Genomic DNA, 72089 nt, shown 5'->3' on the forward strand with positions numbered 1-72089 from the left:
AAGTCAGAAACCTGAATCTAGGTTATAGGCAAGGATAGAAACATTCTCAGCCTACTTAGCCTAGATACTCTTCCACAAGCTTAGTTAGGTCACTTGAAATATGCCCCCTTCCCTAAACCCCACACAGTCACACAGGTCTTCACTGTCTTTGTGATGCCTGCTCCCCAATTCTAATCTTATGGATGAAGGTAATAATAGTTCCTACTTCATCGTAGGAAGAAAAACTAAATAATTCAACTTTAAGGGTTTAAAACAGTTTGGGTGCAAAGCCAGCTCTAAATATTTGTAATTATTATCCCTGAAGACTCTGAAGGGTGTTTCCTAAACACACACAAACAAGTTATCACTTGCCAATGTTATAGAAATGCCATTTTCATTGTACACATCCTGATAATTCTAGAACCTGGGCGTTAATTACGTAGCCTTTGTCAGGGTCTTCTCATAGAGTGCTGAGTCCGCCATCATTTTTCCTGAAGTTCCTTGGACAGGGCAGCCTTTGTGATCACCCACCTCAGAGTTTCCTTATCACACAGTCAATAAGACACTCAGAGGCATCATAACTGAATCTAAGCTTAGCCCCTTTGACCCAGAAGCCATCCCTCCATTCTCGGTCTGAGAAAGTCCTTTCTGCCAACCTACCAGCAACAGGAGAGAATGTTGATTCTGCAGCTGTACAGAGACAGTTCGGGGCTCTTCAACTAGATACATAATCAATGAGGGATGGCTGAAGAGGATTTTTCAGGTGTAACTCTGCTGGAGAAGCTGCACTGGGGAATCTCAGAGCATGGCTAAATCTCAACAACATTGACTAGTGTTCATCTCCTGTCCTCCCACTTTGCCCTCTTCTCAAGCACTAGGACTTGAAGCCAAACAGACTACCAAGGGTCATGACAGCATAACCCTATAGAAAGAAGGCTATAATTCCCAGTCAAAGGTTGTTAGGACAAACAGAAAATTTGTAAAGTTGGGGCAGATATCACAGCTCCAGAGTGACTACAGAATCAAGCTATTACTCAAAACTGGCTGCTAAGACAATGAATGGATATCCCATAGGTTCCCAGTCGAGCTTTGCACAGGCTTCCAAGGGTTCCAACCAACAGGCAGCCCAATCCATTTTTTGACAAATGTTCAACAGTATTCTTTTTGTGTGACCTATCCCTCGGCCTTTCCTGATCTCGAAATCACAGCAGTTCACCTGATAGCTCTGGACTTGGACTAGATACAGTAGTTTAGGGCTGAAAACATTTACTTAATTCTGGCTTCTTATGCAGCCGCAAATTACCGAATGATCTGCGCCTGCTCACTCCCCTCGACAGTCCTCACCCCACCAGCCCCCATCTTAGTTCTTCTCTTTCATCTCACAAAATCTCATGCCTTTGCTGCTTCTCTGTCCTTCCCAGATCTGTCTTAACTTAATGGCTGTGTGGAGGTAAATGATCAGATTTTGTGCAAGCTTCAAGGAGAGATGCTACCAAGAATATGTCTGTGCCATGTATTCTTATTATGCATGATGTGCACTTGCCCTGGTAGCACTGTGCTAGGTACTCCAGGAGATACAGCAGAAATGCAAGGCAGAGGCTTGACCTCAGGAAGCTTATAAATATTAACCTCCTCTAATAAACAGCACCTCCCACTCACTCTACTATGTTCTAAGAAAATGGTTAGTAAATTCCATGTGTGGAAAATGATGTTATGGTGTAATAGGGTGAGAGTAAATGGATGCTAAATAAATTCCCTATATTCCCAACCCCAACCCAGCAAAAGCATTAAGCAACTCCAGTAATAAGTGGGTCTTTGAATGAGAAAAGCCATCAAATCATATGATGGGATCATCGAAGGCATGTGTATACACAAATGAGTCAATGGCTTTTCTCTAAGTCATGAATCTGAAGTCCTTTTGCTAATTCTTGATAAGTTGGCCGAGTTCAGGCTATGCGTCCTTTTAAAAAGCTCACATCTGTTTCTTGTAATTCATTAAGTGGCAAAATGCCACTCTCCTGGTTCTGTGCACCTATTGTTCAACTGAGCTCTGTTTCCAGCAGTCTGAATAGTGTTCTTTCAAATGGACAATGTGTTTATTCAAGCAGCTGTAGCTGTTCTGTTATGAGAAGTGTGTCTTTGAAACAAACTTATAACGTCTGGAAGGAAGAAAAACACCCAGAAGAAAACAATTAAGTGTATATCATTTTTTCTTAATGCTCTTTGCCCCCTACCCAAATATTAAACACATCCTACTCCTCAGAATGTCTTTATGAAAGACGTAGTCACCAAAAGAGTAGTAGACTGTCCTGAGATTGAATCTAAGTGGATTAGCTTCTATTTCTTATTGCTCAAACATCGATAGACCTTCTCAGGATACCTTGGCCCTTATGAAAATGCTTCTGCTCCTCTTATAATGCTAAAAATGGCAAAACAAATCCTCTAGCTCAAAGAAAATGAATATCTTCGTTATCATAACTTGTAGTAAAACAAATCACTCAAGGCACCATTGTGTAGTTCAGGGAGCCTAAGATTTTGAATGGCAGTATGGAAAGAAATCGGAGAGGACTTCCTGATAGAATATGTCAACAGAGATGAAGAGAAGGACAGTGGGGTCCACCTGATAAGGATTCAACATGTGAAAACTTAACGACTGCTCTTGGGAGAAGAGACCTTATGACCTTCTGAGTCCCTCCAAGCTCTAGGGTTGAATGATTCCATAATAATAATGTGACTGCTTTTGAAAAGTATTGCGGTGACCAGATTGGCCAAGGAGATAACATGAAGGAAAATCTGAGTAATGAGTGAAGCTGCCTGTCAATCATAAAGGAATTCGATAGGTGAAACAGAAAGAGGTCTCTTGAGAAATGGTTGGCCACAGGGTGCAACACCTCATCACATTTCTTGCTGGCGAAACGCTCTTGCTTTGCTTAGAAGGGCTCGTTTGCTGAGCTTTCACAGGTGTAGAAATATGGACTCAGCAGATTACAAAACCAATTGGCAGTTTCAATCATGTCACTTACAAGAAGAATTTGATAACCAATTCAGAAATGAATTGTGCTCCTTTCCTCTCTTGATTAGCACACCTCATCAAACCCATTCTGACTGTTCCAAGTGTGCGGTCTCAAGTCTAATTTGTTATGGAGCTTATGTACTGAATTCTTTCCAGAAAGCAAAGCTCTGAGGTCTGGGAGGGAGGGGGGAGGTAGGGAGGGAGGAGAAAAGGGCATCTATTAAAAAATCACATGACTTTCTTTTCATTCAATAATAAAAATTAATGTTCTAGCAAGAAGGAACTAGAACACAGCCCATGTTGTATAAATTTTACCTGCTTATTTTAAAACTTACAGGACAGCAACTATATTAACATTTATGTTCCTTATCAAATATATCACAAAGTCAGTACCACAATAAAATGAAGCTGAAAATGATTGACCAAGTAAACACTTCCTGTAAGAAGGTCTGGGCTAATATGAGCCTTTTTCTTAACTAAGTTAATTGACATCCTTCAACCTTGAACTTCTCGTCTCTAAGCCATGACCAGCTTGGCACTGCCTACTTCTTAGGGTAGTGACGATGATCAAAGGAAATACCATTTTCTTTGACTACTTGCATTTCAGCTACGTACATGAAAATGCTTTTAAAACAGGCATATGTTCCTCAAGTGGAAGGTGTTGAGAAAATTCAAGCCCGGAAAAGTCAAGTGGCTTGTGTAAAACTGGCAGGCTGATTAGTGATGGGTCTGGGACTCAGAGCTAGCAGTCTTTATTTACAATCCAGCAGTATTTTCTCAGGAGATTCTGTCATCTTTCCAATTTCTCTTTGTGAACCAATTGTGAAACCAAGATAGCAATTTGAAAAGACATGCTTTAGAAATAAGCATTACACTCACGTCTTTACCACCCAAAAGGAATGGAAAGAGTTTAACATCACAATGCAGAACAGATCTATTTGAAGAGTCCTCTTCTAACTAAAATGACTGAGTATTCTGCTTTGAAACTAATGTTCGAGAAACATGTAGACACAGTCCTAGGTGGTCCTTCTCTGGGTGACACACTCCTCCCCAAATCATCCACCAAGGAGACATGAATTTCTGCCTGCTCTTCTGCTACCCAAGGCCTCCTCTGGCATTGACCACAACCCAGGTCTTCTTCCAGCCACTGGAGGAACTCTATTAATGTAGTCTTGTGCTTGAGGTTTCTTCTTTAAATGTGCAGAATTCTAGATTACAGCTTATTCTTACATCATTTCCTGGGAAGTAGTTTGCAGGTCTATACCTAGTAAATAAAGGCCCTACAAGCCTTTGAGGTTCCCTCTTATATTGGTCTTAGCTTCATTCAACTCCGTTGAATGATTATAGCCCCATTTTCATATTCAATCAGGCACTCATTCTTCTAGAGATACTTACTGAAAACCTACTCTGTGTCAGTAACTGTTCAGTGTCCAAGCTTTAAAGTGGAAAGAATTGGGCAGAGTGAAAATAATACATTCTCAAGACCCTGACACCACCAATGACAACACACCAATCCCTGTACATTGTAATTTACGTCCCGGATTACACTCATAATTGGCCAAGATACAACTTGTTCTACATAGTTCACTTCCCGGACACAGGGACTTGAGATGTCCCTTCATATGAATGATGACTGCTCCTTGATCTACCTTCAGGCTCTAACAAAGGGAGGAAGGACAGAAGAAATTGATCTTTGTAGAAGTCGGTTACGATTTTCAATCTAACTCTGGGTTTCTTTTCTCTTAAGTTCAGCTCTTCTAAATTACTGAGCCGAATCAGATCACCACACCCTAGCCTAGTGTGTGCAGTGACAAGCAACTCCAGGGGACCGCCTTGTACTTCCTACAGATCACACGCTGTGTCTATCCCCCAGATTTACTCAATGTGAACAGCATCAGCACAGCTTACTCATCCTGGAGTTTTTTGTTTCTTTCTTTCTTTTTGCTGATGTACTTGCACACAGTCAGCCGCTTACCACCTGACATTTCTATAATTTTGTTTTTCCTCCCCAAGCACACCCCTCTACACTTGCTCTTCATTGAAATTCACCTTGTTTATATCTGAAAATCTCTGCAGCTTCTCAAGGTTGCTCTGAATTCTAATGCTAGCTCCATAGGCTTTCAGGCCTAGAAGGGACCTTGGAGGTAGCGAGTCTGACCAGCCCCCTTCCACTATAGAGAAGGAAATGGGGATCCAGAGGCACAGAGGACATTTCCAAGGATCTGTGATTTATCAGTTAGGATCTCAGCACAAAGCAGAGTTCATCTCAGATGGTTCAACTGAAGAAACTTGAATAAAGGGACTTCTTACAGAGGTGTGGACAGCGTTAAGGGCAAACAGTGGACGTTGAGATTCCTCAGCAACCAACAACCACAGAAATACTTTATTATAATAATAAAGTAATAAATAAATAATATAATAAATACTTTATTTTCCCTAGATCTTAAGGAGAAGGGGCAAAAGTAGTGACCAGAGCTCAGTGAGGGCAGGAAATGAGGAAATGAGGAGAAGCAGCCACCCAACCAGAGTTGAAGTCAGGGAAGGACGCAACTACTGCCCTGGATGCTGGGATGACTGGAAGAAATACCCCAATCACTGTCTCTCCACGCCCATCTCCTGCTGGTGCCTTCCATCCATCGTGATTTCCAGAGGGCAAGGAAGGCAGGTGTTGTGGTCCATTCAAGTCAGCTTTCCCCACACAGAGCAGAGTAGGAGAGCATGCAGAGTAGATTTGGAGGAGAATAACTAGGGGATACAGTGAATTCAGTCACCCAAACTAATGCACATGTCCATTTTAACCAGTATCAGTCTTATTTAAAAGGCTCTATCTGCCTAGCAAATATTTGCTGAAGGGGAAATGAAGGAAAGGTGCAAGAAAGGAAGGCAAACAGGAAAAATGTAAACCTGACCTGTGCCAGGCACCGTGCCAAGTACTATAAGGGGTCATGAAGAAATAATACAAGTATTCTGTAGTCATACAGTTACTATGTATATTGCTACACAACACAGTGTTCATCCCATGCCAGGCCCATGCTAAGCACTTTATAAACACCAACTCATCCAATCTGCAACCTCGTCCTACAGAAGAGGAAACAGAGGCATAAAGTATGGGGCAGGATTAGCCCCAGGCCCCTTGCAGCAGAGGCCATGCTGAACTATTACCCCACACTGCCTCCAGGAAGTAGAAGTCCCTTGGGGAATTCATTTTGTATTTGGGGACACGGTAATATTAATGCATGGGTACTTAATTATGAGCATTAAACAATAACAAATTACATAAGTACAAGACGGTGTAAGAATAAGTCTGGGGATGGGAGTTTACCTGGGGCTAGAGCCATCAACAAAGAGACCAGGATGGCTCTTAAAGGGTGCTTAACCCAGAAATGGCTTCAGGCAACTGCAAACCCACTGGGGCAGAGCCAAGAGCAGAAAGAGATCTCCTAGCTCCAAACAAGGGCTACTAGTCCGTTTACCCTTGACAATTCACTTTTCAGGGCTCCACAGACGTTTCCTTGGAGACAGGCCTCCAAAGGACAGATCTAGTACCTCACTCCGCAGGACAGGACCTTAGGGGGTCACCTTGGCCAGCCTCCTGCCCTCAGGCCAGGACATATTGATATGCTCTCTTGTCAAATGGATCAATTTTTTGCACTCATTTTCTTGATTCTGTGGAAAAGACAGTGACTTTTTTTTTTAAGGAACTGAACATAGACTTATAAATATATGCACAGGAAAACATTCCAACAATGGAGTACAAGCAAAGTAAGACCAACCTTGTATATTACACATTTGTCTCTATTATCATCACTTTTGAATATAATTTAGACTCCGGGTAGATGGTACATTTGCTTTCTTAATCGTCTCTTAGAAACATGAAGTATTTAATAAGAATATTAACAGAGGTCCTTTTGTTCAAGGGCAAAGCATGTAATTTTCTTCTCATTTGCACATGAATTTTGACCTTGAAGAGACTAGACATCACATTTGGTTTTATGTTATTGCTGTGGGTTTTCCAGTTAGGTTTCTGTTATGTTCTGCAAAGAGAAAAACCAGCCCGTATCTAATTTAATACCTCTATATTTCCACAGATGTTCACAGAATATTGTAGAGCCTAGTGGATAAAGATTTTGCTGCATGTTTTCAATTCATGACTTAAATTTGTGTTTCTACCACATTCTTTTTGTATTAAAAATTTCCATTGACTATTTTGTTTCCAGAGAGTGAGATTATAAAATAATTCTCTCAGTTTCACTAGGCATAGTGATGTCTGATTTGAAAAAATTTATAGGTTAGGCAGCCAAGTTAGACAGCATTAGTACAGCTGTGACTGATGAAGCCAAAAGTGTTAAGAGAGTTGGAAAAAGCCAGATTCATCCAGACTAGTTTGATCCCAGTGTATATAAAGCACAACACAAGAGGAAAGTTTCTGAGGGTGGAGTCCAGGATTCCACTTCCCCTGATTCTTTTCCTTCCGCACCAGTGATGTTGATGAGGCTCCAGCAGGCCTGCCCCAAGCCAATCTGCAATATGACCCATCAGAATGCACTCTCCCTGGCTCTGAATCCAAGTGTACACATTAGAAGGAAAATCGTGCTAAACCTCCTTTCTATCACGTGCTCCTTGGAACACCAGGGCTGAGTGCTCCAGGAAGCCCACAAAGCAAATCTAGTTCCTCTTTCACATGACAGCCCTTCATGTCTTGAACACAGCTCTCATGCCCTTCCTAAATCATCTCCTCAAGCTCAAATTACAAACACCATGAACACTCAAATCGGCACAAGCCCAGTCCAGGATGCTCAGCTGCGCACAGGCTTAAGGCTCTCCATTCAGCAGTTCTTTTGTGATGCTCCCCCATAATCAGCTTTCACCCCTGCACAGTGCCCAGCCTGTCCCACACACATACTTGCCTCCAGCACCACCCATCCCGAGCAGAACCATTGCCTTTCATATTCATTCCTGGCAGGGAAGGGTTTTTTTCCGGTGGTTCCCACACTTTGACTTCTGGTAGGAATTACGTCTACATGGCTCCCTCAGTCACAGCCTCAGCTGGATGGTCCCCTGCTTCTGACCTGGGCTTCTCTCAGTCTTCTATGTGACCTGTGGCATTGGGTCTTGCTTGATAATTTTGTTCACAGAATATTGGTCTACTTCATTTGCCATTTGGGGGGAACTCCAGGCTTCTGTCTTTTGTTTTCTTTCTTTTGTTCTCCTCAAAGGGACTCATTGATATTTTCCAGCACCCCTCAGCCCCAACTCAGAGACTCTCCCTTCTCTTTACCCCCATCCCCCAAACTCACCTTCTATTCCAAGCTGATTATTATCCTTTTAGAAACTAGCCCCATTCCAGGGGTCACAGGTATACATGCAAGGTCACTCCCACTGACTTCCACTGGTCATTACTTTCTTTTACCTCCAGCCTGTTTTGAATGGGAATGACCCCAATTTACAAGGAGCATGCTATGGTTTTGCAAGAATCGAATCTTCCCATTGGCTGTATTACTGGTTTCATTTTCCCCATTTTTGAGTGAGAAGTTCTAATACCCAAGGCCAGCCAGCAACATTGCTGCATGGACTTCAGCGCCAGTGACTGGGAAAGCAGCTACTATGTAAACTGTGGACTGCCACCCATGGTCCACTTTTACATGTCTTCGATTTCCTGTTTTCCTCATTCTCTGGTGACAATTCTCAGCTGCTGGAGCTAATCTCAAACAAGTGTTTTAAAACCCTTTTAAAACACTTGTTTTGAAATAGTTATTCAAAATAAGAATATTTGCTTAACCCCCATGTGTAACCCCCATGTGTAACCCCCAAGAATATTTGCTTAACCCCCCATGTGTAACCCCTCATGTGTAACCCCCATGAAACACGCTTTGCTTCTCTAGCACTTTGGTCCCCATTCACTTTCCATTTTACCCTTTTCCTTTTGCAGATAGACCCCCAGAATTCAGACGTGGTCATCTGAAAAGAGCCTGAGCCTTGGAATTCAACATCAGTTCTAATCCTGACTCTGCCACTTACTAGCTGTGTGAGATTGGGCAAGTAATAAAACCCCCTAAAACCTCAGCTTCCTCAACTGTAAAATGCGGGTGTTGTCAGTATCCCTTCTCCAGGGATCTTGTGAGGATTACTTTAGCTAATTTACACCCATGCAGTGTTGAAGCCTTCATGAGTTGGTTTCCTTTCCCTCTTCAATCCAAATAAGGAGCTCATGAACTGTATCCAGCATGGCGGCTTCCTCAATAGGAAAGCAACACTAGAGAATGTTAGTCTTCATTCACAAATCCAAGCTTCCTGTCCTTATAGTCATGGTTAAGGATAACTTTGATGTGCCAGGGGCAAACAGATGCTCACGGGAGACTACAGACTATGTCTGACTTGCAGTTAACTGCAAGGAAGGAAAGCAAGGCTCGTGTTCAATGCATTAAAGAAAATAACAATGTGAGGACTACAGAACAAACTAAAATGTTGTCAAGATGAAGCAAGAAGAAAAAGGCAATGTCCTCAGAAAAGTGTAATTCGTGAGACATCACTTTCGTTGCATTCTAAAATTTGAAGTCACCTCCTGAAATATATTTCCTACAGTTTCTCCCAGAGAGAGCCTCCTCTTTTTGTTCAAATAGATAATATCACTTTGGGTGACTAATATCATGTTTTTAAAGCAAGGTTGGTTGCTATGGTAACCTGATGGCATGTGATATAAAAAAAAGAACATGTATCGTTTCACTGGGTTGTTCCATGACTTCCAGCAGAATTGAGAAGCTTTCTCAGGGCACCTTAGGCTTTGCTGACAGAAGGTTGGCAGCAGTGTTTTGTCTTCTCTTCTGCTGCATCCTTCTGCCGGATTGCTGAGGATCACCCGAGACCCTCTTGCTAGGGCCCCGGAAGGTTAAGGCAGAGATAGAAAAGATGGAGCCAACATCAGGCAGGAAAGAGTAGTAATGGTAACACTGAGACTTAACAGAGCAGCTGGCGTGGAGGTGAGAGGAAAAACAGGTTTTCTAGAGGTAGCCTGGGGTGATGGCAGTGATGTTCCAGAAGCAGCCTAAAAAGGACAGTCCCTGAGCAGAAAGGCTCAAAGTGTCACCCACAGCACAGCCCTGACGTGAAAATCTACAGACCTGTCTTCTCAGACTTTGTTACCTTGGACAAGTTTCCTAATGTCTCTGAGGCTCGTTTTCTTCTAAAATGTGAAAACAATTTCCAAGGTCCTTTCTCCAGTCCTAGTCATCTGTGATGGTAGGATCCTGAGTTAGACCAGGGCATCTGAGAGTAAGATCTCAGAGACTCACTGAAGAATTAAAATCCCTCAGGCCCTACCTCAGATCTTATAAACGAGAAGCTCTGGATCTGAGGCACCTCAATCCACATTTTTTCCAAATGTTCCAGATAATTATGGTGCACAATCGGTGTAAGAACAGCTGTAATAGAGTGCACCCACGAAAGCAAAGATTTCCAAGAAGGGTCTGAATGTCAGACTCCTCACCGTATAGAACAAAGTGAGTTGACTTCTAAGAAAAAAATTTAATAGGTAAGTAACTGCCAACTTTGTAGGACCCATTAGCCCCCAGCGATACTGAGCATCCATCCAACATGTGCCCTGGAGTGAGAACAGGAGATTGTGTTAGTCCTGAAGCAGCAGCCCCGGTCTCAGGCTGTTCCTGCCCAGAAACTCCTGGGGAGGGGTCTCCAGAACACTTTTTATTCACACCATATTAAGGTACAAAGTTTCCTGCTGATAAGGTTGTCAGATCAAACACAGGGCATCCTGTTTTTGGCTTTTGGGGTTTTTTGTTTTTTTTTTCTTTTGGCTGAATCTGGCAAACCTACCTATTAACTCCTATCCCAGCCTGTAGACAAGGACACATAAAAGAGGAAGTAAAGAACCTTTCCTCCATCTCCACCAATAGGATGTGTTATCTTTCTGGTCTGAACAAAGAAAATTGACCTGAGCTGAGAAAAACAAATTTATAAAATAAAACAAGGTCTCTAAGCCGCCTAAATCATCGCTCTAACCAGGTGCAAAAGAGAAGTAAAACAATAGAAATAGCTTTCCAGAGAAAGCCAGCTTCTCCTTCACTTTGAGAACTCCAAAAACAATAACTTAAGTGTCTAACTTCTTAACCTTCCCAACTGGCTTTGCTCCAATTAACAGCACAGTGACATCAACAGTTTGCAAGTTTTGGTCCCAAGTAAAGTAAGTGTGTATCAACTGTGGAGACAAAAGAAGGTACAGACTCAGTATAAAAATATAGTCAGCTTTAGCGGCAACCCACAGTTCAAAATACAGAGAATAAAAATGAGAATTCATCTCCCTCCCCCCCACAAAAATATTGGAAGATTAGATTGAGATAAAAGTAGAATGCGTGGGGCAAGGGAGCCAGAGGGAGCTCACATTCCAGTCTTAAAGGTTTAAGCTGAGAAACAGATTGACCTACACATAATTCTCTTGGTCAAAGAGGAAGGAGATTAGGCTTGAAGCATTAGAACTTCTCACTCAAAAATGGGGAAAATGGAAACCAGTAATACAGCCAATGGGAAGATACAACCATAGCATGCTCCTTGTAAATTGGGGTCATTGCCCGTTCAAAACAGCCATGTTCTGCATAGAAGACATGTCCCTCTCATTGTCCCAGATGTCCTAGCTCCCCAACTCTCCAGTACACTTGTTTGAGCATCTATTGTGTGCCTAAAGTTGTGGTGATGCCTATTTTGGAGAAGTTTCCATCCAAGCTAGGGAGAAAAGACATAGGCATCTGAAATTATTAGAGACGAAACTGAATATAGCTGCAAAACAGAAGAGAAAAATCCATGTAGGCTTGAAGTGTCAGCACATCCGATGGACGAGGCAGAATTTGAAATGAGTGTTTATGGATGCAAAAATAAGGGATAAAGATATTTGGGGGTGATGAATAGGGAAACAGGAAGTGGCAGAAATGAGAGTACCATATTGGAATAAGGGAGATGAGAAGAGGTATGTGCTGGGAACTGGTAAGAGTTGGGGTTGACCCAGGCAACCCCTGGTAGCTCTCTCTTGCTCCTCTTGTCTCCACATTCCTACCTGAGACTAGTGGTTCCGGGAGGAGGGGCACAGTGGACCCCTCCTCTCTCAGCCACGGTGGACCAAGCCTCATTTGATGATGACTGGAGTCTTGGGGCTTCCCCAAGGTCTTGATCCCAGAGATGGTGATGGTGATGAAGGCTGGAAGGCCATAAAGCCATTGGTCCCCTGATTTGAGGGCTATGCATCTCTCTGAGTATTGCAGATAATGGATCTACCCTCATAAGCAAGTTAGGGATTAGAAAAGGCTTTCCTTTGGTCCCCAGACAACCCTACCCCATATTTGCTTTCCACCCTTTCAGGTCACAGTCTTTCTTGCCTATTTCTTCATAGGAGAAATATCATAGGAGAAATTCTTTGGAGCCAAAGAGTATTTTATTAATATGTCTTCAAAATTGAGGCTGAGTGAAGTAGGCAATGCTTAACTCAATGAATAGCTAGTGGCAGAATTTCAGATAACAGTAGAGGAGATATTAAGCTTATGTAAAGTAGTCCATTGTCTAATGGTGTCTGAAAGATGCCCGAGAGATCCCTTGCCTAAGGCCCTCTGTCATTTAGATCTTCCATCAACTATGGAGAAGAATGATCTCTCTAAAGACATTTGGAGGAGAAGAAATGGTATCAGACTATCCGTTGGGCCTCATAAACTGTGTGTTTCTTCATGGCTTCCAACCAAAGACCAAGAAATCAAGAGAAACAGTCTTCTGCATAGTAGGAATTTATTCTAGGTAAGTGCCATTACCATATTTGGAAGACCTATTCCTTTTTATTTAACACATCTTTCTGGAATGCTCACTATGTGCTCTCTCATTTGTTTGTTAGCACTTGCTTGCAAAAAAAGAGAGAGTTTTAGTGAGCAAGAGAGAGAGCTGCCTAAACAGCGATCCTCAAAACCTGAGGGGTCTGAGAAGCACTGAGGAGGCTGTTGGGAGAGCAAACTCCTGGCCCCATCGCCCAAAGGTTCTGATTCAGTGCATCTGAGGTTAAGCGCTTGAATCAGCATTTTTAGGAAGTGACCCAGTTGATTCAATTATAGGTGATCCCTGGCCACCCTGAGAATCGTTGCACAGAACAACAACAGGATATGGAGGTCAAGAATGAGAAACCTTAAATGGAAACCAAGCAGGCTGAGGCTACATACTGGTTAACCAAGAATCACAGAGGGGATGTGTTCCTCACATTTGTGAAAGAGTCCCTCTGGAAGCTGCAAGGGAAAGCTCCGTTTACCACAGAAGCAGAGCAAAATGGCTGCAGGGACCAAGGTTGACAACGCTGGAGTTGCCATGGCAACTGTAATCAGTGCTCGAGTAGAGCTGGGAAAGGTCTGGGTGAGAAAGAGGGGGTAAAGAACCTGTGCTGAAGAGAGCGCTGTGTGATTTATCAAGGGCTGCTGTAGCCGTGGTAGATCGCTTCGTATCCCAAACACTGGGGAAGCAATCAAAAGGACAGAGGATGAATTCCTTCCAAGAATGGCTTGCAGGTAAAGGGCTGATTCATGAAGCATTATTTGCCCTTTTGGGTTTTCTCCGGACGCGCAGGCTCAGCGGCCATGGCTCACGGGCCCAGCCGCTCCGCGGCATGTGGGATCTTCCCGGACCGGGGCACGAACCCGTGTCCTCTGCATCGGCGGGCGGACTCTCAACCACTGCGCCACCAGGGAAGCCCTCCTTTTGGGTTTTTTCGATTTGTTCTCAGTATTCCTAATATTGGAGACTCAACCAACTGCTAAATGAATCAACCAAAAATAAACTCAAACACAATACTCACTTATAAGGAATGTCAAAAACAACTCTGGAAAACGACCACCACAGATTTTTATTTAATTAAAAATATTATACATGTTGTTGCATTTTCACGGAAAATATCAAGTTAAAAAACACCAACAGTGTTAGTTTTCAGAGACCCTCGCATTCTGTTCTGCCATCTGCTGCTTTTTTCTGTCGGTGGCATTAACCATGTGTAAGGAACTGGGGCCCCCATGGAACTGGAGCTTCCTTGAGGTTCATACCCGCAAGACTCCTGAAATGAGCCATTTTCTCGACGATGATGGTGCTCTATCAAGTTAACTCAGATACCACCAGCTTTGGCTTCCTTGCAAACCAGTGGAAGGAGTTGGCATAAAAGCCCAAACCCCATGTCAACACCAACTCAGCCCAACATGTCTGCAAGAATGAGCTATGACCTTATCCAGTTTCCAAGCCAGTTGGCAAGTGACCTTGTACTCTACCTGGTGTATTAGTGTCCTGAGTCTCTCCACAAAACTTCCCCTGAACCCATGGTGGGAAGACACTGCCATATAGTGTTTATACTCAAACTACCAGCAAATACACAAAAGCACATGTGGCCCCCATGCACAATACTATCAAATAAAAAATACATATTGTTACAATACAACCTTTGGAATCACTGGCTAAAATATAGCCATGTGAGTATTTTTTAAGTCTTTATGTAATTATATATTTGTTAAGAAAAATAACACAGCATAAAAATTTTACATGAAAACATCATTTCAGCTATAAACATCTCACAGGTAAATACAAGATGTATATAATACCATCCTCGCTCTTAATTCTTCCTTTGCTTTCTTGGGACTGTACCATTCCCTAACTTATGTCTTGACTCCACATTGTAATGCTGCATCCCAATATTGCTCCCAAGTGAGGCTTTTACTAAAATTGGATCAGATGTGACAGAACCAGCCCGGCTCTGTTTTTCTGCTCCTTTGTTTTAAATTGTAGTACGCTTAATTTGGGTTCTGCATCCTGCTTTATATTAAAGAGAGATGAATCCCCCAAAATACACAAACAGACAAAAATAGCTGGATAGCAAAAAGTTAGAATTGCCTCAGCTCTTACAAATTGGAAAATAGTCTTTTTTCTTCATAATGGTCTCTCAATTGATGGGAATGAAATAAGGCTGAAATTGCTTTTCACATTCTGGCTCTGTTGGGGGCATTTTCACATAGACCCCTGTAGTAAGAGGGCTTCTTTTCTTTAGCTGCCAAACATTAAAAGAAACAGTAATTAGTATTGAGGAATACAGAAGCCACTTCTAACTATAATAGGATTCAACAAATATTGGGTCCCTACCCCACTGAAAAATAGATGTTCACAACATACAGAATTATAAGCCCCAGGAGATTTTCTTGATTCAGCTATTAAAATTCATTTCGGGTAAATAACTCTGTGCTATTGACTTAAGATAGAAATCATTTTCCCTGACTGGGAGATAGCAGAAAGAAACTTCAAGAAAGCTTTAGAAAGAACACCCAAAATGCCTATGATAATTGACTGGGTCTTGTTTGTGAGGGGATGAGCTTGATAAGATAATAAACTTCAATTATTCTCTTTGTGAGCAGTATGTCTCATCTCTACTCCTCACATACTCTTTATTACTTTTTTTCTCGGTCCACATTAGTTCCCAGTTTTTATCACCTCAGTAAATTGAGGTCTAGTCTACTGGTTAGTGTGGCACTTTTTAGCAAATGAGGTAGAAAGAAGCTACAGCAACAGAACAGACTGAGTAGAGGTTCTTGGAATACAGTGTAGGGGTGCGGGAGGGAGAGAGGGAGGGAGTAAGGGAGTGGAAGAGAAGGGGAGGGAGAGAGGAAGGTGAGGGAGAGGTTTGTGAATGGCAAAGCCAGCCTCAGGCAAAGGAGGTTGCAAGCGACTGTCAGAAATCTTGACAGAAGTCCGGATTCCATACCTCTGCTTCTTCTACAACAACTGTAGTAAATGAAAACTGGGTTCTCATTTACTGGGCTGGAGAAGAGCATGAGGCTTGCCAGTCAAGCAGACTGGGTAACAGGGCACCCTGGGCATGTGTTACGTGGACGCCTACAGCTTGGTCAAGGATGGCTCAAGTAGAGTCGCACAGAGTGATGCCTTCCAGGTAAAGTAGAGGGACATTAACCACCCCTGCGGTCTTCTCCAGCATCATTTTGCCCAACCTAATGTTTCAGGGTTATTAACTTAAGTACAATTGTCATGAAGATAAAGAGCAAAACAGCTGCCCCGTGTTGTTCAGCTACTCAAAATGAAACCCTATGCAAAAGCACACAAACATTCAATGTCAAACACACTCATATAAAATATTAGTCATCCTGAAACCTCAAAGGCCAATGCCAAGGGTTCTAGTGTGTTCTTTACCACCGTCCTTCCTCTTCTTCATTTACCGCTTCATCTCAAGAAAACTCGACTCAACAGCATCATTTGGCCAGTTGTTATCACTAAAGGTATTCTGACCAAGGATGGTGCGTTATCGGCACGGCACTCACCATTTTGCTCAAAGAAACAGCTGTGATGAGGAAGCTGTAGAAAAACAACCCTGAACTAACTGCTACCAGGATCCAGAGGAGGAAATCAGAATCCGGGCATGGTTCTGGATCTGCAACAGAGAACAAAGCAGAATTTCCCTGAGATGCTTTCTAAATTCTAGGGCAGTACTCCCCCCCACCGGTGAGAGAAGGAAAAAGTTCAAGCTTCCAGACCTTGATGTCCACCCCTAATTGGAATCGCTGGACCCCAGGTAAGTCTGACTGTTGGGGCTACTTTGCCAGGAGTTTCAGATCAAAGGCCAAGGCCAAATTTCATGCTGGGTATCACTCCAGTGTGAGTGCCCCAACCTGCCGGGAGGAAACACACCTTCTCCAGCTCATTTTATTTTATAAACAGAATGTCGTTTGCCTCGCCACCCATACTGAGTAGGACTCATGCAGTAGGCCAGAGAACTCTTAAAGAGAATTCCCACAATCCTAAACATGAACGACCTGAAATCAAGGAGCAAAACTGTTTGCACACAGAGAAGAGACAGCAATGCAAAAGGCGTCGTCAGTGATGCTCACCAATGACGTAAATTTGGGTTCCATTGCCCATGCCCACATAGTAGGGCGGCGGGTACATGAGCTCCACCTTGCAGATGTAGAGCCCGGAGTCCGTGGCCCTCAGCCCTTGGATGGTGAGGTTCACTCTGTTCCCACTGGAGGTGCCAGTGCAAGTGGAATCCTCCAGGAAGGTCAGCTCATCTTCCACCATGTAGGTCGCGGCGCAGACTTCGTTCAGCTGGCCGCCTGCCTTCCGCAACACCGTCACCCGGACCTCGGCGGCTTTGCCTGACGACCCATATTCACAGACGAAGCTGGCAACACCCCGACTGCTGGCCAGCACCACTGCGGGCTGGGCCACGTGCACCCCTAAAGCAAGAAAACCAAAGGGAACTCAATGAACTCATGCTAGCGCATGACAAGGTCCAGGCAAAACCCTCAGGCCAGGCAAAGTTGATCTTTGATGGCCCCCTCCAGTTTCACCTGTCAGCCTTTCTCTCCCCCCATCAACAAACCCATCACCCTCCCCTACCCCTTTCCTTCTCCACCCACCCCAGCACCCCCTCCATCTCGCCACTGTCTTCCGGTTACGCTCCATGAAGGTGCTTCCTTATTGGAAAACAGTGCCTTGAAGGCAGTTGGTTGTGGCATGAAGAACACTGATGTGACAAAGAGAAGGGCTGGCTCTACTGTGAAATAGGTGATTTGGGGAAAGCCATGCCTCCCCCGTGGACTTCATTTTTCCCTCACATGCAAAAGAGGGGATTAGATCAGATGACATCAGAGTGCCTTCCCACTCTGGTATTCTAAGGTTATGATAGAGCTGTAGGACCCATAAGAGTAGTAGGGGAAAGTTTGGAGGCTGAGGTATAGAGTCTTGCTTTATCCCTCAAAGTATACCTTAATAACCTCTACCCGCATTGATCTGGCCCTGGACCTCAATCGCCCATGAGGAGCTGAGCCTTGGCCCATGGTGCCGGCCACCCCCTTCCCTGCATTATCGCCAGAGAATGAGGGATGCTGCTTGATGAAGGAAGCCACCGAGCCGAGGGCACCGGGTCATTTCCTCTGTAGGCTGAGGCAACCCTGCTGTTCACTTCTATGGGCTTCCCCTGCCACTGTCATCACCTCTTCCACCACCCTCTCTCCTTCACTCGAACAACTTGTGTTCCTTTGTTCTTTTCCCTCTGGCTTCTACAGGAGAAGGGAGGCCAGCTCTCCATACAAAAGGGCTCACATCATCTAAAAAATAGTGGCTTCATGACAAATTACTTTCCTGTAACTAACTGGGCCCCTCTCTAGTCAATCAATCACACAAGTGACACTCAAAACTTGGATTGAACCATGACACTCATTCTGTTCAAACCCTTTCATGCCTTATATACCACTGATTACAAAAACAAATAACTTTCACTGTCTCCATTATCTGATCCCAGCTTACCACTCCAATCTGAGCTTCCAGGACACCTCTTCCTGTGTATAAATCACTTTATTCTGAGAACATTAGTCCTTTCCCCCAAGCACCTGTAGTAGGCAACCTGTGTCCTCAGAAGAGAACAATATGGCAGCAGCCATTAACCATTGCCATGGTTAATCCAGCAGCCCTGGTTGGCTAGACAGTAGTTTTCTTTCCCAACCCTCATTTCTGTCTATCAGAGATGCCCTCTGAGCATCCTTTGTACTATTATAACTCCACCGTAGTACTTAATCAAATTCAGCCCTGTATTAAAGGTTTTTTGTGCATTAATCATTATATCCTGCCCATTTGTTGTGTTGACTCTAAGCTTAAAGAAGACCAAGTTTCCTGCCCTCCCCCGAGGCAAGCTCCCAATTATCACCACTAAATCTGGTTACACAATTTTCCAATATCCACCATGGGAGGATCCCAGTTACAGGTTGAGATAAATTTTCTTAAAAGTAAATTTGATTATTTCTCTGATATTTAACTTTACATGTTCAAAACATGTAAAATAAGAGAATGTGTATGAATATTTCTTATACAGTAAAAATTAATAATCAAATATCTTTTGAGCACCTACTTTGTATAAACCACTTGGTTTTTCAACCGAGAAGCTCTAGAGGGAGAGAAGGTTGAAATTCACCTTCTGGTAAAACGGTCACCATTTCACACCATTGTAACAGACCAGGTATCAACCTCTAAAGAGCTTTATTTCATCTGAAAACTGGGGAATCTGCACCTAAGGTCCAGAGATAAGTCAGGCGGCAATTAAGTATCTTATGCCAAACAGACCTATGGCTCTTTCTTTCTTTCATTCTTTTGTTCTTTCTTTCTTCCTTTCTTTTTTTCATTTTGTTTGTTTGTTTGTTTTACTACGTCAAATTGCTTTCATTTTTTAAAATAATTAGCTAACCATAGAGTTGATTAAGAGGACCTTAAAACCCTGCATTGAGTAAAGGATGCTGAAAGTTTAAGCAAGCAGGCTAATCCGTTTATAAAAGTGAATCAGAGGACCTTAAAACCTTGAATTGGGTAGGAAAGAAACTTCCCATAATTTGCCTAAATCAGTGTTCTTCAAAAAGGGAATTTTTTTTTTTTACATCTTTATTGGAGTATAATTGCTTTACAATGGTGTGCTAGCTTCTGCTTTATAACCAAGTGAATCAGTTATACATATACATATGTTCCCATATCTCTTCCCTCTTGCATCTCCCTCCCTGCCACCCTCCCTATCCCACCCCTCTAGGTGGTCACAAAGCACCGAGCTGATCTCCCTGTGCTATGCGGCTGCTTCCCACTAGCTATCTATTTTACGTTTGGTAGTGTATATATGTCCATGCCACTCTCTCACTTTGTCCCAGCTTACCCTTCCCCCTCCCCATATCCTCAAGTCCGTTCTCTAGTAGGTCTGTGTCTTTATTCCCATCTTACCCCTAGGTTCTTCATGACATATTTTTTTTCTTAAATTCCATATATATGTGTTAGCATACGGTATTTGTCTTTCTCTTTCTGACTTAAGATGTGGCACACATATACAATGGAATATTACTCAGCCATAAAAAGAAACGAAATTGAGCTATTTGTAATGAGGTGGATGGACCTAGAGTCTGTCATCCAGAGTGAAGTAAGTCAGAAAAAGGGAAATCTTGAGCTAACCCTGATTCCAAGCCCAAATGGATTTAGGATGGTGGGTATCTTTGCTCTCTTAAATCACTTAACTTTGCAGTATTTTCTTCTCATCTTATAGAAGTGTCTGAAATTGCTCATGTCTCCCAGACCAACTCACACGTATTCATTAAGCTCCCACTCCATGCCCAGCAAACTGCTAAGAGCTGTGTCTCTGCTGATTTGCTGCTGTCAGCTGTCCCCTGCCTGCCTTGGAATACAGAGCTGCCCACGCCAGGAGATTGGAGTCTCACCTTTAGCTTCTGGATTTGCTATAAATCACTGCCCTTGACTGCTAAAAGGAATGAAACCCAGGTGGGAGAAACACCTCCTCCACTCCCATGCTCCAATAGCCTCACTCACCTTTAGAGAAAACGGGGATGAAGAGAAGAGAAAACAGGGCAGTACAGGGCCAGGTCCTAGAAGCCAGGTCCAGCCGAGCCCCATGACTCTGGAAGCCAAAGCAAGCCATGGCTTTATGGGAGCAGTGTTCAGGTCTTCAGGAAGCAGAGCGAAAACTTTCAGGATCCTGAAGCTTTGAAATGTGTTTGAACCCACACAGAATCAAGGACTTTATATAGCAGGCTTTGATCCCAGGTATGTACTACACATGTGCACACACAGAAGGCACCTGAATTTCTAGCCTTTTTGTTTTGGTTTTACGAGAAAGGAAGCCGTGGGTTTAGCTGTTACGTCGAAAAGATAACCTCAAATACTCAAAGTAAAACTGAACAAAACAAGCCAATCCATGGATGGAAAATGCACTCAATTTGAAACTGAAGCTTCTTGTTCATTTTGAGGATAAGTGGAGACTTGGAGAATTTCCTGGAGTGCAGGAGTCCCCATAAGTCCCAGTTTTATCCAATTGTCTAGGCATATTTTACGACCCAATTTATTTCATTGATACGCCCCCCTGCCTACCCCACAAAACTGCTAAGTTGCTGGCTCTCTGAGCCCTTGTGCTAAAGACAGAATTAGTCTGGGCATCATTAATAAAGGCTTTGCATTCCACCTGTGAGGCGCCATCTTTGGCATGCTTTGCAAATCAGAGTTTATTTCTCCTAGCTCCATTTAAGATTTTTGTTAGGAGAAAATATCAAAATCACAAGAACTAAATTGATCTGCCTCTGGTTTTGCAGATGAGGAAAGAATTCTGGTGCTCTTGAAAGCCTTAACTCAACAAAGACAAAACAGAATTGAAGAAGAAAAAGTCAATGAAAAAGACCCAAGAAATTCAAACCTTCCATCAGAGAATAGACTCTTTTTTCCTAATGGGAAGTTTTCAAGCAGAAAATCCAAGGACTGAGGTGAAATATGACTGAAGTTCTTAAATTTATGAAAGTCGCAGACAGAGCAAATGTTCATCCTCTAAGAAAATACTAAGCACCAGAGACTACCCCACTCTTAAAACTGAGGACTTTTCTTATATTTCAATGATGAAAGACACATTTATTGAGAGCCTATGATATGCCAGAAATTGTGTGCGTGTAGGACTGAATGACGACAAAACAAAAATGTAGTCAATGCCTCAAAGGACTTCCAGAAGACCTACACACGAGCAGACAGTATGGTGTTTGCTTCCTGCAGCCCTTCATGGTTTCCCTTGCCCAGACTCCTCAGCACAGCAAAGGAGGCTGTGTAGAGTATGGGCCTGATGCCTCTCAGACTATCTTCCAGCATCCCCTCACATGCCCCCTTCCTCTGCTCGTCATCTCTCCAACACACCTCTTTCAGGTTTCATCAGCTTAACCAACACTGTTCCTACTGCCTTCTCCCTCCCATTATCTTGTTTTATCCTCCAGCTGTTAGCTAAGGTGCCACCTCTCTCCTGACCTGCCTCTTTCCCATACTCCTCAAACTCCTTATGTAAGCCTTCAAACCCCACCTGAAATGCCAGCAGGCAGTAACAACTTAAAGGACGCTTACTAAGGGCCACATCCAGATACAAAAGTGAAAAATGTATGTTCCTAATCTTGAGAGGAAGTCACAGCAGCCACAAGGCAGACATTTAAACCCACGATCATGAAATTGTGGATAAATGCTGAAGGTGAAGTATTGCTGAAGCCATTGGTTCAGCCTGTGGAAGTCAGAAAGCGCTTCTCAGAGAAGTAAATGCTGAACTTGTTGTTAAGGACAAGGGGCAAGAGGCGGGTATTCAGACCAGAAAAACAGTGTGTGCCAGGCTAGAAAGGGCGTAAAGCATTCATTACAGCCAGAGAACAAGCCTGGTATGGGGCTCACCAGTACGTGGAAGACTAGGTTCTTAGTCTTCAATGCACCATGAGGAGCAAATAGGCATGATTAAGGGCACATTTTAGGGAGATTCCCCCGGCACAGGAGAAGGGGTGGTGAGGATGAGTTCAAGGAGGAAGAAGATATAAAACCAGGAAAACCAGGGAGGAGACTATTGCAATACCACGGGCAACCAGGAATTGGCTAACTGTTTTCTGTAAAGGGTTAGACCGTAAATATATTGGGCTTTGCAGGCCAGACAGAGTGGTCCCTGTTGCCACTACTCAACACTGCTGTGGTAAGGTGAAAGCAATCACAAAAAATATGTAAGTGAATGGGCATGAGGGTGTTCCAATAACACCTTATTTTTAATGTCAATCATACCTCAATTAAAAAAAAATTATTTACAAAAACAGGTGGAGGCTGGATTTGGCCTCCCGGCCATAGTTTGCCAACTCCAGGTCTAAACTAAGGCAATGACAGCAGTGGTGACAAGGTCCCTAAGGGGGCTAATCCTCAAGCAGTGAGTGGATGGAGGAGTTTAGGGTGACACCAGATTTATGGCTTGGTGCTGCCAGGAATTGTTCAAATGTTTGTCAAGTTTTATCTGATTCAAGTCTCCAAACCATCCTACAAGGCAGGGATTATTGGCTTTCCCAATTTATAGAGGAGAAAACCAAAGCCCTGAGAGTTAAGGAGGCTGATCCAACCCCCCATCGTTGGTAGGAGAACCAGGATTTGAAGCCAATGATGCTGTTAATCACTATACTAAAGCAAAGGCTTTGAAGCCAAAGAGAACTGGATTTGAATCCTAGCATGAAGACTTGCTAGCTGTTTATCTGGGGCTAAGGGCCCAATGGCCTTCAGAAAATAGCTGCAATTCTATTGCAAGGATTTCATGAGATAATGCATGTAACGTATATAAAAGACCTATTACAGAGGCTGGCTACTCAGTAACTAGGAGTCCTTTTTATTACAGAGTCACTGAGAAAACAGAAGTGTAATTTACTGGAATAGAAAATAGAAGAAGAGCAGATCAGGAAGTGAAGATGATGGGCTCCATTCGAGCACGTTGACTTTAAGGTATCCACAGATGGTAACGTGGAGACCCTCAAAGCAGTTGCTAGTGTGGATCTGGAGCACGGGAGATAGAGGCAAGCTAAAGATATTAGCTTAGGCAACCATGAAGCCACAGGTAAAAATCTCACAGTGCCAAGGTACATGATGAACACACTATAAACATTTTAATAGATAAATGAATGAAAACAGTTTAACATAAAAAGAGATGAGGGTCGTAGTAGAAACTTTTAAAGAGCTCTTCCCAGCTCCCCTAATTATACTTTTATGAAACTATTTCTGCCAAACAGTTGTAAAAACCACTGGGTGAAAGAATGTTGGTGAAAAAGATATATTCACATATATCCTCCCATAGATGACTTGATAATTACAAAGGGGAGAAAATAATGGATAAATCTAGCATATACTGCCATAACCAAGTGATCAAACTGAAGATCACCTATGATGGGCATTCTGACATCAAGTCCAGATGCAATACACTGAGAAGAACACACCTCTGTAGTATTATTGCCAAAATTGCTTAAACTGAATCTAATTATGAAAAAAAAACAACTAGAAAAATCCATAGTGGGAACATTCTGCAAAACAACTGGCCTTCAAAACTGGCCTTAATATCATGAAAGATTAAAAAATAAAAAAAACTGTTGTAGATTAAAGGCGATTAAGGAGGCATGACAACAAAATCCAATGTGTAATCCTTGATTGAAAAAAATCAACTATAAAGTGTATTGTTGAGATACTTGGGTAAATTTGAATACAGACTCTATTTGATAATAGCATTGCATTAATTTTAAATTTGCTGAGTGTTATCTTATTGGGGTTATGTAGGGAAATGTCTTTGTTTGGGGGTGATATTTGCATAAATATTTAGGGATAAAGTCTCAGGATGTTGGCAAATAACTCTCAAAAGGTTCAGCAAAAATATGTGTATATGTTTGTGCCAGCAGAGAGAAAGAATAATAATAAGAGAACAACAGTGACAAAATGTTAACAACTGGAGAATCTAAGTGAAGGTTATATCACTGTGTGCATAATACTTTTCTTATAAATTCTTTGTGAGACTGAAAATGTTCAAAATCAAAAGTTTAAAGTAGAAATTATAAGGCCGCTATTAATATGGTAGGCACTATAGCACAGATAAGCAAACTGAAATTTAGAGAGAGGAGGTGACTTGTTCAAGGTTATTCTCCAACCCCTTCCCTCACAGCCGTTCTCCACGTGGGAGACAGACCCCCACAGAGGATTGGGTTCTCAGGCAGGTTAGCTTCCTGGAGGGATGAGCTGATTTGAGGCACCAGCAGAAAATCAGAGAGCATGAGGATGGAGGTTGGGGTATTTCTTCCCGGCTCTTTCCCAGATTCAGACCCTGTCTCTGGTAGTGACAGTAGCTCCGTACAACTGTGGTTCCTGTCGGGTACCCCCACTTCTATGATGCCAATTCTCACTATTTCTTCCCCTGTTTTTTTCAGTCCTGTAAGTGGTATCAGCTTCCACTGTTTCTAGAGTCTGAGTGCAATAATATCGTCTGCCCCTGCCCTCCTTAAGACCTCTAAAATACAGTTGACCCCTGAACGATAGGGGTTTGAACTGAATGGTCCATTTATATGCAGATTTTTTCAATCATAAACACTACAGTACCACACCATGCTCAGTTGGTTGAATCCACAGAAGCCAAACCACAGATATGGAGGAACCATGGATACCAAATGTTGACTCTAAATTATTTGTAGATTTTCCCAAACTCCTGCATTGTTTAAGGGTCAACTGTAGTCCTTTCGCTGAGTCTCTTATTTGAACCACCTGTTTCCTGTAGAGTCTCTGATTGACCCAGTCCCTCAGCTAGTATGTGGTGAAAACTGGATTTAAATCCTGATCTCATCCCGCCCAGTACTTCTTTTCCCCTATTATGTGATGTACAGTAATAATATGTCTTGTCATACCGGTTTGTAGTTATTACAGTTGTGGGCAATTCTGTCTCCCTTATTTCAAATTCTATTGATAATTCCATCTTGCACCCTCGCGCCACACCTAGCAACTAACTAGGACCTCCTTTGTACATAACAAATGGTGGAGGATTTCTGCATTTCAATTTTGTTCTCAACACTTTTTCTGTCTCTTGCATCTCATTTCCAGCTCTGGGAGAAGTACGAATAAGTAAGGATTCCATCAGAGGACTGACAGACACCAAGGAGCCCAGCACAGTGCTTAAGAGCATGGCTGGAGTCAGACAGACTTGAGTGCAAATCCTGACTCCGCTGCTTACTAGATGTATCCTGGGTGAGGTTTTCGAACTTCTCTGATCCCCAGCTATCTCATCTATAAAATATGGCTAGTTATATAACCATCTTATAGGGTTATTGTAATGATGGTTATTGGCATTCAACTATGCCAATAAATTGTTGAAAACTGGACCTAGAATACAGTACGTGCCCGGTAAACGTTAACTCATCTATTAAATACAGAGAAAACTATGGATTTCAAAATTTAGCTGTTATATAAAGCCTTCTTTCATTATCAGCGCTAGTGAATGGATGGTATATTAGACTAACTTTCTTTTCTAAAACTCACACATTTATTGAATTTCTGCTGCTGTCATTGTCTCTATCAGTATCTGGAACCAAATAGCTTTTTATTTGCTACCTGATTGAGTCTGAAAACTCACAACGCTAGACATAATCTAAGATTTCTCCATTGTGAGATCTCAATTATTCAGTGGTTGAATATTTAAATGTCTAAGCGTACCGCATCCTTGGATGTTTTCATTTCAGGGTAGGAAGGGGAAAATCAATTTTGTTATTTACTTTTACCACTCCAATTAGAAAAGAAAGGTTGGTGGTAAAGGAAATGAAAATAATTGGCTAAAATTAGGGTTCGGGGATTCACTGTGATTTCATTTCCTCACCATCTTCCTATATCCTACTAGTTTGACTAAACCCCAGACTGGTTTTGTAGTACTCTTAGTGGTTACTGGATTTGAAAGATCTCTCAAGATTTACATAATTCACAATGATGCCTAGAGTGAAGTGCCTTCAGAATTCCAGAGGAGATATGGGTTGGGTAGGGTAACTGTGTTGTTTTACTTAATTGTAAAACTCCTCTGAATTTGTAAAGCTCATCTTGAGCTTAATTGAACTTTTAAAGGTTTTTATTTTTTCTGAACCTTCTCCTATTATCCTTTCCCCAACTGGTACACCACCAACCACCCCCCAACCAAAAAAAAAAGAAAAACACCTTTTGTTGAAAGATTTGCACCTGGCATTGACTGTGGTACATACTGCAAAACATCCTTTGCTTGATGGTTTCAGACGTAACGGGTAGAATGAAAAGTCTATATTTGCATAGCGTGCAGTTTCAGGACATCCCGTTACGTTGAGCCTATAATCATGCCTAATTAAGGTTATATACTGTGTGTTTTTATGGTAATTAGCTCATCACAGTACATCTCCTTTCAAAATCGACTTCAAAGGAAAAAGAAAATCATCTACCAAAGTGATTGCTAAAGAAGGATCTAACAATCATCTCACTGCGAAAGAGAGTTAAAGAGAAAGGAAATGATATGCAAAGTGACTGGAAAGAAATTTTAGCTTCATTACCATTAAAGGGTGAAAATATGGGCTGGGCAAGAACTTACTTAAATAAATGTGGTAGGTGAATTTTCAGTCCCTAGGAAACTGTAATCTACATCATAAAGTCAGGTAAAAATGGACGGTTCTGAGCTGTGGACTTTCTGCCAGTCCCTTAGCGGGGAAATAGAGTAGATTCCTGCTGGCTTTTTAGTCTACATTGTCCCCTCGCTGGGGGGAAAGTGGAAACTGTTGTCAGGGAAGCAAAGCTTTATTTGGTGGTCTGGATGACAAAATGAAATGCAGGGGCTGCTTCAGCTGAAGGTTAATCCTCACCTATCAGAGCTTTACTTACGCAGAGATGAAGACAAATATTTTTGAATGAATAAATGACAAAGTCAACTGTGATTACAGCCATCACAAAGTAATGTGAAGGGGGAATCTATGTTCTAATTACCCAAGCTCCCTACTTTGTATGATTGAGTGCTTTTGAATATCTTACCTCCATTTATGGGTAATGATCTCATATTTCTGGTTTCAGCCATTATCATCACTGATTATCTCTCAATCTTCTTAGCTTCTCACACCTAAAAAGTACAATTAAAGTTAACTGTGTTTTATCCTTAATCCTTCACCCCTGTTGCAACACAGCCAGCCATGAATATTTTAGGTAAGTGACTTTATCAAAAACCAAGAATAGAAGTTTTCAAAATATCTATAGATGATACTTTTATAGATTGGATAACCGATGCTGAGAAGTAAATTGGCTTGCCCAGGATCACACATCTAAGCCTCACCCCTTCATCATCAAGGACAAATAGGTAGAAAGGGACGGATAAATAGTCCAATATTTAACCTGTGATGCTGCACCCCAGCTCTCTTCACCTGAATGGTACTCAAGAGCCTGCCTGATTCCCATTTAGGACAAGTTGAGATAACCCAGTATCATTTCCATTTTGCAAAAGAAGAAACTGCACAAGTCACTGTTTACTTGTCTCAGTGAAAGAGGAAGAAACCTTGGAGCATGACTCAAAATTGTCTTTAATGCTGAATAACGCACCCAACACCCAAATAGTTGCTAGCTATAAGTAGTGGACATTGGAACTGTCAAATATTTAATGGAACCCATTTCTCCCATGATATTTGTGGCTGGGTAATCTCAGCCTGAAGCACTTATTTCAGATCCTTGGTGACAGAGACAACCACTGTTTTCATATTTTGAGCTGTGTTATTTCAAGCCCTGCTGCTACCGCAGCATTTATGATTTCAGGCCATGACCTCCTCCACACATCCAGTTCAAAGGAAACTGTTATATTCACACCCTGAATACAGAAAAGGAGCATCTTTAGTCCTTTGCAGTGTGAGTGATAGCAACTATGATGGTGGAGAAAGGTGTGTTAGATGATAAGGAACACCATGGGTTTGCACAGCATGTTGCAGGCACTGAATCCTAGAGGAAATGTGAGTTCTGCTCTCCCATTTTATAGATGGTAAACAAAGGCCCAGGGAGGCAGGCTGATCTACCCAAAATTACATGCACATCCTGTTAGTGGCAGAACCAAGATGAGAGCCCAAAAGTCCTTAACTCTAGTTTAATTCTCTTCTCATGCCCTCACCATCATTCCCCATCTTCCCAAGCCCTACTAAATTAACAGGGCTTCTGACTCTAATTTCCTGCTAGTTTGCAACTTGAAACCCAGCCCCACCAGACTTCCTGGTGGGGGGGCTTGAGTACCCAAAAGCACAAATCAGCAAATCAGATTTTATTTAAATAAAAAAAAAATCATTGGTCTTATAGCAACACCAATCACCATAGCCAAAAGATGGAAACAACCCAAGTGTTCATCAACTGGTGAATGGATAAACAAAATGAGTTATATCCATACAATTGAATATTATTCAGCCATAAAAAGGAATGAAGTACTGATGCATGCTACAACATGGATGAACCTTGAAAACATTATGCTGAGTAAAAGAAATCATACACAAAAGGCCATACGTTATATAATTCTATTTGTATGAAATATCCAAAATAGGCAAGTCCATAGAGACAGAAAGCAGTCTATGGATGGCCAGGGACAGGGGGAGAATCAGGAAATGAAGAATGACTGCTTGACGGGTATAGGATTTCTTTTGGGGGTGATGAAAACTTTCTTGAACTAGACAAGAGTGATAGTTGCGCAACATAGTGAATGTATAAATACCTGAATCGTACACTTTAAAATGGTTAAAATGGTAAATTTTATGTTATATTTACCATACACACACACAAACATATGGCCATGCCAATGGATTCAGGTGGCATTCACCATCTTAAAAAGTGTATCATTGATATGGCCATACTTTTTTGTTCTTCTCTGAGTGTAATCTGGACACAACACATAGCCAATTTTGCTTCTTTCCGAGAGCAAAAGGGATGAACTGGTAAACGTGTCATTATCTGGCTGAGGCAAGGGAGAAAAGATTCTGGTTACTCCTCACCACCTCCAATTCTGACCACACGTCACACTGAACCATTTACCAACCAGAATCTAAAATATGCATCATTTGGCTCTACCTTCTCCTGGGCACAATTTTCTAATAGGTTACTTGGCTGTAGAAAAACTAAATGAGATAGAGGGAGGCCATGGCAGGAAACTTTGGCTCAGTGAACTGTATTATTCAAGCATGCTTTAGGAGAAAATCATTTAGAAGCAGTTGGTTACATTTAGCAGCTTTTGTTAGCAGGCTCTATTTCATGGATTCTGCTCCAAGAGGAAACTCTCTGGCCCAGAGCTTCATCCATGAGTAGGAAGCTAAATAATGGCACCTACTTGGTCACATCAGGACCTGTAGAAGGCAGCAAGGGTGATACACCATGACTAAAACCCAGGGTCTTTAGGTTTTGTCTGGCACATGTGTAGAGCCCAGTTTCTGTACTCATCTAAGAGAATCATGTTACAGCAACGAAGTTGCCTTTAAAACCCTGAGGAATCCATTTCTTGTGTTTTTGTTATTTCTCAACATTATTTAAATTCAGTCTGATCACATAAAGTTCTTGCCATTTTTTTACATTGGTTGAGAAATGCTGACAAGTAGAAAATACCAGAAACATTTTTTTCCTGTCCTCCCCAAATATAAGAAGGTCAAGAAGCTTTGGTCAACTATCTCCCCTGCATTTCACCCTCTGGATAAGAGAGACAGACGTGTGCTTAAAACCAAATGAATTTGTTAGGAATTTTTGATTCACAATATAAAAAAGAGCTAAAGGAAGTTATGACTTATAAATATCAAGTCTTTGCTACTGGAGTTTATTATCTTGATTTACAGGTTAAATTCAGTAACCAAGTTTATGGTGATAAATATTGTTGAGTAAATACATTTTTTTTCTCATCATTTGGAACCACTCTTTTCATTTGAGAAAATAAATCACTTCTCAGTTCTCTGGCTTGCTCTCTAGATATCCAGGCCTTCTTTTAACTAGCGTCATAAAATGTCTATGTTAAGTGAATGCCATTTGTATAATCTGAACATATTGATTAACTTCAAAATCTCTTATAGCAAAGAAAAACTTGGGGAAACAGCCTCAGGATTTTTAAGAGAATGGGAGTAAAGAGGAAGATGAAAAGAAAGAAGAAGAGAAATGAGAGACAAATGGATGGAGCAGAGGAAGGCAAAACAGAAACTTTTTTTAATATATCTTTATTGGAGTATAACTGCTTCACAACGTTGTGTTAGTTTCTGCCATACAACAAAGTGAATCAGCCATATGTACACACATATCCCCATATCCCTTCTCCCTTGTGCCTCCCTCCCACCCTCCCTATCCCACCCCTCTAGGTGGTCACAAAGCATGGAGCTGATCTCCCCATGCTGTGCGGCAGCTTCCCACCAGCCATCTGTTTTACATTTGGTAGTATATGTATGTCACTGCTACTCTCTCACTATGTCCCAGCCTCCCCTTCCCCGCTGTGTCCTCAAGTCCGTTCTCAACATCTGCGTCTTTATTCCTGCCCTGCCACCCGTTCATCTGTACCATTTTTCTAGATTCCATATATGTGCATTAGCATACGGTATTTGCTTTTCTCTTTCTGACTTACTTCACTCTGTATGACAGACTCTAGGTCCACCCACCTCACTACAAATAACTCAGTTTCGTTCCTTTTTATGGTTGAGTAATACTCCATTGTATATATGTGCCACATCTTCTTAATCCATTTGTCTGTCGGACATTTAGGTTGTAACCATGTCCTATTGTAAATAGTGCTGCAATGAACATTGTGGTACATGTGTCTTTTTGAATTATGATTTTCTTAGGGTATACGCCCAGTAGTGGGATTGCTGGGTCATATGGTAGTTCTATTTTTAGTTTTTTAAGGAATCTCCATACTGTTCTCCATAGTGGCTGTATCAAATTACATTCCCACCAACAGTGCAGGAGGGTTCCCTTTCTCCACACCCTTTCCAGCATTTATTAAAACAGAAACTTTAAATGAAAGATAGTTTGTATATATTCAAAAAAGTATCAATTCTGACCTACCTGACAGAATTAATCAACAATCAGAGATCACTGGTTTTGATTGTGGGTGGAACTTTCATAAAATTCCACAAAGCTCTCAATATCACAAAACCCTAAAAAAGATGCTCTGCTAGATGTTTATATACAAAGAATGTACAGATAATGTCACTCTAGTACTAAATTTAGCAAATAAAATTGATAGTAATTGATAAGACTGATTCATAGAAACATTTTTTTAAGACTTTAACTCAAATTACCACAGTATAAATGTTTTTTTTAACTCACTAGCTTAAAAGTCAGGAAACTCTTACTTAGATTTAACCACATTTCTATTGACACTGGCTTAGATAATAAAGTTTTAAGATTTATAGCAGTTTGGGATGTACCAAGATTTAATGCCACAAAACTGGTTGTTCTGGCAGAGAGGCCTCAATTTGAAGCCTTAAAGATTGAAAACCAATCAACAAAATTCACAAATTATTTTCTATAAAATATTTTTAATAAATTCTGAGTTAGTTAATCTTTCCCACTGTGTTTCCCAGCAAACATTCAGCCAAGATAAAACACATTAGGGGAAGATAAAGACTTTCTCATGCTCCCTAATTCCAACTTATTGAGTCAGACTTTAGTTATAGTACATAAGAGATAAAATGCATAAAATGGGGCTTCCCTGGTGGCGCAGTGGTTGAGAGTCCGCCTGCCGATGCAGGCGACACGGGTTCATGCCCCGGTCCGGGAGGATCCCACGTGCCGCGGAGCGGCTGGGCCCGTGAGCCATGGCCGCTGAGCCTGCGTGTCCGGAGCCTGTGCTCCACAATGGGAGAGGCCACAACAGTGAGAGGCCCGCGTACCGCACAAAAAAAAAAAAAAAATGCATAAAATGGTGGCATGGGATTTAAGAGTTTGGAGTTATAGATGTGGCTTTGATGCTACCTAAGTGGAAACCAATTTAGTCATATAATTTCACTAGAGTTTAATTTTCTCATCAATGAAAATGAGGAGGCCCAATTAGGAAGAATCTCTAATTTTCATGATATGTAAGTGGAAAAAACAGGTTAGAAAATTGTATTTAGAATATGATCCATTTTGTAAAAATAAAGTGAAAATACATGCAGAATTTTATACAGCAACATGTTAATGGTGATTACATAGAATTTTAATTTTCTTATTTCATCTACCTCTATTTTCCATTTTTATGAATGTACATGTACTATTTGTGGTCAGAAAAACAGATAAGATATTGCAAACAATAAAACTTAAAAGTCTTGTTAATGTTTATAGAGCACTAAGTGTATGCCAAGTTATCAGAACTTTAGCATTCCTATTTTTGTAAAAAGTTTAAAGGAGATAAGATATGGATATAGCTTCCTTTTCATGCAGGGATTTGAAATTCAAGATAAGTCTATATAAGAACTCCAGTTTCTAAAATATCTACCAAAGAAGAATTTCTCCAGTGCAACATATTGTGCCATCAGCTACCCATCACCATAATCTAAAAGCATTTCTTGTGTTAATTTTCCTAGAATACTATGAAAAATACTGTACACATTAAGAAACACATTCCTTACATACATAATGTAACATACAGATACATAATGTTTATGGACATGGTTAATTAGACATGCAAATAAATGGATTATGTGACCAACATAGGAGAGAGACATTAGTGGGCTAAATTTTAAAAGAGGAAGTTTATTAAATGTAGTCTGAACTCTTCAGGTCTTAATTCATTGAGACATTGAATGTGGGAATCTTAAGTTTAAAGTCCATCTCTTACTGGCTGTGACAAGGAGAAACCGATCCTTACAGGCAGATAGATAAGCCTGGCTTCACATCCCACTGAAAACTTTCCATTCTCTGAATGCACGTCCTTGGTTTCTAACTTTATAGAAACTACACAAGATATACCAAGCAGGTCATTCAAACAGATGACCTGCCGTTTAAGGTGGACTTCAGGTGTCAAGGGGTAAAAATGTCAGAATCAGGTATCAGCGAATTCCTAGAAATTCCCATATTCAGTAACATAAATTAGACATGACCTTGAGCATAACAAGGGCAGAAGATTAAAGGACCAATCCTAGGCAATTTTATAAATTCTCTGGCCAATTTCTCTATGTCAAAATTGTATTCCTACTTGATGCTTTTCCCTTTATGCTACAGGAGTGTAGTCTAAGGCCCTCAACCATGCCAGTCTCTTTGGCAGAAAGAGGCAAGGGGAAAAGAAGAGACTCAGCTTTCTTTAGCACAGGGAGTTCTTTTAGTTCTCCACACTTAGGTTACACAGTAACATTAGAGGAGACATCGTCACTGTGTCACAAGGAGAATCCCAAGGAAATGTGAGGATGACTAGCTCCCCACAGCTCATTATAGCTGGGAAAACAAAACAAAACAAACAAAAAGAAGCTCTGAGTGAGGAAAGATTCAATTGTTTCATCTTCAGCTGGATATGAGCTTAAAACTGCGAATCCAAATGGTGGCAGTTCATCAAATAGGCCATCTTGGAAGACTGTATTTTTCCAGTGACACTGTCATTGTTCAAGGCATCCCTGGGATGCCTCTTCTGAAATTCTTCTCACTTTTGTGGTGGAGAAAATAAATTCCGTGTCTTGTTACTTTACAATTATATTTTGGTTTTGATACAAAATTGGAAACACCTGGTTTGGTCACCAAGGTCCTCAGTTAAGGAAGAAATTGTTGAGGGAAAAATACCATATTCATATTCAGACAACAAATAACTACTGCCTTTGAAAATGTTGGAAGGCTTGTGCTACAGGCCTTTCAATACCAAGAACATTTTCAGTAATGGTGGCATCATAGAACAAAGGATGAGCTATCACATCTTGGATTTGAGCAGGAGATACAATCCTGCCACACAAGTCATGTGGAGATGGAGAGGAAGGCTGATTCTCTCATTACCCATCACTAGTGATGGACTGCAGATAAGCTTCAGGCCCCTGGGGGATCAGAGGAGGGGTAATTCCAAACCTTCACAAGGCACAAGTAGCAGTACTGAAGCCCAAGGAAAAGATTGTATATGGTGAGTAGGACACAAAAAGTAGGAATCCAGGTAGACAGTAACTGGATTCTTCTTCATTCAGAAGGTTTCCCCCAGACTAATGAGTCCCAGGTCCCAAGATAGAAAGTTTCTGGCCTCAGGGAAAGGGCAAGACAGAGCAAGACAGTCAGAAGTCTCAAAGCAGAAACTCAGTCCTGAGATCCAGACAAAGGGACTTGGAAGAAAGCTGGGCCTTGCCTGAGTATGGAGAGAGCCTAGTGACTATTTCCCAAGGTGTAAGCCCAATAGTCAAAACTTCTTTGGATCCAAGTCTTGGATAGTTACTAATGCTAAGCCTCATTCAGTGAAAGACTGAGAATTTTAGGAGGGAGGTAAAGCAGAGTCTGAAGGTGAGGTGAGACACTTGGGAACACAGATGAAATAAACTGATCGAGACAGTTTCTTGATTATTCATATTAAATAATGACTGATTGGATGTCCAAGGTCACTTTCTAAAGCGATCAGCACTCATAAATTCTGATACACTTATTTTAGAATATCTATCACTTTACTGACAAACCTAACAAGAAAAATAACATTTCCCTCTGGGTTATTGTCCTTAGAAGGGTGCTATTATATTCCATTGGTTGGTGGGATTTTCCAGTCACTATTTTTTTTCATTTAAACTATCCAAGTTTAGATGGGTTGAAACCACACTGTGGTTTTCAAAGAGCAGGCAAATTGAGACCAGACTATATTCTAAACTCCCCCATGTTCTGGTTTCATTACGTTCTTGAAACCCAGGTCAATTTTATGAAAAAGTTGATAAAACTGGGCTTGATTATTAACAAACCTGACCCAGTTAGAACTTGAGGTTGGAGTGAATTCAGCTGTAATTTGGGGGTGCAGTGTTCACAGTAGAAGTGAAACTAAATATATGCAAGTGTGTAAGAACTGAAGAGGAGGAAAAAATTATTAAGTGATAAAATTATTAACCCAAATCTCGGAGCAATGAGTGGACAATACCTGGTAAGAAAATATTTCCAAATCTAAAAGCCCAGCAAGTACTCTAAGACCATAATTCGAAAATAACTTTTCTGATTAAGTGCAAACTTTCCAAGAACATTCACCCTTTATCCGAAACTGAACCATGAGAAATTTCAAACTATAAGTCATTGTTAACTGTTTGCATGAGAGTTGCGTTCTCAGGATGGAACTATCAAGTAATCATTGTTATTTTCTTACTACTATGTTGAGGTAGGAGACAAGAAGTCACTGGGGCCAGAAAAGAGAGAGTGGGAGGGTATAGAGGGAGAGGGAGAGAGAGGAAGAATGAAGGCTTGAAGGAAGGAAGGAAGGGGAGAGGGAGGGAGGGAGGGAGGGAGGGGAGAGGGAGGGAGGAAGAGAGGAAGGAAGGAAGGAAGGAAGGAAGAAAGGAAGGAGGGAGGGAGGAAGGAATGAAGGGAGGAAGGAAGGAGGGAGGGAGGGAGGGAAAAAGGGAGGAAGGAAGGGAGGAGGGAGGGAGGGAGGGAAGTCAAACAAGCAGACAAGGATTATTAAGTCCATGCATTCTCAGAGCAAGCCAGTTCTGACCAAACCCCTCAGGAACAGGATACTCTTAGTCAAACTGCTTCTCAGAAACATCATTTTCCTTGGTGCAGCATCTGCTATCTGGACCAAACCCCGAGAGCTCTATCTCCAGGGAATCACAAAATAATTAAGCCAATATTGATGCCCAACTCCCCTTGTTATTATCTCTCTAAGCCAGGGTTTCTCAACCTCAGGACTATTGACATTTGGGGCCAAAATGTGATTAAACATATAAGGGTTTTGTTCAGGGAATTATCTGTGACTGAAAATAGGGAAGGAGATAGGGATTTCTGGGATAAACATCAGATCAGGATGCAAATCTTACTCCCAAGGAAAGGAAGGAGGGAAGGAAGGTTGAGTGGAAGCACTCTAGACCCCCGTGAAGTCTAAAAAAGCTTTGGCCAGACTGTCAAGGTCCTTGAGCCGAGGTGGACCGAGGTGGATTGGCTTGATGTCCTGTGGGATGTTCAGGCAGTCCAGGTCTCTTCAGACTATTCTACAACAGAGGATGGGAGAGAGATAGACCTGAGACAAAATTGTAAATGAATATTGTTGCCCATGCCATGTGAATGTTGTTTCTGATCCTCTTTCCTAATTGGAATAAGAAAATTCATTTGCCAAGACAATAGCTACATACCACAAGCCTGAGTCCTTACTTGGTACAGCAGCTGCACTTGGAGCTGCTACTACTATTGTAATCTACAGAACTATTGGGATCCATCCATTTTCTAGAAGGGACTATTCTGGTAAATTAAATGGAGATATGGTAGCAACTACCACCCCTGCGTCCTTTAGGTCTTTAATGATGACACTAATCTCCACCATCCCCTTTCCCCAAGATATGATATTGGGGGGGGGGGTCTATTATCTTGGATAGGACAGAAAGGGGGTTGGGAAATTTCAAAGGTTTACACTTGGCCTTCCCTGCTATGATAACTCTTATTCCACAGACCAGGAAACCTGTGTGAACTTACTCCATTTCCAAATATATCAACTCCAATTGTGCAGTCCTCCAGGATTCCATTTATTACTTGGCCTCCATAGGCTCTAATTCTAACAAAGGGTACCATGGTGACACTTAGGGGTTCTAAGAATTGATTGTTATATCAGACCCTATGTCCATTAACCCTCAGTATATCTGGTTATTCCCCTTTCCCCCATCTGAGTAAGTTGTCATAAGTCCCTTGGGAGAAAGACAGAGGTAATTGTCACAGTATATTCTTGCCACAGTGCTGAAGGGTCCTTCCTCCTAGGTACCTGGTCACCTCTTCAGTTAATGGATTCCAGATCTGAAAACTGGCTCAGGTCAAGGAATTGAGAAAGGGATTTTGACTTTTTATTGGAGCAACAGTCCTCAGCCTCCTGATCCTCTGCTCTTGCCTCATTTTTCTTTCAGTCTCATGGCTTCCCAGAGCTCCATCATCCCCATGGATGTTAATAAGCCCAGATCTGTGACTGCCTGTCCTACCATAATCTCTGGCATCCAGAGGAGGCAACCACTGAGCTGCTGATGCCCCTCTCCTCAGCACATTCCCTATGGCCTTGGTGAATGATTTGCCCATGCCCACTTCTTCAGGGTCTTTATTCCTTCTTTTACCATCTGCCGGGCACCTCAGGCATTTCCACTTCGTGAGTGGTGACCATTGCTTTATCCAGACTTCTAAGAGTTTGTGAGTTTGACCCATCCCCTACCAACTTCACTAGGTTGCTAAATCCCATGTCTCAAGAAAGCGCTCTTAAGTCAACTAATTCTTTCTTATCCAGTCTTACATTCCAGCCCCCTTGATCAAACACCCTCAGAATTCAATCCCATGAGTATTCCCCTGGCTCCTGCCAAAACATGCTAGATAATTATTACAATTCTTTGGATGTCAAGTCTCTTTCATGCTGGGTTGAGGCCCAGCATGACCTCAACCATGGTATACTGGGGTTTAGCCTTAGTTAATGGCTTGGCAGGCAGGAGAGGAGGTGGGGTCAGGTCCTGGAGGTGGCCTCTGTTATGGAGGTGAGATTTCTGCAGCATCCTTCAGCACCATAGAACTGCTAGCTCTTAATACAGAAGGTGGGCCACCTCTGCAAGCCAAGAGAGTTTGTGAAGGTTGCAGAGTCAACATCCGCAGGGCACTATCTAGATATCTTTAGCCCATGTTTCAGTATTCTAAATTTTCCCACCAGATCCCTGACCTTTGCATAATAGACCTGCCTTGGCTGAACATTCAAATGTCTTTGGAGTCCTGTGACTCTAACAATTAGGTCCTCAATCTGCCTTTAATTACATATGTCCTTTTACTGCAGGGGATACAGGGCTCTTTGAGAGCTACCACAGAAGTTCTCTGACTTTCACACTTAGCAATGCTTCCTAACATCCCCAGCCTGCCAGTATCCTTCTGCGGGACATTAATACAACATAGTAGTAGCCAGCCAACCCCACTATCTTCGTTTGCATTATTCCTTCCATATTTTTTAATAGCCTGGATCATCGCACCTTACTCAGTACTCCCCTCCACCTGGACATTTTCTTAGGTCACGATTGGTGAAATCTTTAGCCATTGACCTTGTGTCAGGGAGTATCTGCATCTACTAGTGAGGACTGTGTCCTTTCACCTGCTGGTTAATGGGAAAAACTAGCCCCAAATTCCAAGATCAAGGCATTTGTCTTCTCAGAAGAAACAAATGCCAAAATGAAATAAAGATTTTATTCAAACAGATGCATGGGATACAATGAGGAAGGAACTGGAGAAGGCTGGGAGAGTCATCAGATTATCATGCAACTCTAATCCTGAGTGAAGGTGGAAGGGAAGGAAGGTTGGTTAGAAGCTCCATAGTCTAAGAAAGGTTGAGCAAACCTCTGGGGAATCCTCATGCTAAACACAGCTATAAACAGTGTCATGTGTCTCCCATACCTAGGGATGCCTGCCTAGGTAACCCTGCCACATTCAGGCATTAGCTGGGAGCAGCCTGTGGGAAGACTGGCTTCAGTAAAAACACAGTGAGGGGCTTTAGAGTGCAGCATCTGGAGGCCTTGGTCAATTATGCTCCTTGTAGATGAAGATCTGGAAGCCTGGAAGTTTGTAATGTATTTATTTATTTTTTTTATTGTGAGCTCATCTTCACTGAAGTTGTTTACCATTGGCATCCCAGGGTGTTCAGGTTTGGAGATGTCCCGACCGAGCAGTTTCTAATATGCTTCTGCTGGAACCCTAAGTGTTTTACCAGATAAAGACTAGTTTTAATGTTATTTCCATTTGGATTACCTACTTCATGCAGGTAGTTCTAATTCAAACTCCATGCACTCACATGTAGGCTTACTTAAAGCTTTCTCAAATAACAAGCCATAATTTTCCCAATCTCCTCCTCATTGGTGGTGTGACAGTCATTCATGTTCCTAAAGTCACACACAAAAAAACTAAGTCCCATATTTTATCTTAAAATCAAGGATTAATTTTATTCTAAAAGGTTAATTTCCAGCAGTGGGACCATGAGTCAAAGAATTGTATGGCTTTTAACATACATATATAAAGTTCTGGGCAAGTCTATTCATTTACGTCCCCATCAGAAGTATATAGATTTTGCAGCTTTTCTGATATTCCTATCTTTTTTTAATATCCACTAATTTCATAAATGTGAAAGTTTTCTCATTATTTTAGTCTGTTTTTATTAATTAGTTTTTGCTCATAAAACTGAACATTAACTGTCTAAAGAGAAACATCAATCTGAGGTGCTGCTGCCTGGGGAATGTTTAATAATATTCCACAGAATGGTCAGGAGGATGAAGATCCAACTTCTCTGGAGGTTACTGCCTAGCTCCTGAATCTTCCACATTTCTGTGCCCTGCTCTTTGGTAAGACCAATCCACTTAACCTACCAGGCTCTTTGAAACTTATTTTGCTCATGTAACTCCTTCTGCCTGGGCTGCCTTACCTTTTCATTAGCCTGGCAAATGCCTACTTTTCCATGAATTCTTTTCTTCTTTCCCCCTCCCTCATCTCCACCTCAATAGATTTACCACTTTTTCTTCTGCCAGGATGTACCTAATCAGAAACTTTTGTTAATTCACAGGTCTTCTCCCCATATTCTATTCCTTGAAGGCAGGGACCATATTATTTTTATCTTCATGTCATCAGCATTTTGAATAGTGAGTGTGCACATAGTAAATAAATAAAATGCTTCAGGATTATCTCCCAGAGGAGGTGGGAACGTGTAGCATAGCTTTACATTTATGTTTATTTTTTTTTCCTTATCTGCCCTCTTCGCATTTCTTTTCTTTGGTCAATCAGCACGCTCATTTATCCATTCTATCAGACTGCCTTCCATTATGGTGGCTTCTCAAAGGCAATAACAAAACCTTTCCAAAAGTACAAACAATCTGTGTTCACATGTTTGGAGGTTCCAGGCAGGTATCAAAAATCACAATGAATATTCCAACAGTCAGGCACCGAGACTTTTTTAAAATCTAGATGTGGAATGTTAAATTGAAAAACATATGGACACCAAATCAGAACTTTCCATTTTAACCTGGACACAGCCCTACTTTTACTAGGAAGCTGGAAGGAATGCTGGTAAGAATCACAGCTGCTCTTATGAATTTGCAACTTCCCAACTGCATTAGAGTTGATAGCACTTGTTTAGTCTCCAATGTGCACAAGGAGGAGGTCCTAAATGGTTTCCAGATGTCTATGGAAAGAGATTTCTAATGGTTTTGGGCTGAGAAGAGAATAATAAAATGCTGTTCTTAAGATCCCTGCATCACAGCCTCTTTACACGTTGCTTTAAAGCAACGTTGAAGTGAAGGTATAACTGTCAGGATCACACACACACACACACACACAACCCTGGTCCCACACAGCAAATATCTCAGCAATGTTCTCTCTATCATTCCCAGGATAGTAATAGCTTAACAGTGGGCTTAGAGTGTGGGAGAAACCCCTCACTCCTCTTCCCATCTACATTCTCCCGCAGTTCTAAGCCTAAGCCTCACTCACATTGGTCCAGAAGAAACATAAGGCTTATAATATGCTTGACTGTGGGCCATGACTTAACATTAGAAATGCATGAGGAACAGGGTCTGCTGGAAGGAAATCAAGCCAAGGCATCTGTGAGCTGAAAATATGTTGAAAACATATTACAACATGATAACCTAGAGTTTTGGTGACTTTGCTAAGCCAGAAAGAAGGAAAAAAGGAAAGAAAACATCTTTCTCATTTCTAGATTTGCATCATCTGGGGTAACTGAATACTTGTGCAATAGACTTCCTCAGGTCTCAGGCTCCGATAAAGTTGAATTTAAAAGATGTCGCACCTGCTCGGTCTTCCTATAGCCTATAAAATTCAGGATTATTGAAACTATGTCTATAAAACAAAAGAGAGTCTTTAAACCAAGTCTGGTCAGGAGGGAAGGGAAGGCAGAAAGGCTGCCTGACACAATTCCTACTTCTCTCCTTTCACTGTACAGCTCCTCCTTCAGCCAATACAGCTGAGTTCAAGGTGCTTCCCTGTTAAAGTCACTTGACTACGTTTAGTTCATGTCCAGTCTTGCTTGGTTCTGGAAGAGGGACCAGTTAGAACTGGACATAAAATCTCAGGGAGTACTCCCATACTACGGACCGATCTGAAATACACTGAGACGTACTGCCACTGACTCCTGGCTTCCTTACCAGGAATTATTACTCATTTGTGTATCATGTAGTCTGAACCAGAAAAAAGCACCAGAGTGGAGAGAAAACAACAGGAAAGATGTCATGAACAATACTTATGCAGCCAGATATTGATATACCCATACATGCTATATGCATAATAAATGAACTTGATTTTTCTCCACACAAAATTGGTGGAATATTACTGATGACTTGGATATAGAAAGGAAAAGATAGACCGTGATGAAAAAAAAAACCAGTGCAAAAGAAGAAGAGGGCAGAAAAGAACATGATTCATAATACGTAAGGCATATACTGTATTAGGAGAGCATTTATGTTCATTTTTTATTATGAAAACAATGTGGTAGCTATGTATAAGTTGGAAAATTCATAAAGGCAATAGAAATTTCTATATCCATAAATAGTGTGCTAACACAGTGCTGAATGTATACTTACTAGACTGTGAACAAAGTACTCTACCAGTCTTGTTCACCACTGTTAACTCAATGAATAGCCTTAGGCTGCATGAATTGAGAGATTTTTCTATGCATATATACATATAAAATGGAATTATCTCATCACACTATTTTGCATTTGGCAGTAAATCATCGATATATTTTCATATCAATATATATTCATCTACAGCATTTGCTTGCTATATTTTATGATGGTTGTTTGTACCATAACTTACATAAGGGATTCTTTTTCTATCTGAGACCACTGGTAGGAGGCCTTTCCTCCCTTCTTATTCTCCTTCATCAGAGCTATTCCTCATTCCTTTTTCTTCTTTTTCCTTATGTTTTATAGCAGTATTCTCATAATTTTATGAGCATTATGGCTTCCTGAAGAGCTGGTTAAAAATTCAGACACGGGGGCTTCCCTGGTGGCGCAGTGGTTGAGAGTCCGCCTGCCGATGCAGGGGACACGGGTTCATGCCCCGGTCCGGGAAGATCCCACATGCCGCGGAGCAACTGGGCCCGTGAGCCATGGCTGCTGAGACTGCGCGTCTGGAGCCTGTGCTCCGCAACGGGAGAGGCCACAACAGTGAGAGGCCCGCGTACCGCAAAAACACAAAAAACAAACAAACAAAAAATTCAGACACGGGATCCCTGCCCCTAGAAATATGAATTCATTTGACTGAAGCCAGTCATAAGAACATGTACATTTAAAAAAGATCCTTAATGCCATTTGCAGCAACATGGATGGACCTAGAGATTTTCATACTGAGTGAAGTAAGTCAGACAGAGAAAGACAAATATCTTATGATATCACTTATATGTGGAATCTAAAAAAAAGGGTACAAATGAACTTATCTACAAAACAGAAATAGAGTTACAGATGTAGAAAACAAACTTATGGTTACCAGGGGGTAAGGGGGGAGGGGGAGGGATAACTTGGAAGATTGGGATTGACATATATACACTACTATATTTAAAATAGGTAACTAATAAGGACCTACTGTTTGCACAGGGAACTCTACTCAATACTCTGTAACGGCCTATATAGGGAAAAAAAGCTAAAAAAGAGTGGATATATGTATAACTGATTCACTTTGCTGTACACCTGAAACTAACACAACATTGTAAATCAACTATATTCCAATAAAAATTTTTTTAAAACCAAATAAATAAAGAATCTAATGCACGTAAACACAATCAGATAAATGAAAAAATGATCAAATAAACACTGTAAGGTTGGGAAAAAATAAATTAATTAAAAATGGTCCCAGGTGATTCATCTGCAGGGGCGATGGGGAGACATTCTGTGAGAATCACCATTTTGCCAAACTACAGAATACTGCAAGCATGTTTCCACTCTTTCTCAATACTTTCAATCTTCCACCCTCTGGAAGCCCTGGCCTTGTTTTGAGAGGAATATAAAAGGTCTGCTTCTAGATCCCAGAAATCCAAAGTAAAGGACTTGGTGCTTACAGGTCTCAGCCATAGGAGGGGCCAAAACATATAGTCAGTCAGAGACACCCAGGCCTCATTACTTCTGCTGGCTCTGAAAACGGCAAAGATCTGAGACAAAACAGTGACAGAAGTACCCCCTCCTAAGGTCCTCTGATAAAATTGTAACCTAACCCCAATTTTACAGTTGCTTTTGAATGTGTGTGTGTGTGTGTGTTTGTGTGTGTGTTCAGTTATACCGTACCTCCGATTAGCCTACAAAAAGTCCCAAAATGCTAGAAGACATACTGGGAAGCTCCTTTGTTGTTTGTCCTTGCCTGCCCCAAGGGTGAAAGATAGGGTGGCAGAGTTCAACTTAGAAAGCCACTCTTTGTATTAATGACCAGAGCTATCCAGCAATGAAACAAGTTGACTCAAAAAGCAGACAGTCACTGGGCGTGTTCAAGCAAAGGCAGGATGATCACTCATCAGGACACAAAACAATTAGAATTAGAGGGAGGTTGGTGTAGATTATTAGGTGACCCTAAGGCTGGTACCAACCCAGACTCTATGGTTCTAGGGTAGGCTGGGAAGTCAGTGAATGTACAGCTTTGCTGAAGGCTTAATAAACATGTGAATTTGTTCTTATGGGCTGTACAAATCTAACAGAGGATTAGTGGGGAGGGGGGTTATCTAGCAGAACATACAGCCCCATAGCCAATTTTACTTATCTTATTTTCTAAAACCCAAGTGTATTATGTAGTAGCTGCCTTATACAATATTCCAAGGTTAAGCTCAGAACTGTATTATCTTTTTCTCAAACTATACTTAAAGTTGAACTGATGGAGTAGAGTCGTAGAGCAAATGGCTGCTCCAACTGAACTTAAGCAGAAATCATGAATGGATATAACAGAAAATGCATTAGTCCCAGCACAGGGAAAAGACAAAATGGGACAGAGTGTGTAGGAGGTAAGTCACTCTTCTATGCCATCATCTCTGGGCTGGGTTCTCCTTCCCAGGCCCCTCACCCGCTACACACCAGCCACGCTTAGCCAAATTCACTTCCACGTGAGGGCTTTAGCACAATTTCCCCTTCTACCTGAAATGCTCTTCCCACATGTCTTGATAATCGGTGCCTTCTTGTCACTCAGATTTCTACTTAAAGCTCATCTCATCAATGACATCAGCGACCACCCATGCCAGTGCAGGTCCACAAGTCCCTCCCTATACTCATTTTGGTGCTGATCATAGCCTGATACTATCTTATTTATTTATGATCTGTTTCTCCCTATCAACTCAATAGTTCCAGTGCCTAGAGCAATGCTTCACACATAGTAAACACTCAGTAAATGTGGGTTGAATGAGTGGATGACTAAATGAATAAACACGCTTGTAAAAAACTTTCTTCTTGCAGAGCCTGCTGGGGGGCTGTGTTACTCACGGTACTTTAAACCTAAGCCCTGACCGTAACTTAGCCTTCACATCTTTGCGGCTTTGATGGGAAGGGTGAAAACTGGAACCACCGCTTCAAGGCTGTAAACACTTTTCTGTCTCGCAAGGTGGAGACTCAAAAGAATGTTTGGTAGAGACCAATCTGTGGTTCTGGGAAAATTATTGGAGTAAGCCTTCAGTTTATAGAACAAAGACCCTAATAATAAATACAGGTGTCTGAGACGTGTCGCACCAGGAAAACGAACTGCTCTTCTGAGAATGTAAAAGGTTGTCTGTAGGGTGGGGAGAACATGCTTTCTTTGAAGAAATGTTTCTTTTCTAAGAATGAACTTGGATGGTGCTGGGCCTACATGTCTGCGCTGGTTCCCATGGAACAGGATTTTGCATGGAGAGAGGCATGCAGAAAATCTGTTGCTAGGACCTTGAAAATGCAGGATGTACAGACTATTTCACTTCACGGAAAAGTCATCTGGCCTGGGCTTGGTGGCACCCAGTCAGAACTCTGTCATTACAACACAACTTGTGGTGCTGTGGAAACCCATGTGACCCCAGCTCTGAGAAAGGTTTAAGTCAATCCATCAGTCAGACAATCAATAAGCAAGCTGCCCTTTACTTTTGGAATTCAGAAAGGGAAAATATAAACACACTTATCCACACACATATACCTCTGTATGTGTATTGTCTGTAAAAATACTGGCCTGTTACATTCTGTTGTGATGGTGTATACTCTGTGAACAGGATTGACCTCCTTTAGAAATAAATTAATCTAGGAAATAAAAAGCACTGGGAAACCGGACCTTGGAATGAGTTAATAAGGAAAAGCCTCCCACTGTTTGGGACTCACTGTTCTGAACCTGGACCCTGAAAAATTAACATGTTTTCAGAGTGCTCCTTATCAACTGTTTTTCTTTATAGTGAAATGACAGTATTTGTGACAATCGCTTCCTAAATTATTATAATAAACCATTCACCCTCACAAAATAATTTGTTTCAGTCATTTGGTCATGTGATAAGTGTTCGTTGAGCACCTACTATGTGCCAGACACCTTGTAGACACTGAAAAACAGTGGGGAGCAAACCAGACATTATCCCTACCCTTGAGTTGCTCACTGTATAGTGGGGAAAGACACGTTAGTCAAATACAACAACCCAATTTCAAATCATGAAGAGAGCAAGGAAGCCATGGAAATGTTTAACAGAGAGGCCTCTAGTCTAGGGAGCAGAAGAGGCTCTCCTAAAGAAGTAACCATTCTTGAGCCGAGATCTCAACATTGAATAGGACTACACTAGACAAAGGGGAGGTGGGAAGAATATTCCAAGCACAGGGAGTAGTGTGTACAAAAGCCCTGAAGGAGAAGAGAACATGGCACATTCAAGGACTGGCAGGCAGGCAAACAGGCTCCAGATACATCGAGGTCCAGGATGGGGATGGAAACACAACGGGCAGGAGTCAAATCATGCAGGTTTGTGGGTCACCGTAGGGACCTTTGCCTTTATTCTGAGATCATGAGAAGATTTGCAGGGCTTTGGAAAGGTCATTCTGGTACAGGGCAGGGGTTCCACTGGAGAAGGCAACATGTGACCCAGGAGAGGCATTTAGATGGACCAGTCATTAAGTGATGGTCTCTCAGTTCAAATCAATTCTTCTACACTCTGCATTGTGATGCTGAGGCTAGGAGGCTGAAAACTACGTTTCTACTTTTGACAACTGGATCCATTTAGACTTTTGCCAATAGAGGCACTAGAAGGAGACTGCAAGGCTGAAGCAGGAAGAAGGGACTTGCTCTCCTCCATCTGCCCCATGTTTGTGTGAACATCACCCCAGGGCACCGAGGCAGCAGCAGTGCCTTCCATTAGCGTCAGCTGAATCCACATTGCAATTTTTCCTAAGATGTGCAGAGCTAGTTTCATTACCCCTACCCACACTCCCCAGAGATGCCAGCCCTGACTGGAGACCCCTCCTCAGAGGTCTGGGTCCCAGGCATACAAGGCTCCTCCTGTTAGTTTCTAAGTTTTAGTCATTTTAACCCCTTCTTCTTGTTCCTCCTGCCCCGGGGGTGGTCGTTGCTGTTGCTGCCTCCATGATACATTAGAGTTCTCTTTTTGCTTCCCAATTACCTATTTCACATCATTATGCCTGGTTAACAATTCTTTATGTTAAATTCTCTGTCCAAATAGTGTGGTTTCTGTCCCCCTACTGGACCCTGACAGATACAGGGAGCTACCGTAGCAGACAGTGAGGGGTTTAGAGAGCAAGGAAAATGGGAAAACATAGCTTTTTACTTGAAGTTTCTATTCCTACTTGACTGCTCCATAATTGATTTGGTCTTTAAGATTATGAGGAGAGGGTCTGTCTTCTTGTGAGTAATTGGTAGAAACTAGGTTCACAAAGGGTACCTAATAAATATTTATTGAATTCATCTAAATGGGCTTTATAAGAGTTTAAAAGTTCTCAAGGAGCATCGTTATAATTTCTAATTTATTCCGCCATCTTTCTAAACATATATGTTTAGAAATAGGTATGTCTAGAAATCAAAGTCTGGAAAGATAGAATTGCCCAGTTGACTGTACTAAAATAAATGGGAATATTGTCTAATAATTTTAACGCCGGATTTTGTAAAACACCCTTGAATCCTACTCTCTGATATGAGGTACAAGTTATTTTGCCCAGCTTGATAACAGATTCCCTTTCAAAGACCATTTCCTCAGCAGAAATGAAACACACGGACGTTGTTTGATTTAAGGTACATATTTAAATGCCTTGGGAGAATAAAAGCCACGAGCTTTCATTTAACCGGGTTATGAAAAAGCAGCCTTACATCCCCAATGCTATTAATAAAATATTTAAACTGTGCAATACCTCTATGAAAATGTTAATTATTCTTCAAAGAATATAACTTTTATTAAATTTTTATTTCAATTTAATTTAAAATTGCAATGATTTCCTTTAATGTTTGTGTCACTGTACTTGTCAAAGCTATCAATTCACAGAATCTATGTCAAGTTAGCCAATATTTTTTCCTTGAAATATCTAAATTTTCTATTAGAAAGTTAGTCTGTTAGATTCTAGCTCATCTTTCCATATTATAGTATTTCAAGCCACATCATTTTCTCTTATCAGTTGTGAAGTCCTATCGATTTTACCTTCTCAGTTCTTTCACATCCATACCCTTCTATCAGTTTCTTCTTGCACTGCCCTGGTTGGCCTTTGTTACCTCTTACTTGTACTATTGCTGCAGCCCCCTAATAGGACTGCCAGATTTAGCAAATAAAAATACAGGTAACTCAACTAAATGTGAATTTCAGATAAACTACAAATACTTATTTTGGTACAAGCATGTCCCAAATATTGCATGGGACATTCTTAAACTTAAAAAAAATATTTTTTGCTTATCTGAAATTTAAATTTAACTGGACACCTTGTATTTATCTGGCAATCCTACTCTTATTTTCTTTGGCTGCACCACGCAGCATATGGGATCTTAGTTCCCCGAACCAGGGATCGAACCCGTGGCCCCTGCATTGGAAGGGTGGAGTCTTAACCACTGGACCACCAGGGAAGTCCCCCTGGCAATCCTACTCTTAACTTATGTTTTTATCCTCTCCGTATCCCAATTCACCTTTTACATATTTCTACATATATCTAAAAAAGTACTTCTGATAATATCATACCATCACTACTACCCTTTCCCTGTTTTTAATTTTTCAGGCAAAAGGAAGTCATTGATGATTTTAAAATACAGGCACCTTACCCTAGCATTCAAGCCTATCACAGTATCCACTCAAAATGACATTTTGGCATTTTAACTTCATTGTTCTCAATTGAATTTCTGCTAGTCACTGACCCCATAACTCTATGTTTTCCTGTTTCCATGTCTTGTCAACATGGGCCAACTTTTAGAATATCTTTTTATCATTAAAAATTCATTTCAGAAACAAAGAGTAATACTACCTATACAGAAAGCACTCAATAAATATTTATGTTTTAATTGTAATTGTAAAATTATAATGATCAGCATTGTCTTGAGATTCCAAGCAAAGAAAGGAAAATGGATGAGATTTTTTTTAATTGAAGTGAAATAATAATCCAATTCTTATTGCACATTTACTATATGGAACCCCAAGCTCCAACCCAGAAACGGATGTAATACTCTATAATAAATGTAAACACTATTGTGGAAACTAACTCACAATGTTAAATCCTTGACACATGAGAAATCAATTACAGTTATCTAAAATGGAAAAACATGGCATCTATATGTTAATGAAAACACCCCACCCATACCAAAAATGCTGCTCCAAAAATAAGCTGCAGTTGTTTTCTACTTTCTACTATCCTTGAGTCACAATTTGTTCTTTCTATTTATATTGAAGAACGCATTTGAATTTCTGAAGGTTTGTCCTTTATTCTAAAATTTGGGTATTTAGCTTGAACTCATATGAAATACATATTTTAATTTTGCAAGTGTGGTTTAAAAAAAGAATAAATAAAATAATCTCAAACATCCCAAATAGATTTTATTATAAGTTTATACACACACACACACACACACACACACTCACTCACACAAGCCATCAGGATCCCAGCTTTTACATTAATTTCCAGCTGGGTGTATTAAGAAGGGTAGATATTAACTTTATTTTTAATGGCCCTTTTCAATTTTTTTTCCTTCAGAAAGAAAAGCATTTTTATTTATGTTTTTTTTCCTTTTTTTGGCCACACCACACGTGGCATGTGGGATCTTAGTTCCCCAACCAGGGATGGAACCCACACCCCCTCCATTGGAAGCATGGAGTCTTAACCACTGGACCACCAGGGAAGCCCCTGTATTTTTTTCATTGAAGTATAGTTGACCTACAATATTGTGTTACTGGCCCTTTTTAAACACCAGTAATAACAGTGCTTGCATTATGCTTTCCTTCCCCCATAATACCCACTTACATGGAAACTTAAGGTGAGAAAAGAGATTGGCTTCTGAGAAATGATATAAAACGACTTACAGTACCTGAGTTCAATGACTCAAGATGGTGAGGTAGAGACAACCTACGTCTCCTTGACCTCTAGTTTTACCAGTTTACACATTTCCAAGTACTCTACATAGATGCTTAACAACCTGCTTCCTTCGCCAATCTTCGAAAAATCTCTCTCCCACTTTGAGAACAGTTAAATTGCTTCTGTATTAAGAACACCAGATGATAGTCGTAATGGAATCCCTGGCATCCTCGAAGTGCTTGGGAGAATGAAGCATGGGCGAGGTTAAGGGTGAGACCTCAGACAACTGGGAAATGACTCTGGTTCTTCCCAGGGTCATTCAGTCCCCACGGTAATGAATGGATGAGCCAGCACCTTCCCCTACTGGAGCTGCTGAGTTGGCCTCCAGGAAATGAAATGTCTCCACCAACACCAAACCCCAAACTAATGAGAGGAGCAGTGCTTCTGGCTTTAATCATACCCGCACTCAGCTCTATGGAAACAAGACTGCTGGCTTTGCAAAGAAGCCAGAAATAACACTTCCTCTACTGGTTCAGGCAAGAGCTGACAGACATGTTGAGAGGTCACCGGGTTCCTGCTTCTCTACCTAGAGCTATGTCTTATTTACAAAGCATTTTGGAGACTTGTACGTTTGGTTGGAGAAGGGAAAAAGAGCTCCAAGAAGAGAACTGTAAAATCATATGCATCACTGTGCCTGGCACAAATTAAGAGCTCACCTAGTGGGTGCTGGAGCTGGCCACCCCCGGCCCACAGAGCCAGTGTTTAGCCTCGCTTCTCAACTCCCAATTCAGTGACACCGTGTGGTTAGTTTGAAATTAGCTGCGGTGGGAGTATGTACACCCTGGCCAGCTGCAATGCTCCGAGCCCTCCTCTCCTTCCCCAGAGAGCCGGTTGTTAACCATTCACCAGCTCAGTTAATGCTTATTGTTGAAATGTATGGATTGCTTATTGCATTCCAGAGATTTTTACATATGCCATCTCACTTGATCATCACAACATTAAAAGCTGAATATAATGGGCAGATATTAGTGTAAAGTAGCTGTGATATCTGTCATCCATCAGAGAGCCAGTGTTCACTATCATTGCCTTCATTTCACTACACAGATGAAGAGACAGTGGCTCACGTGATGAAGTAATCGGTCCAAGGTCATCCAGCCAATATAGGCTATTGAACCAATACTGGGGACTTGAACCAAGGCTGGCTGAAATGAAAGTCTCTGCAGGCTCTGTCACACACACCACTGCCTGACCAGGGCAAACCCAGCAGGGCACTGAGCTGCACTCTGTAGCGATATTACACAAAGAATAAGAAAGTTGAGTTCTTAGTTCTCAGTTTATTTGCTAGAAGCAGCACTGCCTTGCCCTTGGAACCAGGCAAGCAGCGTCCCTACCCTGGCCCATTTCGGGAGCACCTGTGATTTGGAATGCCTTCCCTGAGCTCCTCTCCAGTGCCTGGGAATATCTAGAATCAGCAGTACCATCCAGGCAGGAGCACAAACAGGGACCTGTGTTGGCCCATCCCTGCTTCTCTCTTCGGGGATGCTCTTCCACATTCCAGCCCTCTACCCCAGCCGCTGTACCCACTTGGGGAGGTGTCCACCTGGCCCAAGGAGCTCTGGGATCATGCTCATGTGTAGTGCCAGGCCCCATGGCCAAGGTTCATTCCAAGAAGGTGGACAGCTAAGCGGATTGTTCCTGCTGGCCAGTGGGGTATTTCTTGCCTGGGTCCTTACAGTTATTGAAGTGCCAGAATGGTGCTGACATCCTAATTTGGGATGAAGCTTATTCATATCAGACACACCATGAATTCAGCGTTTAGGACAACCAGCAATCCTTGTGGTAGGCAGAATGATGGCCTCCAAAGATGTACATAATCCAACCTGGAACCTCTAAATCTCTTATGTTATATGGCAGAAGGGACTGTGCAGATATAATTAAGGTACAGACCTTAATTAGGGAGAGTAGTCTAGATTATCCAGGTGGGCCCAATCTAATCACATGAGCCCTTAAGAGCAGAGAACTTTCCCTAGCTGGAAGCAGAAATGAGGCAGAAGGGAAAAATCAGAGAGATTCAAAGCATGAGAAAGACTCAGCCTGCTGCTGCTGGCATTGATAATGGATTAAAAGGGGGCCACAAGCCAAGGAATGCAGGTGGCCTCTAGGAGCTGAGAATGACACCTGGTTGACAGCCAGCAAGGAAATGGGAACCTCATTCCTGTAACCACATGGAACTGAATTCTGCCAACAATCTGAATGAGCTTGTAAGCAGACGCATCCCTAGAGCCTCCAGAAAGAATCACAGCCCTGTCCACACCTTGACTTTGGCCTTGTGAAATCTGGAACAGAGAGCCAGCTGAGCCATGTGTACCCAGACTTCTGACCCATATGACTGTGAGATAATAGATGAGTTACTTTAAGCCGCGAATAGGTAGTAAGTTGTTACGGCAGCAATAGAAAGCAAACACAGGCCACTGGTTTGAGCCACGCGTGTACAGGCCGGTACATGGGCTCTAATCTGTCCACGTCCTGACCAAAGTGCTTCCTCTGGCTACAGCACTGAGGGAAGCAGGATGGGGGCAGGTGTGCTTTATGCTGTGCACTCCTCCCCCCCAGTCCCCCCTCTCACCACAGGCTCTTCCAAGTGATGTGCCCCCTGCCTACAATTGGTTGGTGACCTCATGCTCTCCTGGGTCAGTGTTAAGCTGTGCCTGGCATGGGACACCCATTCCTTATATGAATAAGCCCACACTCTTCTCCACCTGCCCACGACCACTTCACCTCTCCTCCCAGCTTGGGTGGTATATGAAAGAGGGAGGTGCAGCCATCATGGAAGAAGATCACGTTGTAGGAATGCAACGATAATGATCTAAAAATTTCAAAAGAATATGTGATTGGAAGATATGCTGTTCCACCTTATGCTACAGAATTCTGAACATGGCCAAAGACCAAATGATCGTTCACGTTTTCCTGTGCACTCTGAATATGACTTACATCTGTGATCATCCTCAGAGAGGTCCAATAACGATCTCAGAGACAGGCACTGGAAGCCAGTATTCACAGGCAGCCTGATGGCCGATGCAGTGTCATGACTGATGCTGTAATCATCATTAAGTAAATGAACTGAAGGGATGGCAGAGGCTGGAAGATCCAGACTGTTTCAGTACAAACAGGTTCTGAAGAACCATGGCATTGTGAGAACAGCGTTGTACCTTTTCCTCGTGGAAGATGTGAAATTATCCAGGAACAGTGCATTTGACGACAAAGAGGTGGTTGCCAGACCTAACCAAGGATCTTCTTGTGCACTAACTGGACAATAAGTAAATCCATAAGTACCTCTTCTCTACCCACTGTTCTATATCTTCCTTGACAAATCATATGGGCCTCACATGGATCCATATATTTTTGTGATATGTTTTTAATTAAGTCATTTATACAGACAGGGACCCTGGAAGAAAAATTTGCCCAGACCCCTGCATACCCCAAGGCAAACTTGGCATTGTTAAACCCTTCAGCAATGTGGTGGTGATGGGCTGATTGTTCCCTTCCATGAAATACTTGATCACTAACCCTCAGCCAGAACTCCCCTCACGTCCTAGACAATGAGTGGAAGCAGCAACATGGAGCAGAGGCAGGGGCTTCTCCCAAGCCCACCGCCACCCTGCCTGGAATGGAACCCACATCACGCCTCTCGGTCATCCCGTGTACATCCCCCCACTCCCCCATTAACTGTTGGGGGACTCCCCATGTTCCCTGCCTGCATAAATAAGGGGTGGTGTGTCATAGGCAAGACACTCAACATAGGACCTTCCCATGGTCCTGACCACTGGTCTTGACCGACAACTTCTGGTTGACTTTTCTGCAGAGGTTAATGCCAGGTCACCGGAGTGTAATTTGGTACAGACCATCAGATCATAGATCATTAGAGGCAGAAAGCACCTTAGAGAATCATCTTCTCCAAAGTCCACACAGTGCATGTTAGGATACTAAAGCCCAGTCAGTTCCTCAAGTCTCCACAGGGCAGACCCAGGGGTCTGTACCCAGGGATGGCAGATGGTAAAAGGATATGAGTTACAGAAGGTGGTGGTTAAGGGCTTGAGCTCTGGGATCAGATTGCTTGAAACTATAGTTCAGTTTTTCCATAAGAAAAATGAGCATAATACTGAGTTAGCCAAACAGTTCATTCGTTTTTTTCCGTAAGATGACTCTAGTAGCACTCAGTTGTCTTTAACTTCGTTCGAAACAATTTTGCTAGATTGTATTGTGACAGCTGTCATATCAGAGTGCATTTTTTAAAAAGTTATCAGAATTGGTGAATTTTTCGTGTAGCCATTCTAGTATTGAAATGGAAGAAAAAGAGCAACATTTTCAGCATATTATGCTTTATTATTTCAAAAAAGGTAAAAATGCAACCGAAATGCAAAAAAATTTGTGCAGTATATGGAGAAGGTGCTGTGACTGATCGAATGTGTCAAAAGCGGTTTGCAAAGTTTTGTGCTGGAGATTTCTCACTGGACGATGCTCCACGGTCAGATAGACCACTTGAAGTTGATAGTGATCAAATCGAGACAGTAACTGAGAACAATCAACATTATACCACGCAGGAGATAGCTGACATACTCAAAATATCCAAGTCAAGTGTTGAAAATCATTTGCACCACCTTGGTTATGTTCATCGCTTTGATGTTTGGGTTCCACATAAGTGAAAAGGAAAAACCTTCTTGACTGTATTTCCGCATGCAATTCTCTACTGAAACGTAACGAAAACATTCCGTTTTTAAAACAAATTGTGACTGGTGATGAAAATTGGATACTGTACAATAATGTGGAATGGAAGAGATTGTGGGGCAAGAGAAATGAACCACCACCAAGCACACCAAAGGCCAGTCTTCATCCAAAGAAGGTGAGGTTGTGTATATGGTGGGATTGGAAGGGAGTCCTCTATTATGAGCTCCTTCCGGAAAACGAGGTGATTAATTCCAACAAGTACTGCTCCCAGTTAGACCAACTGAAAGCAGCACCCGATGAAAAGCATCCGGAATTCGTCAACAGAAAATGCATAATCTTCCATCAGGATAACGCAAGACCGCATGCTTCTTTGATGACCAGGCAAAAACTGTAACAGCTTGGCTGGGAAGTTCTGATTCATCCGCCGTATTCACCAGACATTACACATTTGGATTTCCATTTATTTTGGTCTTTACAAAATTCTCTTAATGGAAAAATTTTCAATTCCCTGGAAGACTGTAAAAGACACCTGGAAGAGTTCTTTGCTCAAAAACATAAAAAGTTTTTGGAAGGACTTTTGAAGTTGCCTGAAAAATGGCAGAAGGTAGTGGAACAAAACAGTGACTACGTTGTTCAACAAAGCTCTTGGTGAAAATGAAAAATATGCCTTTTATTTTTACTTAAAAACCAAAGGAACTTTTTGGTCAACCCAATAATAATAGTGCCTAACTCATAAAGTTGTTATGAAAATTACATGAGAAAATATATGCAAATGGTTTAGGACAATGCCTGGTGCTTAGACAGCACTAAATTCACATCACTCATACTACTATATAAGGCTGCCTCACTGGTCAAGCAAGTTTCACCTAACTCTACACCTAAGCCAGTGCACAGAAAAGGAAGGTCATTCAACAGGCATGAGTGTGAACCTGCTACGTGCCACATACTATGCTGGTCCCTGGGGGAGTCTGCACAAAGACTTTACAAGATTACGGACACAGATGTAGGAGCTGCCACACTCCAACCTAGAGGCCATGCTTGCATGTAAAACATGTGGTCCTTCCTCCTGTTGATGTTATCCTTAAACTCACTGCAGCCTGTCTTCTGACTGTGGTACTTCCTTGCTCTTTCTAGGGTCACAGGATTACCAAATTCAGAGAACACATGTCTACTCGTATCTTTATTGATATTTGTCTTTCTTTAAACCATCCTTGAAACTCTCTCCTCTCTTGGAGTATTAGTCTACTTGAGTTGCCATAACAATATGCCACAGGCTGGGTGGCTCAAACAACAGACATTTGCTTTCTCATAGTTCTGGAGGCTGGATCTCCAAGATCAAGGTGCTGGCAGGGTTGGTTCCGGTTTGGCCTCTCTTCCTGACTTAAAGATGACACTATCTCTCTGAGTCCTGACATAGCCTCTTCTCTGTGCATGCCACTTTAGAAGACAGTTTGGTGATTTCTTACAAAACTAAACATACTCTGACCATATGATCCAGCAATCATACTCCTTCTTATTTACCCAAAGTAGTTGGAAACTGTGTGTCCACACAAAAATCTACACATTAATATTTATAGCAGCTTTATTCATAACTGCTAAAACTTTGAAGCAACCAAGATATCCTCCAGTATGTGAGGGGATAAATAAACTGTGGTACATGCAGACAATGGCTATTATTCAGTACTGAAAAGAAATGAGCTATCAAACCATGAAAAGACATGAAGGAAGCATGAGTGCATATTACTAAGTGAAAGAAGCCAATCTGAAAAGGCTAAATACTGTATAATTTCAACTATATGGCATTCTGGAAAAGGCAAAACTATGGAGACAATAAAAAGATCAGTGGTTACCAGGGAGTAGGAAGGAGGAGGGATGAATAGATGGCGCACAGAGGATTTGCAGGGCAATGGAAATACTCTATATAACACTGTAATAATGGGTACATGTCATTACACATTTGTCCAAAACCATAGAATACACACCAAGAGTGAACCCTAATGTAAACTATAGGTTTTGGATAATAATGTGTCAACATAGGTTTACTGGTGTAATAAATGTGCCGCTCTGGAGGGGGATGTTGATAATGGGGAGGCTGTGCATGTGTGGGGGAGGGGTATATGGGAAATCTCTGCATTTCCTCTTAATTTTGCTATACACCTAAAACTACTCTGAAATCCTTTTAAAAAATTAATGGATCCCTCATTCATCAGATCCAATCAGTCACCAGGTTTTGTTGAATCTACTCTCCAAGCGGCTCTCAAATCTGCACCGTTTTCTTCACCCACATTACTTCTGCATTTCTTTCTAGCCCTGTTTTAAATTCTCTCTCCCCTGCGCCTCTCTCTCTCTCTCTCCTCTTTACACACACACCAGCCATGGAACAGGTTCTCACACCTCTATGCCTCTACACATGCTTTTCCTGTGGAAACATCTTGGTCATCCTTTAATCACTTAGCTCAACTTTTACCTCCTTCAAAAAACCTTCATGAACTGCCTCCCATCCAAACTTTGGCTGGGCTCCTGGATACAACAGTATTATAGGATGAAACACATGGTATGGTGATGTCTCTTTTCTGATGTCCAAACACCGCTGAGGGTAGACACTGTCTGCCAGTCACCTCAGTATCTGGAGCACCAAAAATCGTGAGAGACAGTGGCTAGAATCACAGACTTTGGAGTCAAGTGATGTGGATTCAAATTTTCCTGCCTCTTAAGCTCTCTGAACCTCAGTTGTCTTATCTTTCAAATAGGGGAAGGAATTAGATCTACTACATAGGATAGGGTTGTTGGAGGGATTATTAAATGAGGTAATAAATGTAAAGCACTTAGTGCAATGCTTAGTACATAATAGGGTCTTAGTAAATGGTTACAGAGTGAACTAATATATATATATATATATATATATATATATATATATATATATATATATATATATATACCTAGTCCCTACGCTCCCTTGGATCAAGACTTGCTATTGGCAATGCGGAGGTGAAAATCATAATAGAACAACCCCAATTCATCTGTTGCAACAATGTTGGACTAAGCTGGACTGTCTGAAATAACTGGACCAGCAACAGCAGGGTTTAGGAAGGGGGGTGCTCTCTGGAGGGTAATCTTGCCCAGCACGATTCAGGAAGTTCCATTCCCTGGCTTCTCGCCCTTCCCGCCAAGTCACTCTCTCCTTTTCTCACCACTACGCCACACGCCCTGCACTGAGACTGCACCTCTGTGCACGCGTGGAATTATATGAACTGGAAACTTGTGGTGCCAAAGTGACAAAGTACAAACCTAGTGAGATGTGACACTTTTTTCCCCATCTAAGTAGAAGTGGACTTTTTGGCTCTAATTCTGATTTCTTGTAAAATCCAAGGATATATTGACTAAATGAGTTAAGAAAAACCTGATTATCCCCACAGAGGTTTTAAGGACTGAAGCTCTCCCGTTTGGAAGTTTCTAGAAACATAACCACTATGTACAATTTATCGATCTCCATGAATGAAAAATAACCCATACCAATCCAATACCATAGCTCACCAATAATGTAGATTTCTAAAGAGGAAAAAGAAGAAGAAAACCTCCCTTAAAAAATATTTAGAAGAAGTCAAAATCTCCTAGTAGAGTAAACTTTAAACAATTACATTTGAAATCATTCTCATGGTAGCCAGGATTTTCAACGTTAGGGAATAAAGTATCTCCTTGCTATCATGTTTACTACTGGTAGTTTTTGTTTTGTTTTAGTGTGGTTTTTAATAATCTGTGTACAGCAAGGTTTTTATTCTCTTTCTTGGGGAAGGTGATACTGGCATAGTTTAGTTCATATCATGGACAGTTTGTCATTCCTTTTGACTGCCTACCATTTATTTGAAGAGTTGCCTTTCTTATGAGTCTTCAAGAAAGTCAGAGCCCACTTGCCACTATAAAAACTGAAATGTCGGATACTACCTTTCCAGGCATCCCCTGCAAGTAGTTATGGGCCCAGGATCCAGGACCCACCAATCAGAAGCACCCACTCTGGACTGTGAATCAGGTACTGGTGACACAAAGAAGCAGCAACTCTGAGACCCTCTCTAGAGGCGGCGGCATTTGCAGCAAGATCATGTTTCCATGGCAGCAGTGGTTTCATGCTGTCGCCGTCCTCTACCTGGAGCACAAGTGTTGCTGCGTCAGTGACAGAGTACAGTGTCCGGCAAGGGCAGTGGCAGTGGTGTCCTCACCAGAGCACTGTGGGGCACGACTGTGGGTATCGTGCCCTGCTCCTGTAGCTCCAAGCCTGGTTCTCCTATTCTGCCAGCAACCCTACAAGCAACCCAATGTCATTTTTTGGGGGGGGGGGTGCTGGTACGTGGGCCTCTCACTGTCGTGGCCTCTCCCGTTGCGGAGCACAGGCTCCGGACGCGCAGGCTCAGCGGCCATGGTTCACGGGACTAGCCGCTCCGCGGCATGTGGGATCCTCCCGGACCAGGGCACGAACCCGTGTCCCCTGCATCGGCAGGCGGACTCTCAACCACTGCGCCACCAGGGAAGCCCAGCCCAATGTCATTTTAATAAGTGAGGTTAAAGCAGCTGACGTCTGTTTGCATTGCCTACAACTAAGAATTCTGACAGATTCTGAGAACCTAAGGGGAGAATAAAAATTCAGAAAGGTGGACCTGGGCTGTTCCCACCTCTGGGGAGTCTTAGGCCAGTAGTGATGTCTCCTTCTTTTCAGACCCACCACCAGAGAGCTGGCCACCTATGGATGGCTTTTAACATCTCAGCCTGCAACTATGTGTTCAGTGAAACATAAAAGAAAATAGATCAAAGCAATGAACTGTACTGTACTGAATGTGGAAGTGTCAAGAGAGAGCAAGCAACAGGCACCCATGAACTGTGAACATCTGAAACCACATATTGAAAATCTGTGCTCCCTTGGGTCTTTCTCTTAGTCTGTTTTGAATAAGGCTCCCATTTCCTTTAAGGTAACTCCAGAGGTATGCAAATAAGTGGTTCAGACTATTTACTTAAAAAAAAAATTAATTCAACTAAACTTCAGCAAGGCTGTAGCATGTATAGAGTACCTAGTGGGGTTTGTGAAAGACTCAGAAATGAATTAGATGCAGGCGTCGACATCTATCCATTTATGAAAATGTCATGTTACGTGCTCACACAGTACTCCAATTAATTCCAAGTGTTGCATTCCTTTAATACATCCTATAATAAATATTTTCTGTTAGCAAGGAAATCTTGTTTAAAAAAAAATGCTTCCAACATGTGTGAAAAGAGTTTATTCTCCTACATAGATAAAATATATTCATGCAATCTTGTATGCACTAAACAATAGTATCCCAGACATTCTGGAAAATCAAAAATTCTGGATATAGAAAAATCTCTACCTGGCCCATAGATTACAAACTTTAGATGTACGTACTCTTTAAAATATTTGTTTCTACAAGAATTCAGAAAAATCCTTCATCTTCAGGATTCCTCAGCCAGGGCTTTTGGGGTAACATTATGAACTCTGATTTTGTTGTGTGAATGCCAGATAAAAGAGAAGGAAATAATTTTACTTAACGCACAGTTTTGAGAGTACAATATGGAGTCAGATATCAGTGTGGTCTCTTTCCAAATTAGTCTACTTCCAATAACAGGAATGAGAATAATAAGATTTCAATGCAGGCCCCTGGAGGATGGCCTGCTGGGCCTGGGGCCATCCTGGCACACATGGATAAGGCTTATAGCAGGACCAGATACAGTGTGCTCACAGGAGCATACAGCTGGCCTTTGGCCCTGCATTCTCCATCCCACTGGGTAATGTCAATACGTATCCTGTTGTACCAAGAAAGCCTAGGCAAGACCTACTGCTGCCCCACAGAAAGCCTGGGGTCCAGATCAAATCCATGGCCACATGTTTGCTGTCACTCTGGGTCTTCAGATCCCTGGGACTCCCCCAGGGATCCCTGTATTTGGTGTCCCTCTTTTTTTTTGTTTGTTTGTTTGTTTTTGTTTGTTGTTTTTTTTGCGGTAGGTGGGCCTCTCACTGTTGTGGCCTCTCCCCGTTGTGGAGCAACAGGCTCCAGACGCTCAGGCTCAGCGGCCATGGCTCACGGGCCCAGCCGCTCCGTGGCACGTGGGATCTTCCCGGACCGGGGCACGAACCCGTGTCCGCTGCATCGGCAGGCGGACTCTCAACCACTGTGCCACCAGGGAAGCCCTGGTGTCGCTGTCTTTTGCAGTTTGCCTTCTCCTGCTTCTCCTCTGTGGGTCCTTAGAACAGGTCAGTTCTGAGAGACCACTCACCGTCCATCTGCTGCCACACCCCACACACGGAACTCCTCAGGAAGAGAAGACATAGAAATTCAACTTACCACACTTCCACATGCTCCATGTTCTTTGTCCTGTGATCTAGGTCTTTGGGGTGACAGTATGGACCTTCCCTTCTGGAAATCAGTGGCCTAAAGTCCAATTGCCCCACAGCTTCCCACTCAGCCCAGTGCCCCACAACCAAGATATTTTGGCAGAAGTTGCAGAAAACTTCTTGAGTCAACAACAAAATCTTTTCAAGATTTCATGCTCAATTTTTGCTCAGAAAGTAACCCTACAGGCTCCTCCACAAGGGTACAAGAGGACCACCTAAGGCTGAACATGATCCATGTTGGATATTGTGGTAGAATAATAAATATGCTTGGTCTTTGTCCCTGGTTCCTGGTACAGAGCGCCTAAAACCTTGGGATTTCCTGAGTGAGAGGAATGTCTTTCACTATTCATAATGAGCCCCTTTCAATCACACCTGAGTTTATGCTAATACAGTGACTTTGGGTAGGGCCCTTAGATAGCCTTAGGGTGGAGCTGATCACAAGAAAAACCAGGTGATCAGAGTGATGGAAATTTCCGCCCACTCAACAGTCTTGGAGTCTGGGAGGGAGGGACTGGAAATTAGTTTGTAAAAACTCTTGAACAATGATGTTGGGAGAGCTTCTGGGTTGTTAATACACTGACATGCTGGGAAGCTGGAGCGCCCGCAGAGGGCGTGGGAGCTCCTTGCCACACTCATACCTTGCCTTATGCATCTCTGCCATTTGGTTGTTCCTGAGTTTCATCCTTTATAATAAACCAGTAAACATAAGTTTTCCTGGGTTCTGTGAGCCATTCTAGCAAATTGCCAAACCTGAGGAGGGGGTCATGGGGACCCCCAATTTATAGCTAGTTGATCAGAAGTACAGGTAGCTCGGAACTTGTGACTGACATCTGAAAGGGGGCAGTCCTTTAACTTGTGGGATCTGATGCTAACTCCAGGTAGATGAGTTGAATTGTTGGACACCCAGCTGGTGTCAGAGAATCGGCTGCAGTCAGAGAAAACATCTGAGGCACATCCACAACTCCACTCTGGGAAAGACTTGGTCACTAGGGCCTTAGTAGACATGGCCTATAAGTACCGCAGTTGAGGAGTTCCTTCTTTTCCAGAATCTAGTTCATTTTTCTATTCCCTTGACAATGGAAAAAGTTAAATGCAAATTCTCGCAGAGGCCACAGACCAATAAATCATAGCCTAGCTCTTGAGGGATGAGATATATTAGTCTGCTTGGGCTGCCATAGCAGAATACCATGGACTGCGTGGCTTCAGCAACAGAAATTTATTTTCTCACAGTTCTAGAAACTAGAAGATCAAGGTGCCAGCAGGGTTGTTATCTGGTGAGAGCTCTCTCCTTAGGTTGCAGATGGCCACATTCTCACTGTGTCCTCACATGGCCTTTCCTCTGGGTCCACAGAGAGAGAGGAAAAGAGAGAGAGAAAGAGAGAGAGCGGCGTGGGGAGAGAGATTTAGCATCTCTTTCTCTTCTTATAAGGACAACAGTCCTATCAGATTAGGGCCCAACACTTTGATTTCATTTAACCTTAATTAACTCCCTAAAGGCCCTATCTCCAAATACAGTCACATTGGAGTCTAGGGCTTCAACATATTAATTTTAGGGGGACACATTCAGTCCACCATAGGAGGGATGCCTGTATTTGTTTTCTAGCACCAAGCTGAGCTGCCTCACTACCTCCAGTTACTGGATCATAGGATTTTAGGATGTGAGAGATGAAAGGAACATCACCTCCCTCATCTTATAGTGAGGAAGTTGGGTTCCAGGTGGGTGGAATGACTTGCTCATGGACATAGTTTCAGAGTACTGAGGCTGGGAGTAGAACCCAGACTCTCCCCTGCCACGTCAGTGCTCTTTCCACTGCCTCAGCAATGCCCAAGGGCATTGCTTCTCTTAAGAAGAAACTTTGAAGAACTTGATATTTTAGCAAGGGAGGGCTTGAGAACATTACCTGCTACCTGACAATGAAAGATTTTCCTTGGGGGAGACAATGGTATGGCCAATAAAAACCCAATACACATTCCTACATCCAACACTTGGGGTTTTGCCCTGTCAGAATAAGGATCATGGTGTTAGCCAGGCCAGATTCAAAGATCGTAGTCAACTCCATGTCTATAGCCTAAGCAACTCCCTCTGAGCCTATGAGGGTTTTTCTAAAACTTAAAGGGGTGTCAGTGAGCCTTCATATGCCTTGACCTCATTGCCTGGGAGACATACTAATATCATGGTACAACCATCAAGACCTAGTGTCCTACCATCCCCTTGGTCATTCTCACATCTCTTTGGCCAATCAGGAGTCAAATGACCAAGACTGAATGCAAACACCAGTTCCTACTTTTGTCTTAGCTTTGCAAAACCAGGTGCTTCCTGCTGGCAACCCAAAGCGATCCTCTGATAAGCCTCAAATAATCCTGGCACTAACTGCTGAGCCAGGTGCCCCGTGACAGCTGGTCTGCCCCTCTGGGACCCTTAGCACCCCAAAGACCCTGAGCCCCAGGTCTTCCTTCAGGCTGTACTTCGTGGATTCGGCTCCAGCCCTAACACTCACCGCTCTTTCCTGGACTAGTCTTCTCCAATTCAGCCTAAATACTGCAGCTAAATTAACCTCACAGGGTACCTTTTCTCTTTCTCACCTTCAAAATAATATATACATTATTATATTTTTAAGCATGACCTCAAGACTTTATTGTATTCATGATAAAAGAAAAGATGAGGCTTAGAACTGGATCACTTGGCCTTTCTCACCTTAATTCCTCTCAGATCAGCATGCCTGGATCTGCAGTTGGGCTCAACCCATTCAAACCTCAGCACCATCTTCTTCGCGGTTTATGTATAGCTTATTATATATTATGATGTATACTTTCAAAGGTTACACTGTGGACATAATTCACCTTTCCAATTCTCCTCTGCACTCTGGGAAATGGCTTTTCTCAATTAATTGAGGGAGAAAAGTCCACTCTCCCTTTTCCTGAGTTTGGTGATCTCATCATGCTTCAACCAGGGGCCCCCCTGCACAGTCACCATCCTACTCCACCCCCAGGGGCAGGAGTAACAGTAGTAGTTCCACCCCAGAGTGTTGTCCCTCCTCCGCCCACAGGACCAGAGCACCTGCCCCATTTCTCGGCTGGGAAAACAGCACCCACAACATTCTCTCCCCCAACCCTACCATGCATCAGTGATTGAGCACGGTTAGCTTGGCTTCTAAATAAACCTTCAAAGAAAACTTAATGATGGAAGAGGTACAATTTTCCTGCTCTTTTTCCCCTCCTGACCCCTCCATGAGCCTCTTACTGGACAATGGGGATACAGACAGTCCCACACTTGCAATATAGAGAAGACAGGTGTTGGACCTGTAACCCCACAATTGTGATGAGAGTTCCAAAGGAGAGGGAAAAGTGCAAAGCACGGAGTGCACAAGGAGATCCCATAGAGTCTAGGGGATATAGCAAGGCCTCCTTTAGGAAGTGACTTTTAAGCTGAGATCTACAGCATGAAAAGGACTTACCAGGATAAGGATGGTTCCAGGCAGAGGGCAGCAGCAGATGCAAAAACCCACTAGTGTGATACTTTCCAGAAACTAAAGGAGACCAGTATGGTTGGACCAGGGAGAGGGTAAGGGAACTTAGAATGGAAACAGGCAGATGACAAAGACATGGAGACTCAAAGGAAGAAAGCTTAATATGAGACAGCCTTATGAGGAACAAGTTTCTTCTTTTTATGTGAGGTCTTCTTGATCTGTATAGAGGACAGAGGGCCTTCTCCACCAGCCCATCCCCCTTTCTTGCTACCCTCATTTTTTCTAAAATCCAGAACCCACTTCACGCTCTCTAAACAGTCCTCCCTGACTTCCCTTGCCTACCCTGCCCTTCACGGCATTCGGGTTTCCCTGTGTCCCAATCAGTGGCCTTCCCTAGGCCAGCTGGTGCAAAGAATAAAACACTGGGACAATAGAAAGCAGAAATCACTCCAACTCCTGGTCCATCCCCTTTTCCAGTAAACTGTGGGAAAATGCAAGCCTCACCGGATTTTTTAAATGACGTCTTGGTCATTTAATTTGGAAAGAAGGCTTTCCTGGCTGTGAGAAACATGTTAGCAAATGGAATCCCGGGCATGCAGTGACTTCCTAATGCACAGCTGCATCTCAAGGCAAAATTTCTCCCCTTGTTCCAAAGAGAGTATTATTGATAGTCACCAAAAGTGTTGAATCTACCAAAAACGGAAACAAAAACAAAGAAATGAGAAAGGTTTTCACCGGCAAAAGGGAGGTGTGACTAGTTTTTAAAAATCAAATCAACCACGTTGCGTCTGCAAGTATCACAGCCTACTCTCCTGATATTGCAGTAAAGCATACGGACCCATAGATGGCGCAAGGTGACTGCTGAATAAACACCTGGTTCCGGATCACCTCACAGAATGAGTCAGGTCTAACCCCCGCTGTCTCAAGGCTGGAGAGCCTCCAGTCCATCTCTCATCTTTGATACAACCATGTGGCTTCCACTTCTCTATTTCAGTTAGGTAATCATAGAGGAGGACTCAGATTTCACTCTCTCTTCAAAAAATCTTTCTGGTATTTTAAATTCAATGCTGAACGGAAATTAGCCCAAATTCCTTAGACTGGTGAGTTTCATCCCACCCCTATCCTCAGTGGACAGACATGAATCTGGCCCAAGTCCGCTGCATGACTACTCCAACTCTTTCTCGTGTCTGTCCTTGGCCTCTGAACCTTCATGTTTTCCACAACCTCCTTTGGTTTTACTGCCAAGACCTGGTCACAAACACCAGATCCGTTTGGACAACGACAGTTTGAAGGGCTACTTCAGGTTGTTAATCTAAGTGTTTTTATTTGTTTTATGATCATCATTTATAAAGCCCTATCTTTGCCTAAGTCCTCACACGATGCAATGAATGTGGTGGAGTTACTCCAATTTGGAGGCAAGAAACAAATTTAAGAGGCCAAGTGTTAGCATTTTCTAGGCTTGTGACATCAGGCCGAAGACAAAGCCCAGTGGCTGTTTCAAACCATCTGGCTGTGTCTCTCCATGTCTTGTTCATCTGTGTCCTCCTAATTTTGTTTTGTTGTTGTTTGTTTGTTTAATTACCAGAGCTACAGAGGTGATCTATAGTCAGTTTGCTATTAACTGTTATAGTTTAGAGAATTTACATTCCTGGGTATAACACTACCCCCACTTTGAGAGCCCTTCCAGAGTGCAGGCACTTTCTAAAGTACTTGCTTAACCATGTCAACTCATGACAATCACGTGAAATAAGTAAAGCACCGTCATTAATCCCCAATTTATAGGTGCGGAAGCTGAAGCACAGAGATATTAAATAATTTCAATAGAGATCACACAACAAATAGTAGAGCTGGGATCTGGGCACAAGCCATCTGGCTCCGGTGACCACATTCTAACCCACTAGACTAATGCACACTTAGAACTGTTACTGGGGCATGAAATGAACTAAGTTCATCTTCCCTCTCCTTGATAAATTTGTGACAGGTTGCCTTGAGGTTGAGCGTAGGAGTGGAAAGAGCTCCCTCCTGGAACCTCATGGTTCCCAGTCCACACTGGTCCAGGGAATCCAGTATAGACCCAAATAAGGCTGCCACAAGCACTTGGTGAGGCTTCCTAAGTGCAGAGTCAGGGAAAGTTAGTGGAGCTCTCATTACCAAGAGAAGAGTGGGTAATATCACTGATTTGGCCTCTTCCATTTGTTTCTCATTTCTAAAATGAAAATTCCATACAGCTCACTTTAGCCTATACTACACAGGAATCCCTTAATGGAGGCAATGAGCAGTATCGCCCTGCTGGGGGTAACCCACTGGGGGTAACCTGCTGGGGGTAACCCACTGGGGGTAACCTGGGTCCAGAGTAGGTGGCCCCTCTCTATCAGAATTTCAATGTGTGGTTTCAACACTGGCAAGTTTGTCAAGACTAAATAAAATGTAATGTGCATTTGGTGGCTCCTCAAAAAGTTAAACATAGAATTACCATATGATCCCTAGGTGGGTGGAATTGAAAGCAGGAACTTGAACAGAGGTCTGTACCAATGTTCCTAGCACCATTATTCACAGTAGTGAAAACCTGGAAACAACCACTATGTTCTGAATGTTTTTGTCTCCCCAAAATTCATATCTTGAAATCCTAATGCCCAATGTGATGGTACTAAGAGACAGGGTCTTTAGGAGGTGAATAGGTCATAAGGGTAGAGCCCCCACGAAAGGGATTAGTGTCCTTATAAAAGAGGCCCCACAGAGATCCTTCACCTCTTCCACCATAGTGAGAAGTCGGCCTTCTACAAGGCAGAAGAGGGCCTTCACTCAGAACCAGACCATGCCGACGCTCTGATCTTGGACTTTCAGCCCCTAGAACTGTGAGAAATAAACTTCTGTTGTTTATAAGCTACCCGGTCTCTGGTATTTCATTATAGCAGCCTGAATGGACTAAGACACAACCCAGATGTCCATAGACAGGTGAATGGATAAACCAAGTGTGGTATATCCATACAATGGAATGTTATTCAGTCATAGAAAGGAATGAAGTACTGATGCTTGCTACAACATGGATGAACTTTGAAAACATTATGCTAAGTGAAGCGAGTCAGTCACAAATGGATAAATGTTATATGATCACTTATAGGAGGTACCTAAAATATGCAAATTCATAGAGGCAGAACGTAGAATAAGGTTATTAGGGGCTGAGGGCAGATGGGGATGGTGATGGGGTCATTGTTTAGTGGATACAGAGTTTCTATTTCAGCTGATGAAGTTCTGGAAATGGATGGTGGTAATAGGTATACAACACTGTGAATGTACTTAATGCCACTGAATTGTATACTTAAAAATAGTTAAAAGAGTAACTTTCATATTATGTGTATTTTGCCACTATAAAAAAATTTTAAAGTAAATTGCCTAGGAAATATGGGAGAGACTGCCAGTTGCCTAGCCAATATCCATTCTCCTCTTTTTCTTTACTAACAGAACCTGATTTGTTGGGGAAAGCAATGAGCCCTGCTAAAATTCTATGCTTCCCAGGCTCCCTGCAGATAGGGATGAGCATGTGACCGTAAGCTGTGCAATGAGATGTAAATCTCTTGCTACTGAGTGAAACTTCTGGGAAAGTTCCTTAAAAGGTGGGGGTGGGAGATGCTGAATCATCTGTCATACTCCCTTTTACCTTTGACTTTTTCCTCCTCCCAGCATGGAACATAGGCATGATGGCTGGAGCTTCAGCAGCCATCTAGAAACCATGAGGATGGAAGTCAGCACTGGGGAGGTAGAGCAGAAGGAGAGAAGGAACCTGAGACATTAATGGCATTGTGGAGCTGCTACACCTTTTGTGGAATGCTTATCCCTGAACTTTACACATTACATGAGAGAAAATGAGAGCTCCCCTCTAGTTTAAACCAGTGTTTTTAAGGTCTCTGCTACATTACTGATTCAGCACTTTAATCCCCATTGTTATTATTGTTGCTAGTGGTTTTATTACCAAGAAGGGGGCTCCCCAGGCCAGGGTTGGTTTGGCAATATCAGAAACACCTATAAGACTGGAGATGTTGTAAAATGAGATATCCACAGGGCTGATACTCACTAGAAGCCAAAGGATCTGGTAAAACAGACCTGCCTGTTCCACAGCCACACAGGCCATCATAAAAAATGGAGACATTGTTGCCTGTCCCCGGAAGCAGCCACATTTTTTGACGCACTTCCTCTCCAGCAAGCTCAAGTGCGGAAGAGTTTTCTGCTCCACAGAGTGGAAAGGGGACCGGAAGACATCGGCATCTTTTCCTTGCCGGATTTAAAGGAAAGCTGAAGGTTTCTCGAAACGCCTTGTACAAGATCACGACGAAGTCACCCGTATGGAATGACTGGCTCATCATCTGGGTGAGTCACTCCGACACCTCCTAGTTCCTTAACTTCCTATGATTCACTGACCTCGCCAGCACATCACCCCACACCAACAACTTCCGGCTGCGGCCACACCCTGGACTTCGTCGGTGGCAGGAGCTGCACCACCAGAATCTCTGTATCTCACATTTCACTGTTGTTCGGCCCCTCCCCCCTGCACTTCTGTTCTTTGGCCTCGTTGTGATGGTCAGTCCCATGGGCGTGTATGTTGGTTCAAGGACTTCCAGTACTATCTATCAAATTTAAATGCACATGCCTTTTGACTCAGCAACCCTCTACCTAGGCATTTATCTTACAGATCATTGGCACGTGCTCAATTAACACACATACAAGATAACATATCTGGAAGAAAGATTTTTTTTAAAAAAAACTTATCAACGAAGGACTTACTAAATTAATTGTGGTACACCCATTGGATTGAATGCTAGGCAGCCAATTTTTAAATTGAGGCTTTTAAAATCTATATGCAATGATATGAAAAGTTCCCCAAGATACATTTGTAAAAGAGGCACAGTAATCTATATGTACCACTTGTGTGGGTATGAATAACATATATATTACCTGTGTCTATAATATATATATATATATATACACATATATAATACCTATATCTATAATATGAGTATATAATATCTATACCTGTAATATATATACACATACATAATCCCTACTATACTATCTCTAAAAGTATATACAAGACACTAGCAATAGTAGAAGATGGAGGTGGATGATGAGAAAAGAAGACTTATTTTTCACTGTATATTTTTTCATACTTGAATTTTGCTCCATGTGCCAATATTACCTATTCAAAATAATTTTCCAAAAAAAGTTCATCGCAGAACTGTTCCCTGCTCTCCTAGTCTCCTCGTAGGTTTGCTGCGTCTCTGACCCTACCAAAATGCATGGTCCATCTGTAGCAGACACTCTCAATGCCCAGTCTTATCCCCTCAGGCCTTATCTTTCAGTGTGCACTGGTAGACCAGACTTCCAACAGTCAGTATCTCTTTGACTGAGGCTTTCCTCTGGCCACCAGAGTCCTCTGTATTCACACGTGTGGCAGCCCTCAGCCCATGCATGTTTGCCCCAGAGCAGCCGTAACCAATGGCTAATGGGAAGTGGTGTGTAAGGACACAGTCCCCCATGCCCCTCAGGGGAGATAACTCTGAGATGCATTTCCACACTGGCTCCCAGAGTCCCCCTGCAGGATTAAGCTCCCCTCCCATCGTCTGCAGTGTACACCCCTTATTGACTTGTCTCACTCCTCATCTCTCACTTACAAGCATTTTTCCTGTAATCACCTCCCAATAAACTCCTTGCTCTTGACTCTCTGTCCCAACGTCCGCCTTCGAGGATCTGAAACAAAGATGCAGGCTTTTCAACTACACTGTCAGTTTCTCTCGACCTTCTGTGTACCTCCCATGGCAAACCTCCAAGTGCTCCTACCTCAAACAGCAAGCAGTCCGGTGCCCCTAAGAAAATCACTGAACCATGCCAAATAACCCTCTCCAAATTCAGTATTTACAACCTCAAGCCTGGCTCCTCAATGCTGCTGAAAATTCCTGGTCAGTTTCTTTCTCCTTTCCCGGAAGCAGCATCTTCAAACTGTAACTAAGCTTGAGTCTAGAGTCCTCCTTACTCCCATTTCCTTCCTTCAGAGTCACCACCTACTTCCCCAAGAAAAGAGAAGCATTGGCAGTGAACTCCTGGTGATTTCTATATCTAAGTTTCGCATACATGCTTATTTTCCCTGATGGATAAGTTTTCTTCTTTGGGATTTTCTTTGTGTGTGTTACAGAATGACTATGGCACCAGATGAGGGAGGTAGGTTCACATCCTGATTTGCAATTTATCAGTCTTGTGACCTTAGCCAATTGACTCAATCTCTCTCCTCTGTAGTAAAGAGATAGGAACAGTACCTACTTCACATGGCTGTCTGAGGAGTAACTGAGTTAATATATGTAAAGCACAGAGATCAGAGCCAGACATATTGGAAGTGCCCAATAAATCTTAGTTATTAGTTTTTGTATTTTCCAAATGTTCTGCAATGAACACTTGTTACTTTTGAAATCAGAAAAACTGAGTAGTAGTATACATATATGGATGGAGGTTCACATATCGTTTCTTGCAAGACCAGAGGTCTCTATTTCCCCATGATAACTCCTCCAGCTGTACTCCCTAACTTAGCCTCTAATTTGTCACCTAAAACTGTGACCCATTAGCTGTCCCCCTTCTCACTTCTATCTTCGTTCTCTCCTTCTCCATTGAATCAGCCTCAAATATGCTCAAATTTTTCTCATTCAAAGAAACAAATTTCCTTCCACCCTGCTGTTATATAAAATTAACTCTTTCCTGTCCTTTGTTGCCTACTTTTCTCACCTCATATTGCCCACCAAAATCAGATTCTCACCCCTGCCATTCTAATAAGCTCCTCTAGCAGTGGCTTCTGACCTCAGTTACCAAATTGCCATTTTTTTTTTAAAGTTCTCTTCTACTGAACCTCTTTCTACAGCATTTGAAAATGTCTGTTACCACCTCCCTCTCTTGAATGATTCATCATGACTTATGGAGCATTTACCATAAATGTAGTATTATGTACTCTTTTAGGCACCAGGAGTATAGTGATAAGGGCCATCTAAGGTTGTGTTCCTCCCAGTAAGCAGACCCAGAGATAGGAATTCAGTATCAGTAGTTTTCTGGGGAAAGGGATCCCTGTAAACACTGGTAGGGGAGTGAGGAAGTGAACAGAGGAAGTGAATAAGCCAAGCAGTATGGGTAACTTGGCTCAGTCCTGCTTTGGGCCTCTCAGGGACAGCAGAAAGCAAACTTCAGCACTGTCCCCCACAGGAGGTGAGGAAACACCTCACCTTCTGCCACCAACTCTCACCCCTCGGTAACTTCCCAGCGCCTCCAGCAGGCCTCACATGGGGCCAGCGTGCCAGAGGAAGCCTCAGACAGAAAGTCGCAGATGCCTGCAGTGAGAAGCTGCTGGTATCTATGGTAACAGGGATGTGTCAGGGGCATCAGCGGAGTCTGCTCCAAAGACAGGCAAAGTTCCTGTTCTGTGTAGCTTCCAGAGACAAAGAATAAAATGCAAGCAAAACATGAACAATGTAATTGCAGATAGGGCCGAATGCTATGCAGAAAATGAAACAGTGTGATGGGATAGCGATTGGGTATAGGTGTTATGGGTTGAATTG

At 42.3% G+C, this 72089-nt stretch overlaps 1 protein-coding gene across 1 annotated transcript; it reads right to left on the reverse strand.

Annotated features, from left to right (window-relative positions):
• Positions 1-14886: 14886 nt before the first annotated feature.
• CTLA4 (cytotoxic T-lymphocyte associated protein 4) lies at positions 14887-20624 on the reverse strand. The gene is made up of 4 exons (XM_029226085.1): positions 20360-20624; positions 16894-17241; positions 16327-16436; positions 14887-15047 (listed from the first exon to the last, which is right to left on the reverse strand). Exons 1-4 carry the CDS (start codon positions 20466-20468, stop codon positions 14943-14945), a joined length of 672 nt encoding a protein of 223 aa, XP_029081918.1. The 5' UTR covers positions 20469-20624; the 3' UTR covers positions 14887-14942.
• Between the last annotated feature and the right edge of the window lie 51465 nt (positions 20625-72089).

The sequence above is a fragment of the Monodon monoceros genome, unplaced genomic scaffold (assembly GCF_005190385.1).
Source record: "Monodon monoceros isolate NGI ecotype Baffin Bay Population unplaced genomic scaffold, NGI_Narwhal_1 Super_Scaffold_16, whole genome shotgun sequence".
In the NCBI taxonomy this organism is placed as follows: Eukaryota; Metazoa; Chordata; class Mammalia; order Artiodactyla; family Monodontidae; genus Monodon; species Monodon monoceros.

Excerpts from the sequence above, each read along its gene's own strand:
- CTLA4 (XM_029226085.1), bottom strand. The coding sequence starts at position 20,468 with ATGGCTTGCTTTGGCTTCCAGAGTCATGGGGCTCGGCTGGACCTGGCT. Across the intron at positions 17,242-20,359 it reads CATCCCCGTTTTCTCTAAAG|GGGTGCACGTGGCCCAGCCC; the intron begins GTGAGTGAGGCT and ends TTCTTGCTTTAG. Across the intron at positions 16,437-16,893 it reads AACCCAAATTTACGTCATTG|ATCCAGAACCATGCCCGGAT; the intron begins GTGAGCATCACT and ends TCTCTGTTGCAG.